Source organism: Melospiza georgiana, chromosome Z (genome assembly GCF_028018845.1).
Source record: "Melospiza georgiana isolate bMelGeo1 chromosome Z, bMelGeo1.pri, whole genome shotgun sequence".
Lineage (NCBI taxonomy): Eukaryota > Metazoa > Chordata > Aves > Passeriformes > Passerellidae > Melospiza > Melospiza georgiana.
In genome coordinates, this window is record NC_080465.1 from 4,726,954 (window position 1) to 4,799,042 (window position 72,089).

The following is a 72,089-nucleotide window of genomic DNA, read 5'->3' on the forward strand; positions in this document are numbered from 1 at the left end:
TTTTGGTGTATTTATAAACCCCTCAGGGTTTCTCCAGGCACCTCACTGGTGTGTTGCTCTCAAACCTGGGGTTTCAGCACTACAGCCCCCACAGAACCCCCCAGATTGCCAAGCATTTCCCCTTCTCCTTCCCCAAATGAAGAATTAACCACTTTTCCCCCTTTTTCCCCTCTTTTTTTTTCCCAGTTTCCTTGCCAGCCAGCCATGCAAGGTGCCTGGTCAGCTCCGTGTGGCCTCTGTCTACACTTCTCTAAATGCTAATTTAATTTCACGACTGAGCTGCTCATTCTCCATCTCCCCAGCGCGGCTCAATTCCTGATTACAAAACCTGAGTGTTAAACAGGAGGACAACCAACACTGTGGCCGGGGCCAGAGGTGAAGGGAGAGCAGGGTTAAAAAATAATAAACCCATATTACCACCTGTGTAAAATGGTGACCCTGCTTCTGTTCCCAGCAAAGAAAAAAATCCCAGAGCACAGGGGTGTCCACAAACACACAGAGAGCTGGGAATTAGCAGAATCCAGGGAAAGGTGAGTGTACACAAAACTTAAAAAGTGTACAAAAAACTTAAATTCGTCTCAGTGTTCTAACTGGGTTTTGTTCTCCTCACTTCCAGAGCTCAGCTCCAGTCAGCAACTTGCTCACTCCCCTGAGCAGGGGAATGGGGGACTGAATCAGAAGGGTAAGAAGCTGCAAAATTCCTGGGCTGGGATAAAAACTGCCTCAGAGGGGCAGCAAAATCCATGCACACAAACAAAACAAATCAAGGAATTCCTTCACCACCTCCCATGGGCAGGCAGGTGTTCAGGCATTCCCAGGAAAGCTGGGCTCCATCACTTTGAAAGACAAAACCCTTGAATGTGAGTCTCCCTTGGCCTTCCTTTGTGTCCTCACCACCTCCTAAGCTGGCCATGATGTCACACAGTCTGGAATGCCCCTCAGATCCATTGGGATCAGCTGTCCCGGCTGTGTCCCCTCCCAAATCCTTGAGCACCCTCAGCCCCTCACTGCCAGGGTGGTGAGAGGAGCAGAGAAAGGACTCGTTGTGCAGACACTGCTCAGCAATAAAATAAAATAAAATAAAGTAAAATAAAATAAAATAAAATAAAATAAAATAAAATAAAATAAAATAAAATAAAATAAAATAAAATAAAATAAAATAAAATAAAATAAAATAAAATAAAATAAAATAAAATAATCCCTGTATTATCAACACTGCTTACAGCACAAATCCAAGCTACATCCTCCCACTGTCATCTCTGTCCCAGACAAAACCAGCACACTCACCATAAAGCAAAAAAGCAGGGAGAAGAAAAGGGACAGAATTCCAGTCCCTTGCAAAATAACACTAATTGCTCCATGCAAGCTATGATGATGATGATGATGATGTGACAGCCACACAGAGCAAGTTTGTTTTTTTTTCAGCTGGAACAAGTAATTTGATGACAGGCTTGCAGCTTCTCCACCTACAGACCACAATCATGCAAATAACATCTTACCACTGAGGCACCTATTTGTGTAAGCACGGGCCTAATCACTCACATCCAAGGCATTCAGAAGGTATTATTAGGGCATGATAAGGCTTATTAGGGAATAACACGGCGTTCTAAAGGCACCACAACCTTCAGCAGTGCAGCAAGGAAACAGAACTGCAGTATCAGTGGCTTCACTTTCAAAATCCAAATATAAAAACGGCGGAATTCTGCATTAGAAGCAGCCACAGCAGACGAACCTATTTTTCTTGCCACCCTACCTTCCAACAGGGTGTTTGTCTCCTCTAAAAACACCAGTTTGTATCTGACACCTGGTAGCATGAACATCACCACGGCTTCAACTCCCAGCCTCATTTGGCATCAGAATGGTTAAATAACAGGTTAAATAACAGGTGCTGATTTTGTTCTTAAATTCATTATCCAGCACCCCATGTTCTATCTGGTGTTGGGTGAATTTTGTGATAAGGGTGCTTAGATAAAGTGCATTCCAATATTTAAATATTTACAATTAAGATTAATAGATTAGCAACCAGTTTTAACCATTTTTTTTTTTATATGGGAAGATTATCAACCCTATTTTTTCTTTATGCTATGGAATTTTGTATCAGTGTTGTTAGTAAAGACACTTTACATGTTCCTGTCCTCTTGGGAAGAAAGATACATGCTTAGAAGGAAAGCAATTTGTAGTCTATGAATTTTTGTTTTATATGGACACCATTTTCTTAGTTCCACTTCTTGGATGGAAATAAATGCCTTAACCACAAGTTTTATTTATTTTTATTGCACCCAGTGCAATGTGACTTTTGATATAATAAAGACATTTGGTAAATATCTAAATCATGCCAGGGGTTTAGAAAATACTTGGCCTAACAGAAGGAAGAATCAAGACACAATGATGGCCTGAAATGATTGCCAGAATTATTTTTAGTTTTTGTGAATCTTCCCCAGAAATGCTTTACACCTTCATCAGGGATCCTGCACTCTCAGCTCCCAGCTACCTTCCCCTTAGAGCAGGGACTCTCAAGTGACAAAGGCCACACTTTGATAAGTCTGGAAAGCAACAGGTCATTTCCAAAAAATCCTGGAGCAAAGGGAATTCTGACTGGGATCACAAAGCTCCCCCCTCTTGCCAAGAGCAGTGGGTGAATTTACAAGCCTCTCCCACAGCAGAGTTAAATTCAGCAGTGACAGCTCTCTATCCTGCTGCCACTGCCTGGGAGCAAAATCTCCCTTGTTCATGGCAAAATGAGCGCTTCAGGAATGACCCTTTGCCACAGGTTTTGAGGGAAACACAGGCACCCTTCAACTAGATTTAGAAAATGGCTTTTTGTGTATTCTGCCTCCTTTGTTTGTGTACCAGAGAGCCACTTACAGCAAATTCTGTGAAATGTGAAAAATACAGCTATGTACACATTTAGAAACAATTTCTTACTGCAGCTGAAAAAGAAATTGCAGCTTTCTTGACTTACAGTCATGTTTAATATATTCCAGTAGCTTCTCATTTTAACCCTGCTGCTCTTCCAAGAATGAGTCTTCCCAGGTTTTTTTCAGCTTTCCACAGGTCACAGCTCAGATTTTAGGACACTCATGGATCACAAATTACATTCATGCTCAAAAGGCACAATCCCATCACGAACAGTTGTCCAAATGGACTCTGCAACTTTGCTCCAACAGTGTCCTGCACAGTCCTGCCCTTTGCCAAAGGGAAATTTGATATTTTAACATGGAGACAGGGGAAGCAAACAGCATGTTTGTTAATATGAAATGCATGCTTTTAGGCAGATCATTTCTAGCACTTCATTTCTATCACTTCAAGCAACACAGAGACTCATAGAAACAAAATTTATTTAAATTACTTTTTTCCCCTCTCCACCTTTAAGCAGGAGGACCTCAGTGCAGTCAGACTACCCAAGAGTACTGTATCACATCTGTGAGGTAAATTACCAAGGTACACACTGGTTTGTTTCTTTTTACTGCCCTTGTTATTTTATAACCTCATCATCTCCCTCAGAACCAAAGCACTACACAAAAACCTACTGGATAAGCTACAAGAAACAAGTAATTTCTTTGTCTTGGAAGTGTCCCTATAGATAAACATCAGTTCTGCTCCCAAATGATCCATCCATCTCTTATTTATACATCCAGAGTCCCACCAAAGGTTTGCTCATTCTGACTCCCCCTTTGCCCCTGTCACACCACTTCGTTCTTTTGTCACACTTGTAACTCCCCCAGGCATTTCCTTCCACACACACTGCCAATTCCAGCCCCAGAGTCCTCACCTCAACCTCCCTACGGAGATCTCTATCCCAGATGTTCAGCACTTTTATTGTCCTGGTTCATATCCCACCCTGAAGACTATTTCCTGCCCCTTTTCCTATTCTGAAATACTATTCTTCCATCCTCCAACAGAAGCTGGTAGTGCTCCCTTTGGAGCTGGCATGCTTTCTCCAATAATGAAAAGTGAAAAAGAAAAAAGAAAAAGGAGATTTAGAGTAAAGACAAGGCAGTGGGGGTGGGAAGAAACAAGCTTAACTGAAATATATAATTAAAAACACGTGTCTGACTTTGACAAGACTTTGAACAATTCTACAGATACAGCCACACAGACATGTAGGAGACATTGCTTTTTTTTTTTTTTTTTTTTTTAAATCTTTGGCTGCTGCACATTTAAACTCAAATGCTTCACATTACAAGGACAGCAACCAACCCTTCCCCTGGGATGGCAAACAGCTGCCTGCTGGTGTATCTGGTTACTCCTCTGTCTATCACATCTAAAATCTCTTACCCCAGACAACAAGAATTCCAAGGATGCTGCTCCTTGCCCTCAGCCCCACAGAGTACTCACATTTATGTGTGGAGCTGTATAAAAACAGAGAGGACACCTATTTTGAAAGACACTTTGCACTCCAGTCTCTGAGGCATAACTGTGTGGAGCACACACAACACAAAACCTTAAGGACTGTTTTTAGTCCTTCAGAAGCCAGACTTCAGCAAGTGGAGGGAGGCACACAGCAGATAATGCTTTGTAACAGCTCACCAATTTTCCATTTGGAAAATGCCAAAGCAAAGGGATGACGTGGAAGGAAGACCTTCAGACTCTACAACTATTAAGTTATTCCAGTCTACTGCCATTATTGAAGAGCAGGTATTTGTCTTTATTAGTTTCACTGCAGTTTGGACAGGAAATGCCAGAGATGCTGGTGTCTTCATGAAAATGTGCTTTGATTACAACTGGAGTTAAATTGTGTGTGTTTAACATTTATTTCTCTTGCACAGAAGGAAAGAAATTGAGTCCTGATAAAAACCCAGGAAGTTTCATGACCTTTTTTTTCCTCCCCCTCACAGGTCCTATATTCCATGAAGAAATATATCAATACAAAACTGGCACTTGACAATTACAATCAGCAACATCAGCTGCAGTCTGCAGATACAGGCACCAGCAGCAGTCATGCATTCAGTGGTAACGCAATACTTAAATGTTTCCTATACATCACCTAATCACCACTTAAAGCAGGTGGAATAAGCCTGCTTTTCTGGATAGTTTAGTGAAGATACAAAATTTTGTAAATTGTGGCTTCATAACTACATAGGGGTGGTTGTAGCTGTGTCAAAATAATGTTTTCAAAGGATGGTGTGCTGAACACTGCTAGCATCCCAAACCAGGCAGGGAAAAACTAAAAAGGTTAGTGACAAAGCTGTTCTCCCCTCTCCCACCTTATTTTTTCCATTGAACTAGAGAGTATTTTCAAATTCTAGGTTAGTTTTGTGCACAGAGCTGGATTTAAGAGAAATCAGAAAAAAAGGAAAGATGTGGCTACCTCCAAAACTCTATAAAACCAAATGAAATATCCAATGACACCACGGGTGACAAATCTGCATGCAGTATTTGAGGACTTGGCTTTCTGTCTCTGCTTGATTCATTCATGCATGTTCTTGTAGTGAAGCTCAACCCAGCACTCCAAAATCAGTAACAATCTGGCTTCAGGAGTGATTATCTCACATTCCTAAAAAGTTCTGTTAGTGTGGGGTAAGAACAGGGCATTTAATCAGTAAAATTGCTTGGGTTTTAGCTGGATTCGTCAGGCAGCTCTGGACGAGGTAAATGAACCACAGCATCAAAATGCAGCTGTAGAGAGGACTTAAGAACAGACAACTACAGAATTAATATGACTTCAGAGTAACTTTTTAATCCCAATTAAAAGTGCATCATAAATAGCTTTCGTCTAAGCAGATATTCAGAAGTTTTACAACAAAGGTAAGGACTACAGTACCAAAACTTAGGAAGAAATACTTTTTATTTTCTCAGCTACTGTTCAGAAAGCCCTGAGGAAACTGATCCCCAAATCCCTAAGAGATCTGCAGCAGAGAAGCTGAGCAGCACTCTGTGCAGACAACTCCCGGTAGTACTTGGTAGAAAACGAGGCACAACATACCTAGGCAGCTTGCTCAGGTCACACCTCCTCAACACCACATGAATTCCATGTATTCTTCCCTTTTGGCAGCTACTACAAAGAGAGACATGATTCTCCCCTGGCAAGTATCCCGCTATTGGACAGGTAACAGTTTTTGCTAGCATGTAAGGTCAGACACCTGTTGTTCATCAGAAGTCACAAAAACACTGTTTCACTGCTGGAGAAAAACGGGAACAGCATGACTAGTAAGGCTTCAAACACAGCAGCCATAAATCCCTCAGTCACTCAGCATACAAAGTTACAAATGAACAAAGCTACTAGCTCTTTTTTTTTTTTTTGCCTTTTTTTTTTTACAAAGAACAAGCTCAACAGACTTTAATTCAAATACATTTATAATAAGTAAACATTTCAAAATCAAAATTGGAGGGAGTGGACTGAAACACCCAGACATTCTTGCTTTACTCTCCACCCTCCTAGAGAAGGAATGGTTATTTCTCAGAGCAGTTTGATCAGTACAGAAGACTCCCACACACTAAAAGCTTTTGTCTTAGTTAGCTATCAGCTATGTAGTAAAAGTACATTCAAGAAGTCCTTGTATCAATTTGGTGTTTTTCAAGTACCTGGCAGCTGGTCCTTTTACAGATAACAAACAGCCCCTTTTGGCATGCAGTGTTAAACCAAAATCCATCTCTCTCAGTTGACAGACAAACTGAGAATCCTATTTATATGGTGTTTACTAGCTGACTCAGGTAATTAATGTTAACTTCTCTAAAATTAAAACATTATGAAAGACTTATTTCCTATTTAGCAGTATCACATCTCCTATTGATAGATTTGGGTTGTGCTACTGATCACTTAGATGACATTCACCTAAGAAATTTTAAAAGAATAAAATCTGAATAATTAAAATACACACTATCTGGAAAAATATCACAGATGTATAAGAATAGAAAAAAAAAAGTAAAAGGCTTTAATACATTTCATTGTTTTATGCAGATATTTTTACAGACTATGGCCAATCAATGAAGAAATGAAATACAAATGTTTCAGTCTTTTTAGCTCATTTTTCAAGACACTTGACTTGTACTTTGAGCTTAAGTAGTAGCTAAGTAGTTAATCCACTGATAAACAAATTCAGCAGAAAATAATTTTTTAGTTGTACCACTAAAATCATTAAAATCATTAATATGACTAGTAGTACAGGAATTCAGTGCTGTACCACTAATAATATTTTCTCCTGGTTACTGTAGAGGTAAATTTGTAATCCAGGTAATTGGACTACAACAGTAGAAAAAAATCAAACTATCCCCATGTTGTGTTCAGGTAACGTTGCACAGAACAGCTTTAGATTAAATTTACATTTGTTTTTATTCATAGTATTGCAATGAAGGGCGAAATTACCTCTAAAAGTAAACATGTATTAAAAAAAAAGATTGTTAACATTTTATGATGACTAAACAAAATAAATGATAAGTAGGTACGAAGAAGTAAGATTCAAAACTCTGTAACCAGAGTTTATTTTCAATATAAAGTTTCGAGTGTCAATTCTTTTTACATTGGAATAAATTCATAGTTTGCTTGATATCTCAAGTTTTCAACTTCTCATCCTTATAAAGTGAATAAATCCCCAAAAGTCCTTACTTAACAGAAATAGCTTGAACACTACAATCTACTCAAGAGCAACAGAACACTTACAGCTGTACTATAAAAGCTGGTTCAACAAAGTTGGGAAGGTGAAATTTGATTTGATAAATTCTCATTGCAGCAGACAAAAATGAAGCTTGCATTTTGTTTGCTGGCAGAAAAAGAATATTCAACTCACTAGAGTGCATATAACAAAACCAAACATGCAATCTATTGCTTTTAAAACTTTTACTGCAAGATAACATTGAAAGGACATTAAAAGAAGTAATTAGGTATCTATATTTTTTTTTCCCAAAGAGAAAATATGTAAACAGGATAATAATTTTTTTCTGTATGTATATAGTTTCTCAGATCATTTCACGGGGACAAAGGAGGGGGTGGTGTTTCTCAATAATCAGGACACTTTTAACTGTAATGGGTTTTCATTGCAAAAAAAAGAAAAAAGCCAACACTGCTCTAATTCAGCATTAGACAAAAATACTGTGTCTCTTGCACTACTTTAACACAGCTGAAGAAAAAAAAACCCGAATAGCCCTATTTTGGCATTCAGGATTACATTTGCTCAGATCTTTTAGATTTCACAAAGCTGCTATCCAGTGTTGCCATGAAATACAGACTGTTAAAATCTACGTAGCACAGGCTACTTCCAATGTCAATACTAAGTGGAAAGGAACATGAAGCAGTGCATTACACTACATTTCTGGAACTAGTACAGTAAGAGTGAAAACCTAGAAAAAGTTAACCTACAGTTTACAGAAGGAACTAATTATCTGCAGAAGCTGATTTTTTGGTTGAATATATATTTTTTGTTTTTTACACTGTGCGATTTTCTGCATCTGCTAATTTAAAACAGACATTAAAAACTTGTTGCTTTCTTTGCTTTGTTTCCTATGTTCTCCCTTCCACCCACCCCCTATATTCCATACACCAAGCATTATGAATGTAAGCCCAAATATCCTAGACAATCCAGTGAACAGTTAGTGTAATGCACTGGTGTGAGGTGTGAAATAGGAAAAAAAAAAAGAATTCTCTCAGTCTTCATCGAAGTTCTGCTGTAGAAGAAAGTTGGCAGCCAGGTTTTCATTCTTCTCGCATGCGAAATACGCCTGTATCACAAGTCCTTCAGGAAATCCTAATGCCTTTAACTGAAGAAAAGAAACACATTTAGGAAGTGCATTTTACATGTTAGGCTTCTTTGTATGTCTTTGTGTCTTGAGATGTCGCTTAAGCAATTACTGCCTTCTTGAAAATAACACTGCTGCCTAGCTCAATGCAGATTTTAGCGAGTGATGAAAAATAAGGTGCTGCTTCTGCCTTTAGCAAAGAGGATCCTCACTTGAAAAAGTGATTGGATTAAGTCTAATGAACCACCATAAAAACTTGTCACTTCTTTAGTGACACAGTAAGCCTAAAACAGACCTGGGTCACAGTATTGTCATGAAGTAATGGCACATTGCACTGCTGCAGAAAAAAAAACCCAAACAACTTCAAACAATGCTCATTTTAAGCAATTATACAAAGCTCCAAAGGACTTTTAACAAAAAATTGCCTGGAACAAAAGCTCCCAGCCTGTGATCTTTAGTAGGCTGTCCAGCACATCACATTAGGCCATATTTTCAATTGTTTATCTTAAAAAAATTAACTACACACTGCAGCCAAGACAAGTAAGCTGAGAGCAATATGGTTTTCAGAAGTCAAGGAACTAATTAATGTCTGGAACCCTGCAACAACAGGGCATGAGAACATCAGAGGAGAACTTATTACTGTGCCAGGGGTTTAGCCAGCACTTAGGGGCACTCAGCAAATGAATTCTTGTTTTAGCCAAAGGCAAGTACACTCCACTATTTGGAGATTTTCTTAAAATCCTCAGCACCTGCAAGGCATTTCATGTATGGGGCAGATCAAATAACTATGAGAAAAACTGTGTCCTATTATCCCTCACAAGCCATTCTTAGATTTTATTTCTAGCCCACAGACAGCATGAAGGCATCAGCTGCAATACTAAGAAATTAAATGTTGAGGTTTGTCTTTCATGGAAAGAGAAAGAAGGATTTTTGCTGGGTTTCAAAACAGGCAGTAGAGGTAATAAAATTCTGCAGCATAAAATTACTTTAAAAGAAAATGCAACAGACTAAAGATGATGACCTGTGATGAAGTACATGGTCAAATAGTTTTATTAGACTAATTTTATAATTTGCCAATTTCCTCAAGATCTAGAGAACTGACATCTAGATTCAAATAGGTATCTTCTAATGGTCCTTACTTAAACTTTGGTTTTGCCAGATGAAAAAACATTGTCTTTGGGGTACCAAACCACTACCACAGTATGACAAAACTCTTGTAATCTGTCCTGAGAAAAATCTCTGAGGCATTGCCATCTATGCAAAACCACATTTGGTCAGTAACACAGTATTTATGAATGCAATGTACCACCTCAGAGTATATTTTCATGCTTAGCAGTACTTTTAGAAAATGATAATTAACTAATTGTCATGGACAGACAACTGGGCAAAGTTTTGACTTCAACTGATTTACTTAACTATGAGTGTTCTTACTTTTTAAGTACTTTGCAAACAGTGCTCAAGCAGCCAGGCCTTTGTACCTGGAGACCTGTCATGGTATGATCTAGAACAGCACTGGCTGAGGCTTTAGCAAGCGGGATTACTTCCTGAATAATTCCTGAATAAAATGGGAGATCCATTTCCATTGTTAATTATCACAGGATGGTCTCTGATCACTTAAAATGCTCTGCCTCTCCTCAGTAAGACAGATTTAAGATATTTTAGACTCAACTGCTATAAAGCAAGAGAAGATATGACTTGAAACAAGGCTACAACAGCTGTGAAATGCCAACTATGAAAACACCAAATATGATATAAGAATTACTGAGCCAAACAAAGTTTAAGTTAGGTAGGTCTTAAGCATGCACTGGAGTCAACACCCAACAGCCACAAGAATTTCAAAGAAGAAAGGCTCACCCTTTCTATAGCTTCTTTTTCCTGAGGTGTTACTTGAATGTAGTTCATATGAGCATTCCCAGCATCTCCTATTCCTCCAGTGCTGGCACCATCATCACTGCCACTTAAACCTTGGCGAGACTCTAGAACTGGCTCATTCAACATGTGAATAAAATGTTCCTGGTGCTGGCTTATTTGCTGTGATGCACAGAACAGTAAAAGAAACACGTATATTTAAGAAATTGGAGTTTAAGTGTGCCAAGAGACAAGTAAAAATATTTATTTTCAGAGAATTAAGAAGTCAAAGGGATGTGCAAGAAGCGCACAAAAAATATTGTTACATCTAACAATAAAAAATGCAATTTTAATGTTTCAATTCAACTCCAGTGATCCCTCCCCCTTCCTCACCCCCCTCTGCACCTCTTATGAAGTCTCAAATTTGTATCCAATGTCACAGAAAATACATTCTGTACAGCAACAACTGCTGAAAAGCCAGCAATAGAATGTTGTAACTGCTAGTAACATATTATCCCAGACAACATCAACATATGACGCTCTTGCAAAAGCTAAATCAGAATTAGTAAGGATTGTTTTCTAGTTTTAAGATCCACCTGCAGTAGTTGGGGGTTTTCCCTTCCAATTTGCTGTAGCAATGCTGGCAACAGAGAAGGATTTTGCTGGATAATTTGTCTCATCTGCTGGAACTGAGGCTGATTTCGTAAAAACTCAAGTGGATGTCCTGAAAAAAAGATCAGTGAAATAACATGGTTTCTTAAAAAGTTATGAAAATCCTTATAAAATGCATACCTACACTGCAATTTTAGACAGAAACAGGACATGAAACAGACAACACACCATTCACTGAAGAATAAAATAATTTGCTTCCTCACTTTAGCTTTAAGGAAAACGTCTTTATTCTAAGATTAAACAATGCATTTCCTTTTTACCCAGTCTTCTTTTAAGATCCAACAGTCTTGTCCTTATCTCCAACACTTTCCTCTGGATGTCTCATCTCTGGTTCATCTCAATCAGACACATCTACCCAATCCACTGTCTTGTCTCTTCTATCTTGAGCACCATTTCCAGACAGACCTTTCCTACCCCTTCATTAGGCTCCTTTCATGTATTTATCTACCTCCCTTTAAGAGGGAGATAAATTCTTGATAAATACCCTTCTCTTCAGCAGGCACCAGCCACTGTCAAAGTGCTGCACTGCTGAGTGAGGAGTCCTAGGTCAGTTACAGGTCTCTCCAGTGCTACACTTCATTGCTAAATTTCAGGTGTCTCCCTTGATATCCCAGCTTCTGTGTGGGAAATATATTAATATAGTCAAAGTGGACAGTCCCCAGTCAGTTATAGAGTAGAAAATCAGAGTTTAAGTGAGAGAAAACACAATCTGTGTTTTCTCATCTGTGTTCTTGCACTTCAGAATCCAGAATACTGAATTAAAGAAATTGTGCAAGTTCACTGCATTTTTTGAAAACTTTGCACATGACATACAACAAGCCACTTGTCCCAAGAAAATACCCCACCTGGAATTACCATGTTAACAGCTCTTATCCAATTCCCTCTGAAGAGCTCACAAGCACCTGGAACTTGAAATTGATTTAAAAATAGATTGGTTAAGGGCGCATTGTTTATCACACCTTCTCCAATACAGCCTTTCTTACCTCCTAGTGAACTAGTAGTCGTGGGTATGGTTGCTACTGCTGCTGCCACTGCTGAAGACTGAGATGCACCAGTGCTTGGTGGTTGAGGGGGGTCAGCCACAGCCTGATTATCTCCAGGTATCCCCTAAAGCCACAGTTCACATCAGAATTACCCACAGAATGCTGACAGACATGTTTCAACTGCATGCAGTATTTGGGTTTCAGAATGAAGGGGGAAAAATAAAAACCTTAATGCTTTCACTGCAAATACAAGGTAAGATCCTGTGAGTTATGCATTTGTAACTGACAGAGAGCACTGTGAAAAGATTAATTTTACTTTTTGGCAGGAAAAATGTGTGATTTTTATAAAAAGGCAGTAAAGCATGCCCTACATCACTTTAAAACACACTTTGCCTGATAAAAAACACTTGCTTTGAATCCTGTTTAAAAATATTTGAAGTGAATGAAAAAATGAAACTAAATAAACTGTTACACTATTTTATATTGTTGTGCAAAAGTGACATTACAGCAACAAACTGCAGTACAAAATGCTAAATAAGATTAACAATTCCATACAACTGGCAAGGAACTGAGAAGAGATACAAGAACACAGCCCTTGGGACCTGTTTCCTTAAATGAAAAGATGTCATTCACAATATCTCAAAGGTGAAAAGGTCTGTATGTCACATAGCTTTAGCAAGTTTTAAAAAAATAGTTAACTTTTGCTTTTTGTTTATTTTTTATGTGCAAGCAACTTTATATAGGAACTAACTGCTCAGGGGCCTGAAATGGACAAAGCTAAAACACAAAATTACAATAAACTAGAACCCTGGTTATACAACAATGATACCTCACTCAGCTACTTTTCTCCTGCATGGAATTCCTTCCTACCCTAACCCTGCCTTCCTCACTGGCACTGAACTCCTGCACCAAGTCTGTCCTTTTAATCTACCTTTCTGAAGCCTGGAAACTTACTTATGGGAGAGACACAAAGAATATTATAACAAACTCTGTTGGAACAGGCCAGAGAAGTTACCCAAACAAGGGCCACCCACTTGTGTTGGGGAATCACAAAATGTAAGGAACTGAGTGGGTGAAAATATTACAGAGCTACAGGGTAACCAGACAATGAAGAGGTTTGTCAAGCCTACCATAAAAATCACTGGTAGGTAATGTAGATTAAAAGTCCTGCTGTAACATGATCTTCACATGGTATGTTCATCATTACACCTGAACAAAAAGGACAAATATGCAGCTAATACAGAGGGCACATCTAGAAAGGGAGAGTTGGACAGTGCTCTGAGCAATGCTCTTTGCCTTACCTGTTAATTAAGACACACATCAAGGTATAAATAACCTGATCATCAACTGCACATTTAAGCCACTCAGGGGAATAAAAGCAAGATTTCCCTGCCACACACTTCATTACCTTCACATGGCTCAGTGAGCTCAGTACACATCCCTCCCTCTGCTGAGGGGGAGGAGGATTCCATTCATGGTATAATTCTGATGTAACTCTCCCTTATCAGTGGCTTACAGAGCCACTGATTAAATACCTTTCCCATCAAATCAGTCATTTCTGGCAATCCAAGTATAATGTAACAATTTGGGTTAATCTTATGAAATTACTAGTTGATTTCACCTATTCACAGGCACACGTCATCACTGCAATCTGTGTCCAGATCAAACAACATGTGCTTGTTTAAGCTCCTAAGTTTGCTCTTGAATGGAAGGACTGTGTAAACCAGTTCAAACAAATTTACTTAGAAATTATTTGTCATCTTGAACATCATCTTAACTCTTGAACACAAGCTTGAAGTACCCCTCTCCAAATAACAGAGACTGTGTACAGTTGCAATCAGACAATGCCAGTGAGGCGTATGGACCTTGCTCACACAGCCACACAACAGAATAAAGCATGGTATTAAACCACACACAAGCCACTCTGAATGCAAACACTGCTTGGACAGCAAAAAAAGGCCACTGTTGCCTTATGGAGGATGAAACAATTGTTTACTGTTTAACGGAGCAGTACAGCGGTTTTTAGCTGATACTGCTCTCTGCAGGGCAGCAATCACATCAGGTCCAGCTTCTGCACAGAACAGAGAACAAAACAGTTCCAGCTGGGAGGTACTTAAAATGATCATCTAGTCCCACTGACTGACCAATTTGTGGCTGACCAAAAGTTAAAGCCTGTAAAGGGCATTGTCCAAATGCCTCTGAAACACTGACAGGCACAGGACGTTGACCACCTCCCTAGGAATTATGTTCAGTATTTTACTACACTCACACTAAAGAAATGTTCCCTAAAAATATCCAGACTAAGAGGTTGGCTACAGCAGAGATGACAAAACTCCTTCTTAACTAGAGGTTAGGAAATCCTTGGCTGAAAGAGAGATCTGAATGGAAATACCTCCAAAGATGAGCCTAGTGCATAGAAAAACAAAGATCATCTTTTGCACTCCTTCCACAACCACGGGATTACATCTATAATCCTCAATGATCATGCCATGAAAACTGAAGGACTTGCCATCTGAACCATTGACAACAAGTGGACTCTTGAGGGCTCATCTGGGGAACAGCTGTGCTTTAATTACAGTTTAAGTCCTTCCCAACACCTTACCCTTGCTGTACTCAGGTTCTTTAAACCTGGACAGTGTTGTTACACTTAATAAATCTCTAATGTCTTGTCTTAATCTGCAGATTATATAAAAGATAGTGCTGATGATAGTTTGGATACAAGTATATGTGGAGAGAGGGTCAAAGAACAGTGTCCTCAACAGATCAGATCAATAGTAGCTAAAAAAAACCTTTTTAATATGCAGCAGGAAAGTAAGGAACATTTCAGACCCCAGCAGATCCAGAACAGTTATAAAGACCATTTACAGCAAAAGGATTCTTCTAGAAGGACAGCAAAAATTCTGCTATCTAATATGGTCTCCAAGAGCAAGACCATTCCTCCCTACTCCCTTTTCCAGCAGGAGGAAGAAAAAAGAAAATGTATTTTCCAGGGAAGGATAACACAACACATAAAGGGACATCTTATATAACAGAAGGACCCACTTTAGATACAGGACCTACTGAATGATTAAAAATTAAGGATTTAATTATAAGGATATTCTAATAAAGATAAAAATGCAAGGACAGCTCATAGCAATCAATGCATTTGGCAGATGTGCCACATAGCTCCATCATGGGGATACTCTATCTCTATCCTGGAGCTCCTGAACAGAAATAAACTAGAGGAGGGAATACCAGAAACTGAGTGCACAAGAGTTGCACACTGTGTAGGACTGCCACACACACTTAGGGGAGGCACTGAATTCATGGTGTATTTACAGACCAGATGAACAGTAAACCCAACATTTCTACAACATGAAAAACAAATGTTTGAACTTGAGGACTTTTGACAGAGAGTTGAGAGCTATTGCATTCACCCTTGCTTGGCCTAATGCTAGTTGGGAATTAAACTTTTTATATCTTGAACTCAAACCATTTGTTGTCAATTTAAAATCTGGAGATTACAGTCTTGGGAACATTAGTGTAAGTAGGAAGCATGCCAGGGACTTGAAGTTGTAACTACTGAAGGAAAACTTCATTAACAAAATTGACGTTTTGTAATTGGAGGGTAAAGATGCCAGATTTCTTATCAATCAATCAGAAATTCAATCTACATGTATTTTGCAAGGATTAGGTCAAGATATCTGGTTGCCAGATTTTAATAAAGTTCAGATCTGCTAAAAGGAAAAACCTCATCAGGGGAAAAATGGTGTGCCAGAGCAAAAATTAAATGTACCGGAAATACTGATTAAGCAACAAAATCAGACAGATTCTACTCAGTTATAATTCACCTGTCAGATTAAGGTGTTCAACAAGAAAAAATCCAAAAAGCCCAGGGTTTTCATTGAAGTGAAACTACATTTCTATTTCCTCTCATGCCAATGAAGTTCATTTAACTCTTCAAGCTTTATTTTAACAAATGAAAATGGTTTCTTTTCTAAAACAGTGCTGAAATGAAAACACCAGTTAAATTAAGCAGAGTTTAAAAAAAAACCCTCAAACTTTTCTGTTTGTGAAGTATATTAAGAACACTGCATTGTTAGCAAAATCAGTGAATGGGAGCCTAAGGAAGGGTGATGATATGGATACAAAAGTACGACTAATCAATTAATGGTGTCACTAAGAGGTGACACAAAACCATTGGCAGTTAAAGCTATCACTGTAACTGGACATACTTTACAGACATATCCATATCAATTAACAAAAAATGAAAGCAAAGTGGAAGAGGTGGTTAGGGATTATTTCAGTGTTTTCTATAACACACCATGTCTGTCAAAATTTCGATCTCATCTTTCCAGATGGCAAATGTCACTCTCAGCAACTGAGTAACGTTCAAAATAACACCAAAATCAAAGTGAGAGGTATTAAGTGGAAAACAAAGGTTCAGGCAAGGTAAGTGCTCACCATCAGAAGGTATTCCACTGCTCTGTCAGGGTTGTTGAAGCTGGCCCTCAGTGCTGCGATCACCTGCTCCCGCTCGTAGCCCATGGACATGATCTCAGTCACCATGTTCTCATAGGACTGCCCGGTCACTACAAGTCACAGGACCATCATTTTAGGGGAATAAGAGGAAAATAATCAAACACACACACACACAAAAAAGTTTCAATGGGTAAGTGTAATTTCCACCTGAATTCCAGTCGTTCATTGAAAAGAGTACTTCATATTAAACATGCCGTGGTTCTGTGGCTTTAATTCCAAATATATTCAGTGGTTTCATTATGAATTTGATTGGAAATAGTGAAGGGTAATGAAGATAATGTAAACTTCTATGACAAAAGCAGTACTTGTGATACTTCTGTACTTGTAATTGAAATAATGTTCTCTCTTCAAGTTTTCATTTAAGGTCAAGGGCATCCTCACAGCTAATATTCAATTCCTGATGTAATCAAGAGAAGTCTCCTGCAGCTTACATTTGGAAATGTATTAATTTGAAATCTGCCTGTCAAATTATTAGCCATTGAGGATTTTCCAAATAAAGACATTCTGCTATGCTGTTGTTAGATAGATGACAATTAGTGATTAGATATTGCTATATATTGCTACATGCTGGTGATGATGGTCAAAGTAATTTAATCAACTTAATATGGACAAACTCAAATCATGCAGAAGACTTAAAAGTTGTATCTAGGAAACTCACTCAGGACTTCAGTGGGGGTTCAGGAAACCAAGCCATCTCATTTAATTTTTAATTTTTATCCCACTCAATTTAACATTTGACTAGACATCCATCACATCAAATCCCCCACCCCTTACAGCAAAAATAGATGAAAACTATCCCACACCTGCAGCAATCAAGACAAAAGGCACACACACATATATGGAATTATTTGAGGGCAACTGTTCACTACACTAATGTCACTGTAAGGACAATTATTATCTCTTTTCATAATCCACTTAATATTCCTGCCTTGAATGCAGACAACAAGTAGTACAATTACAAAAAAAAAGTAGCTATTCTACCATACATTGTAATTGGGCAAATCTTCAAGGTTATCTTCCTGGCAGGAAAAAACACCACTAACAAACAAACCTAGGCATTAAAATACCATCTCCTTCCTTGGATAAAGGTATTCCTGATCTCAGTGAAATCCTACTACTGACTGACTGCAAACTAGCAAGTTAGTGACAGGACAGCCAAACAATGAACAGCCATCATAAAAAACAACTAATTAATAATAATATTTTAAAAACCCAGAGGAAACAAATACAAGAGCTACTCTGTTAAGGCAAGTAAGTTGTAAATAAAAGAATCAAAGAAAACATGATGTTTTATTCCCTTAGGGAGAAGGTGTTTAACTCAAGCCAACATTAAAACAGCCCCACTGCCTCTTTCCTAACGTGTGCTTCTAAACAATCAGTGGGTGTATGACTTGGGGCAGTATGCTCAAGAACAAACAATAAAACAGCCCTAGCCCAAGGGTACTTGTGCATTATCCATAAATAAAGGGTTTAAAAGCCTTGACTAATTTGAGTATTTATTATTTGGGCTTCAAAGTAATAGTGCCAACCTGAATTTAAGGATTGGTAAGTTCTTCATGTCTTCATACAGAACTACATGATCATTCACTTCACATCCACCCGCATTTTTTCAAACGTGAAATAAAAAAATCACCTGAACTTTGCTCTGAAGATATATACTTCTATACTTCTATCTTCAGGGAGGCAAAAAAGCCAAGCCAATAATTGTCCCAACACAATGATTTTGCTACTTCTGCTCACATTCTTCCTTACACAGCACTAGTTTACCCCTACTACTGCTAAGAAACTAACCAAGCAATCAGAACACCTGTTGATGTAATAACTTACTACTTGAACACTTCTGTATTGCTTTTTCAATATAAGCAAGGTAGAGACTAGAAGATTTAAGGAAAAAGATGCAAAAAGGCTGGGTAACTTCTGCAGCACAGGCTGCTACATAAGGCATAATTAAACGCCAAAGGAGGAAAACAGAATTACTGAAAACATAGGTGCATGTACTCCATACAATCTACTTCCTAAGTTGTGCAAAAGTGAGACCAAGAATAATAATTCAGAAGTTGCACACCAGCAATGTCATGATACACAGTTGGGCCTTTCTGTCCCTGGTGCTAGTGGAAATGTTTGAGGTCAATGCTGAATTGATTCTGCTCTGTGCTTTTATCTTTCAAGCAACATTTTAAAGCTGGATTAACACTGAAATCCAGTTCATCATACTCCCCACAATAATTCTTGTCCTATGCCCTAAAGAAATCTTAGGCTGCTCCTGTGAAATATGTGGTTGCACAAGGACTGCAAGACGTGCAGATTTTCACGCAGCATAAAAAGCCACATCACTTTTCAGCAATTTAACTGAAAACAACAGCAAATCATAGAAAACAATCCCTGTTTTTAAAGCAAAGTCAATTCATTTCAGACAATATAATTGAGAAGCCACAGTTAGAATATGTGTCAGATCCAACTTAGGATGTGAAAACATACTCCATCAATTTGTGCAAGCAAATTCCCTTCAGGACAGTTTTTAAAGAAAACAAACCACGGAGTTCATGCCTATTGCCCTTGAATATTTATTGGCTGACAACACTTAGAGTATGCTTACCCAGAAAATCACACTCAATACCTCTTATTTCCAAACATGTTAGGGACACATGGGTTTACCCCATCAGACACCAACCAAAGAACTCCCATACAACATGGATCGTGAGGTGATGCTCTCGAAATATTTTGGGTTTTTTTCCCCAATTTTGAAGAGATTTTAATCAAGACCACCAGCTTCATTTAACTTGCTGATCAACACTGTTAACATGAGTGTTGGTGATGACATCATCTTTGACCACTAAGATAATATGAATGGTTAAAGAACCACCTTTGGTAACAGCAATAATTTCAGCCAGTTTAGTTTTAGTGTTACATTTTTGTCTCCTGCTATCAGTCTCTATCAGCTATTTTGGATTATACAATTTAAAACAGTTTGTCACATTAAGATCTAAGCTGCATCTGGACAGACTAAATCTATTAGCTACCACAAAGTCATGTAAAATCTTACTGCTGCCTCTAAATCACTCTGAGCTGCTTAATTACAGCACCTGCCTCCAATACATCCACATGAAAATGTAAGTGAAACTATTTACTTGGTTTCACTCTTTGTACCAAATTGGAGCTTCATATTTAAAGACAAAAGACAGAATAAAAACCCCACCTCCTCCTTATTTCTATACCTGAATTTGTTACACTCCAAAACAACCCAAAAATTTCAGTAGGAGTAAGGAGTTGTGGGTTTGCCTAATAATTTCCTAGCCACCCAAATCAGCACAGATGATGGGCAGAGGTTCCTGTTGTCTTTATTCTGTCTATTTCACTGAGAAACAAAGATTATTTAAACTGTCAAAATAAGAGTAAGTTGACTGTAAATACACGGAGAGATTCATTTCTCAGCAGCAGATCTGGTGAATTTATCTAATCTTAATGTGTCAAAAAGCAAAGTACTTTCAAAGCTGGAACAAGTGAATAATAAAGGCATCCATTTTACCAGCCCTGCACTCTGGGGTGCAAAAGTGAAAAGCACACACATATTTACATCTAGTCTTCTATTCAAGCTACTTCAAAGTGAATAGTTAGAAGAGAAATTAAAGCAAATGGGGAAAAAAGGCAGGAGTGACAGGATCTTCCTTTCACACAATAAAAATATATGAAGGGAAATATTCTTCAGTAAGGAAGAATATTGAAGCTGGTTCCAAGATATCAACTTCAGGTCTTAGAGAGGAGCACTTTAATTATAACTTTAACAATGACAGATACAGAGGAAAATGTCAACATCTGCTAATCCGTCATTTTTCTGCTGCACCAAAATAATGTCTACATTAAAAAAAAACTCTCCACTTACCAAGTGCACTTATAGCATCCTCAAAAAGATTTGATCGAGATGTATCACCTGTTGTACTGTAAGATGAAGACAAGTGCAATGGTAATTACAAAACTTTGGAAAACTTCCTGTTTTTCAAAAAAAAAAATAAGAAATAGAAAAAAAAAAAAAGCAGCAGCAGCTGTAACTCTAATAGCCCTTTTTGTTTCTAAAAAACCAACAAAGCTTTCCAAAGAGCTCTCTTTTGGTCCTATAGTGAGAATAGATTTTACAAACTTACAATGCTAGCATTTTTAAAACAAGGCCAACCTTCCCCCGCTACCCCCCAGAAGTTTGGCTCTTGCCCATCTGCTCAGGGATTAGCCATCTGCTTGCTTGAATGCTTTAAAGGGTGGGAGAACAAGGTGGATTTTCAAAAGCACACAGCAGTCTCACTAACTGCTTCCCCACAGCCACCAGCTTGACCTCAATGAGGACCCAAGGAGGCTGGTGGCAAGCACTTATTAAAGTCTCAGTATACTGCTTTCCCAGGAATACAAACTGCTAACATCTGCAATTACTCCATCTCAAGTTATCAAAGTTGTTAAATTACAGGATTAAAGGTTCACCTCCATGAACAGCAAGGAACACAGAGGCACAACAGAACAGAGGAATACCAGTTTTAATCAGCCACAGCCAAGGCTGCCCAGTTCCCAGGGCTGCAAAATTAAAGCATCAGCCCCCTGGTCTCAGGGTGACACCCAGGGTGGGTCAGCAGGACTCCTTCAAGGGCATTACAGCCCACAGGGCATTGAGCCCAACTCACTGTGGGGTGCCAGGAAAAAGTGCTGGGGGAAGAAATCCAGAGGAAGAACCGAAGGCAGGGAAAGGAAAGCTTAAGGCACCATGCAGAAGAAGAGCATGGGTCAAGAGTGCAAAAAGAGGAGAAAAAGGGCCAATCATACTTAAGAAACACTTGCCTGGCCGTGCTCTGCACCTCATCACCCAATCCATCCTGTCTTTTTATTAAATTCTACTTCTAAAAATGTTTCATAATGTGGGGGGTGTGTGTCTCTACTCTACACACATGTATTTGGAATTCCAAGTGTTCACAGGGACAGGGGATTGAGAGATGGGGGATCCAGACACCTGTGGGATCCAGCAACTGCTGAGACCAGTGTGGAAGTGGGAAAGCCAAGGACTGCAGCCAGTTCCTGGGCGAGCCCTCTGTGTGTGTGTGTACGTGCAATGGGAATCTGAGTATCAGGGCCTGGAGCGGGGTGGCAGGGCTCAGGCAGTCCCCATGCCCTGGTACCAAGAACTTGGCAAACTCTAAGGGGCCAGCTATCAAAAGAGAAATTCATATTTTTCATTTGTGCTTTGTACATTTTCATTTTGCAGCAGTGGGCTTTGCTCTAAACAGCCAGAGGGGAAGCGGATGTGGCTGATCTATCTTGCATGAGTGCTGGGATTTTTCCCGCCTGAGCTGACCTAAGCAGGCAGACATATATTTATAGGTATATCCATATTGTGTGTATATTTTGGGAATACACAGTCTTGATAACATGATAGACTTGAGTACATGGAGCTGTAGAAGCCTCCAATTTATCAGGCTACCAGATTTGGCAACTCCTATCAGCAAGTGAAAGATCATCAGACTGATCTGAATGTTTTCAGAAGATGCCACAAAAAATCCAGCAAGGCACTTACAGAGATCTCTGTAAGATCTATGCAAGAAATAATTTGTTACAACAAGAGTGCTTCACTAGAATCTGTCAGTAGTTAAGATTTACAATCAAAAAAAGATCAAAGACAAAGCAAGATGCCAGCTGGCCTGGCCTTGGGTCAATAAATCTTGCCTTAGTAATTTAGCTTCTAAAGCAAATCAGAAGCAAACAGCATTCACTGAAATCAAGGCAGGTGATGACTTTGATGTCTATGTTAAATTATTTTGTTTCTCCCTGTCAAGTGTGTACACTGAGGGTCCCTTAGTGCAGTTTTACAAAACTGTAATCTGTACATGAAAAACACTATTTCAGTATGACAGATTGATCTTTGAACCCACTGGACAAACTGAGCAGGGAAAAAAAAAGAAAATAACCCCACTTATTAGTATTTTTTAACAACTAAGTTAATTTGACTGATAAATGAAACTTCATTTGTATTCCATTTCTAAGAAATACTCATTTCTCAGAACAGCAAAATTAAAACATCAATTTGTGCATTTAGTGCAAGAAATTTGTGATGAGTTTTTCAAGATATTAGGCAATTGCAAGTTTTGCTTTGTTATCATCAAATCAGTATTCGACAGTGATTTAAATACAATCACTTAAAAAATACTGTCTTGTGCACCAGTATTCCCAGAAATAACACACAAATAATTTAAACCCAGAGCACAAAAAATGAAGATTTGATGCTATAGAGCACTTCAGGGGTCATTAAATTCCTGTTAACATTTTAATCCCATGCAGTACTTCAGCAACTTAAGCAAAAAAAGGCAACAGCATACAACAGGGATGAAACCTCTAACTTCCACTTGATTTTCTCAACTGTAGAAAATTGAGGTGAAAAGTTTTCCCAGGTTTCAGAATTAATTACCTGCAGATAGGTCAAAGAACATTCAGGGAAAAAAAAAACCCAACCTTGTAGCTTTAACGCATTACATGATTAAGAGCAATACCACATCCAACATTTTGGAAGTAAAAGCTCTTTGCAAAAATTAAGAGACTCATACAGCAATAAGGAATTTATGGTTTGAATCTGATCAACATTATCAAAAGCACAATCAGAGGATTATGAGCAGGACAGGACACACTCCTCTTCAGACTTCAAGAGCTTTGTCAGCAGTGGATCCCCACTGCAGGTGAATATTCTCAGTCTGAAAAGAAACTTGCAGGATAGCAACTCTGAAATGCCTAACAGGAGCTCAAATCTTGTCTCATTTAACTCTCCCCTCCACAGGTTTGTTCCCAAGATCACACTTCCCACAGGAGAAGGCATAAAAAAGGAGAGGTGCTTCTTACAATCAGTAATAACATACTTGAGTCTGAGACTGAAATTACAGTCAAGAAAGAAGAAAAATTAAATAGAATGGAGAGAGTGATTGGTGTAACTCCATAAAAAAAACTTAAGATCAAAACCAGAAGCAACAGAAACAGGAACCCATTTTTGTAGGCTTATCCATACCTGTCAATTGATGATGGACTGACAGCAGCTGGTGCCTCAGGTGGTTTTTCTTCAGGCTTCTCCTCTTTCGGAGCACTCACAGGTGCTGGCTCACAAGCCACTGCATCTGGTGCTGGTGGTGGAGGGACAGGAGCTGGCACAGGGGCAGGAACAGGGATTGGTGCAGCAACTGCTGTGGGAGCTGCAGTTGTTGAGCCAACAGTGGAAGTGGCATTTGACGGCTGAGTCGCTCCAGCTGCTGCTTTGGGCTACAGGAGGACAAAAGAGTTCAGGCACGGAATAAAGATCATAAATCCACAGCTCTCTGAGTTCTGTTAAGACCATTTGTGTTTGCTATCGCTGCCTCAACATCAAGCACAACATTAAAATCTTGCAAGACATTAGTACTCTCTTGCCCTTCACTGTGTTTAAACAAGCAACTGAGAGCGTCACTGAGGTACTCACACACATGAGCGCTCACACTCTGAAGTGAAATTCAAAGATGTAAATATTTACAGACCACAATATTCTAAATATGAAAACAATCCTGAGTTTTACAAAAGCACATTTTCCAGAAGAAGCCAAGACAGTTGCCAAAAACTATCTGCAGAACAAGCATAAGCTTTTCTCACCACTCAGATGTGGAAAAAAGTGATTAAGACAGAAATCACATTTCATTACAAATGTTGTTTGCTGGAACACAAGATGAGAAAAAAAATTAAACTTCACCTGCAACATGTTTCAGTTATGCAATCTATGCATTCAGAGCACTAAAATAGCATCTCTTCAGTTCATGAAGTAAGCACCAAGGATAAAGCAAAATGAAGGACTACCAAACTTACAGCAGAATATTTAGAGTGAATAATACTTGTATGCAATTGTGAAATAATCTTCACATCTCTAATGGAAACCTGAATTTTTCTTGGATACAGTATTAATCCCATTATATAAAAATAGCCCCAAGGGCTGACAAAGCTGACCCCAATCTTTGCCTTTCCAAGAGAAATAGCTGAACTTCAGCAAAACTACTTATTCAAGGTGCACCACTTTCAGACATTCCCTGCTTGAAGAAGAAAACATTAACTTCTTCCTTTTGTCTGCAAGGAGAGGTAAAGCTTAAGAATGAATAGCTTCCAACATGATGGGCATAGCAAATAACATTTTAATAAGCACTCAGAGAGAAGAACACTGACACAGTAGGAATGCAGGGGGGGTTATTTTCTGCTGGATCCCTAAACCCTCAATGCAACAACATCTGAGCATCAAAGTTAGCAATCCGTGTCTACATGACTGGGCATGTCTTACCCACAATAGAATCAGGAAAGGGCAATTGAGCTCCAAGAGTAGCAAAAAGGTTGTAAGACTGAAGAAATGCCCAAAGTACAGGTCCTTTATTATCAGAATATACTGAATTTAGCAGTTCTTCATAGAGATCTGCCTTTAGAATCATAGAATTGTTGAGAAGACCTCTAAAATGATTGAATCTAACCCAGCACTGCCACACACACCACCAAACAGTGTCCCTAAGTACCACAGCCACACAGTTCTTGAACACTTCCAGGAGTGGCAATTGCACAACTTCTCTGGAGCCTTCTGCCATCAACAAAATGAAAAACTGGACTCTGACATCTCATCTGCACCTGTTTTCTTGTACTGATAAATGCCCCTGTGGCAAACCACAGACTAGCAAGCTGTTCATTCAGGAAGAGAGCAACAGCAGTTATCTTTAACAAGCCCACTGGTTTAATTATGTTTACTATTACCAGAGATAAATAAGGGGCATCAGAATATATGTTTTCTTTGTCAGGAGGAGGAACTCGAGCTTCAAAATTAATTTAATATTGAAAACACAGATGAAGCCAGTTTGATTCAGATCGCCTGGAATGCCTGGAAAATCAGTGGCTTGATTCCTGGAAGCAGCCTGACAAGTGGTTCAGAGAAGAAATACTTCAAACACGTGTCACAGTCATTCCCTATAAATTGCACTTGCAGGCTTTCAAACCCCACAGGTTTGTTTACTGCCAGATGTATCCTGTCTCTACTGGTTTATGCTGTTGAGTTTGACAGGAGAAAAAGCCATGAACTATGAAAAGCAACATGGAAAGGCTGGAAGAGATCCATACAGAGGATTTAACCACAAACTACCTAGGTTGCCTTCTTCCTTTTAATAATAAAAGGGAAAAAATAACAGAGACATGAAAGAGTAAACAGTAAAATCAGCCATTAGCAATTTTTTTTCTTTAATACATATATTCAGCACAGAGCAAAAGCAAAAATCAGCCCAGGCAAACCAAGACTATGAAGCAGTATTTTTTATCTATTCACACAAGCTTTTTACTGTTGATCTGAATTTGCTTATGATGAAATTCCACTGGTTTTAAGAATGGATATATACACCTACTAATCACAAGAAGAAATAGAATTAAATTAATGAAGCTTCCTACTCAAAAGAAACGATTACTCACCTTTGTCACCATAACCACCACAAAGTTCTTCTCATCTATCTTGTATTCTTTAAGAGCAGTTTCATCATTAAGGATTTTACCTGGGAAATTAAACAGGCAGAAATTAAAAAGCTGTTTAACAAATCAATAAATGATCTTGGGATTTCCTCAAGAAAACATGTTTTATGCAGATTATAAATAAATGTTAATTCAACAAAAAGCAGTTTGGCCATTAAGCTTTGGCAGCAGAGCTACACTTTTCCTCATGTGATGTACAGAGTAGTGGATAGCTTGAGGGCCGCTGCCCTAAGTGTTGCAGATGCTTTAAAACCATTTAAAATAAAAGCATGAAATCTGGAAAGAGTCACTGGAATCTGGAAAGATCCTTAACAAAGATACATGTAATACAGAGGAAAGGCATTAACAGACAAAAAGCTTAACCAAGTAACTTATGTCTGCTTACACAGTAAGGGAAATTCCTTTCTACTTATCTTCCATTTGTTCTTCAGATAAGAGCATTGCCTGCAATAACAAGTGCGTGACCTTGCAACTTTAACAATTTGCAAGGCTAAAACATTAGAAAAAGCTAGAACTATTCCATAATTTCCCACCTTGACAGAAGGATGAAAGAGCTATCAGACAAACCCAGACACATCTGTTATACTACAACTTTCGATGTTTCATAAGCAGAGGTGGTACTGTGACAAAATAGATTTGCATCACTTCTACAAGAACTTAGGAACACAGTAAATCACATACTCTTTGCCTTTTCTTAGAATAAGCTGACTTGGAGGTAGCACCACAAATCAGAAAAACAAGTCTGTATTCCAGTGAGTTTTATAGCACTGATTTCCACTACAGAATTTTCGGGGAATATTTTGCAATTAAAACTGATTCATTTTCTGAAGATGAGCCACAGACTACTTCCATTTCATAACATCTCCAGTGGACTGCAACAAGAAGGACACATCCTTACCCTGATGACTGCAAGGAAATCAAGCAACACATGCACTGTGTGGCACTCAGAACACAAATGACTCGTTCCACCAGTCTTGCAGGTCAAACATTCAAGGAAGTATTACATGTAGTGCAGTAATAGCAATACCTGTAGCATCTGACTCAGAACCTTCAAGGGCTTAGTCACAAATTTTTATAGGCACTTCAGGGAAGGCTTTAATGAATGTGTTTGCAATATAATATATATACTTTATGAAAGTATACATACAGACATCCTGTCTTCTCAGAACCCACCACTCTCAGGGCTTCTAGAGCTCACCCAAATTCAGATGTCAACACAATGGACAATCAGAGCCTCTCTAATCAAAGTCAGCTGGGGGTGTCACTTTGCTTGACCAAACTATGAAAATTCCACAGTTTAATAATTTTAATAATAATTCATTTTAATAAAAGTAAAAACGTCACCAATATTCCCTCATATCTCTTGTCCAAGAAAAAAAAAAAAAAGATAATCCGTCTCTGTACAATATTATATTATCAATCTTATTTCCTACATTTCCTACTGCTTGTGAGGGTTATTCAATATTGCAGATACATTCTGACTTCACAAAACACTCCAGTCATGTCACAGAATCTTATGCAATCTTTGATTTTTGCAATCACAGTAACACAATATTAAGAGTGCCATGCACTCTTAGTACACACATTGCACAAAACCTTATGCCTGGTTCACATTTCTTGGTTGTGCAAGAGACTTCCACCTTTATGTTCTTGACGTGCACTCCCCCCAGTGAAGTACCAGGGACATAAAACTTGCTATGGGATGCTGTCCAGAGGAGCTGTACAAACACAGAGACTCACAGCTTCTCTCCCACCAGCATCTCTCCACTGTTAACAGTGGCTTTGGCTTATCACAAGTGAAAGCTTTGTACTTGTTACAAAGCAGTACATGACAAAAGTGAAAAGTCCACCAAAGTTTCTTTCAGACCCAGTTTCAGAGAAAATAAAACACTAGAGGGAGTACTGGAATAGCACCAAAGTTCTGAGATGAAGTGAAAACAAAAAAATGGATTTCTGTATTAGCACCAGAATGAACAAGGCAAGTAAAATAAAGCTCAAATAAGTTAATTTCATGTTTTTAACTGACATTAGCCTGCTTTTTGCTAGTACATAATGCACAAGCTCTGACAGAGCTTAAAAGTATTGAAAGTACCTTTGTACAGCAAGGATTTGGTGGTGAGTTTCTTTTGTCAATCCAAAAGAAATAATCTAGCTTTTAATTCTCTGTGGTATATACAGCAGTGCTTCAGCTATACACAGCATAAATTGAAAAAGAAAATAATTAAGCCAGAGCAGCAGCTTTGACCTGCTTAAATCCTGAATTCTTGTTAAAGAAAAAGCTATTTCTTCTTCACCCAGCATATTCTTAAGACATCATGTCACAAGAGAAAAGATGTCAGACACACATGCATTAAAACCTAAAAAATTCTAACTCAAAATTAAGAGTTCCCTTTAACATTGAGTTAATTTTTGTGTTTGTGGAGGTTTTTATCCTGTCTCTACTTCAGTACTCAGAATTCTTAGAAGACTTAACATTCACATCCAAGTCAAACAACAACATAAAAGAAAGCATGTTCAGATAAGTTACCTTCAGAATATCCATTACCTGCATAAATTAGTTTTTGGCCAGCTACTGGAAAGGCATCTTTCCCCCTTTCTGATTCAATCTTCTCTTTCAGAGCCTTCACCTGAAGCACAAAAAGAGTCTTAATGAAAACAAAGTTCACAGTACAAACCTAATTAAGTATACTTCAAGTTTTAAATACTGAAGAGTAGTTTCAATCATGCCTTGATTATGTCAAGTTTATCAGCCTTCAGAATATGTCACTGTAACCACTTTGCAGAGCAACATGCCCCTTTCCCTTTCTGTGCTGAATCAAATCAGGTAATTAATTCTTCCATGAGAAGTTATTTGTATGAGTGCACAACACAGTGAAAAAGTAAATTAAGAAATTTGGGGAGCAAAAATGTTTTCATCTCTTGACCCATTTGCCCTGTTCTTTCCCTGAATGCAGAGGGCACAGCTGCTATAAACAGAGAGCAAGGTTTCCATCATCATAACCACTTTTCAGGGAATTCCTGGGGTTTTTTTTTTGGCAAGATCACCATGACATCCAACCTTGAAGTCCCCACATGCAAAGACTTGCGCAAAATGTTCAGATGCTTATCTTACATAAATTGTTTCCAACTCTTCCCTCTCCACCACAATTTCTGGAGCTCCACACAGCAATTCTAAGCCTATACATTTACTGGCTTGCACTGATGCATCACCCACACTTTGACAGCACCAATAGCTCAAGTGGCACTGCTAGCTGCTGTCATGTATGAGGATGCTCTCAGTTCTCCAGGAAACCTCTGTAATGCCACCCTGAGGAGGGAAAGGAAGCTCCTGTAAAAGCATTCCTGCACTGACACACCTGCAGTCATGTTATAAGACAAACTGCCTGCACACATAGTCATTTGTTCTTGCTTTTTTGCAGACACTCCCAGTGTAGAGAAACCAAAGAAAACCAATCTGCTATGAGCTTATCACTACAAGCTAACACCACCCTCTAAAGGTTGGGTTTTTTTTTTCCTGAATGTTCAAAGAATCTATTTCATGAAGCTCTGCAAGGACACCGAACGCAACATATTGCTTCCCTCTATGGAACTAAACAAAAATAGGGAGCCAGCTCTTTTTCCCCAGCAGATGAAGAAAGGATGCTTTTGGTATTTTGTACCATACATGCCATCCCAGCACCTGCCAATTGCCTTGGAATTAGTCTCCAACCAGGCAGTTCCTCTCCCACAGTAAAACTAAGAGCAGCTCACCACCACCCATAAGTCCTGAGGATAATCAAATGTGACAGTAGTTTGCTGAAAGCATCATCATTCTCAGGCACTTACTTTACAGCAATCTGTCCTATACTTGGATTTACATTTATTTTTAAAGCACATTTCCTTGAAAATTAAAAATATGAACTTGTTAATTCCTCCCCAGTTTTAAGGATGGAAGTGACTCATGTTGCTGCTGAACAATTTCCTTCACCACAGATAAGCCATCAAGGATTTTTTTCCTAAATTTTAATAATAATACTGTCTAATACTTCACACAACTTCAGTTAAAGTCCTGCATGCACTAGGGCAAATCCCTTGAATCATGTTAAAAGCGTGTTATGTTTGCAAATGTCTACTTTTTAACACCCTCCTTATATATTCTTATGCTCTTGTACCAATCACTCAAAGATAATGACTCCAGACTACTTCTTTTGTACCCAGGTACCATGTTTGTCATAGATTTGTAAGAAATATTGCAATGTGACTAATGTGCACAATCTATTTTCAGGGAGAAAATTAAAGTTTGTTTCATGTCCACTGCATAAATCAAGGTACTGGCTTCAAACGTCAACTTAGTCTCCCTTATTTTCTATTGTTTTATTCCAGACAACAGTCTTTTTCCCACAGGGAACAAAACCAAGATGTGTTCCTTCAAACATAAATGTTTGAACAGCTAACAGTCCAGGTCAGGACACACTGAACACACATGTTGATTTACTGCACAATAATTGGATCCATGAGAAGGAGTTAAGATATTTACTGCAGGAGGATCCAACAATTCATTTGCCTTTGCTGACCACCTGTGTGTAGCATTTCCCTTATTATTACTGTGCTGTGATTGATGTACTGCAAGCGACCTGAGGCACTGCTGCCTTCCAAAACCTCCCAAAATAAGTCTGCAAACCCTCCTCCGTAAGTCTGCAACAAACAGGACTATGCTTTCATCCCTTTGGCAGGTGGCATTCATCTCCAGACGTAGGCAAACTTCCATTTACACTATGGAGCCAAAGGAAATGAGAAAAAATTTTTTCTGGGAATCTGTTCCACTGTGTTTCACCACCCTCACTGCACAAAATCCCTTCCTTACCTCTACTCTTAACAGGCCTGCTAAGAGTAGATGTATCTTATATACATCTTTCTTATAAAGAGCCTTCTGTTTGGCACTGGAAGGTTCTCCAGGATCTCCCCAGAGCCTTCTCTTCTCCAGCCTGGACAAGCCCAGCTCTCTCAGCCAGTCTCCATAGGAGTGTCCCACCTTCATGGCCTCCTCTGGACCAGCTCCAAACAGTCCACATCCTTCATGTGCTGAGCACCACCAAGAGCACACAGTCCCACAACATCCCACAGGATTACACCTAGGAAAACTAACTCAGCACCCACAGGCAGTTTCAGCCTTGTTGGACATTCAGGTGGCTGTGCTTCAGCTGTACAGGCCCCTTCCACAATCCAAAACCCCTCTCTGCATGCTAACACTGACATAATTTTTATTATTGTGGTGGTTTAGGCCAGGACAGACTAAAGACATGTACTAATTACTATGCAGTAACTGGATCCACCTGAAGCAGTTTGGTATTTATTGCCTCAGTGAAATGGTTATCAATGCAAATAACACATGAGGTTACTGAACCATGTGGTCTTCTGAACATGAAAACAAACTACAGGTTTTCTCCTAGAGAACAGAGATAATCTTTGGCTAAAGCTTGCCAGTACAGGGGCCACCATTAACTTCTTAATTCTTGAAAAGACTGGAAATCCTGAGGAGAAAAGGCCGTTACAGTTTTCAGCGCTGGTCTTTATTCTCTGCCTGTATTCTCGCCACATACCTCAATCAGTTTAAGAACAGATTATATACTAAACTGGAACACAAATTATTTCTGTTCTCTGGCTGACAGCTTACAAAAATCTAAAAGGAATTTAAGCTTCACATAACTGTGCCAATTTACAGTATTTTGCTACCTATGCCCAGGGACACTGCCATTTGCAAAGGGGAAGATCATTTACATGGGTCTCTCATTTAATTGGACATTCACTCTACTGTGAACTTTTGCCATCCAAAGATACTCAATCTTATGGTGACTGACAGTAATCCACCATGGGCTCCTAACCACAAATTAAAAATTTAAAATTCTGTCATATCATTCAAGTTGCTCCTTTAAAACTGAAAATACATCAAATAGTCGAGTAATTTCAAGATTACATTCAAAAACATTTCAGAGCATTGCTTAACTGCTTTATAAAGAATAGTGATTTAGATAAGGAATCTGTCCTATCTCAAATGGATACAATGAACCGACTGGATCACACCTATTCAAAGGAACAAACAAAAGGACTTAAACCAACTCTTAATTACTAGAGCTTGAATCTGCAAGAAAATACAGTCAGCTGCAGACCTCATCACTCCCCTATCAGAGACAGAAGTTCAAGAAAACACTCGGGCTAAAATAAAAAGTACTTTCCTATCTTCTGGCTTTCATCACTGCCTAGTCTAGGAGGCCAGAAACACATCATTTGCAGAGGATACAATACTAATTCTCAGGGAAAAAAAGGAATAGATAAGATCAGATACATCAATTTCCTCTTGTAGTTCTGACTGGAGTGACTGAAGGCATAGTAAGAAATAACTGTGCCATTAATTCTGTGTAAGAGGGGAAATGCAAAACAACCGGTATGTCAGACAGTAGTATGATCCACTTTCTTTTAGATTTAAACCATAGATGTTCCATTTTCAAGGAGGAACTGAAAAAATAGAGAGAAAGATAAATATATATATAGAGAGAGAAAGAGAGGCTCTCTCAATGCTTTTCAGAAAATACAACTGCATCTTCCAGCTGCTGGTGCAGTGAAAGGCTGAAAAAAGCAACATCCTAAACTTTGCCTCCAGCAAATTAGTTGGCTGAGAATCTGACTCCAGCACCACCATTGGTTATTAAGTGAAAATTAATTTTGGGGAAGAACACCCAGCATATTGATCCATCAAACTGAGAAATCATTCACAGATTATGATTTATTTTACTCATAAATACAGATCCATAAACTAAACCTTCAGGCTTCCTAGCTTTATTCAACCTGATTAGGGTTCAAAATGTATTTCAGACCTCACCAAATCCCATTTTCCCTCTACCCTTATAAAATTTCACAGCACAATAAACAGAGCCTGTACTTTATGGCAATAACTTTAGGAATGAGCATCAATTCATCTACAAACACTTTACCCTAAAGATTCAGAAACAGCACACTAACAAGCCAAGATGACTTTCTTCTGTCCCCTATGAACTCAGATATGAAACTCTCCCTACTACTCAGAAACTAAATGCAATGTCCTCGAGAATGTATTATGCCATGCAGTCTCTGTTTAATAAAGAGCTAGAGCTGACTGACTCCTAACTGAAAAACTGAGGTCTTCCAAAGAAATACCAGTCATCAACTGCATCCCAGACAGGCATCTAAAAATGGGTTTCATGAAATCACCAATGCTGAGTTTCCCAGTTGCTCTTTGCAGTCACTTTTTGCCAGCTAAGCGAGCAGGGCACGCTGGGTTCCATCCAGGCAAGCAGTTCCCATTGATCACACACCCTCCTCCCTTTCCCTCTCACACACCAATTTTCATTTCTCCCACCTCATATATATAAATGCTAACACAGAAGAGGCAAGAATCATCAGTTTATTCAGAGACTCATTTCATAAATCCCAATGAAAAGGTGTACTTTCATCGATTTTAATGTATAATTACACAGGCAAGACAAATTGCTGAACTTCTTGAGATGCTGGGAGAAACTGAACACAAAGCTGTAAAGGATCTCTTCTGACATCAAGCCACAAACTCATCTTCCACACCACGATCTCCATCAGGAATCTGATGCACCCACAGACAAGGTTCTTTGCTACCTCTACCGCAAGGCTGCTACAAAGTTTACTCTGATATTGGAAGCCTTTTCCTAGATTCCACCCCAAGTTAATTCACAGACTATTAATACTGATTTGTTCCTGTGCTGATGTTATCATTCAAGCATGAGTACTCTTCCCACATCCACCGGTGCTTGCCAGGGTAAAACATGTACATAATTTCACCAAAACTTTGAGCTAAACCAAGCAGGTCTCTTTAGTTTTCTTTCATGTCAGAGTCACAGTTTCCCACAGGCTCCAGGCACCTCTTTCCAAAGGCAGAAATTCATTGCCCTTGGGAACAGCTGGCCAGCACACTTAAAGCAGAAGAGCATCATTACTCTCCCTGGTTGTTTCAGGATCGATGATCTTCAGGGCTTCACCTGTTAATGAACCCAAATCCAATTAATCCATGCTGCTCATTTGAGAGCTGTTTACCAAAGTCTGACCCTCAATTAGGCAGACAGGTACTAATATTAAGCCTTGTATTTTTCAATGACATCATGCTTCTGTTGATTTGTAATTAGAATCTTATCAAATGAATTAAAGGACTCTGAAGAGATGGATCCCAAGACCAACTCTCAAAGACCCTCACTACCAACCTAGCTCTGCTGAACTGCTTCTCTTGGAGGATAAATGCTGCCCAGAAGGTTTTTTTTAAATTTACATTATAATTCTGTACCACTCTTCATCTTTTTCTGTAGTAAGCTAACGTGTTTCTCCCAGACTTTGAGAAAAGTCATAGTTAGACAAGCACAAAAGATTTTACTCCAACTGGCTTTGCTCTTTTCCTCCTCCCTGGGGGAGGGCATCATACTCTGAAAAATTGTTTAGAATTTAGGCTTAATATTCCTGAGTTTTCTCCTCCTACTGCCATTGTAAATATATTTACCACGTGTTGTACTGCTACACAGCTACTGCTCAAAGTCAGGCGAGGACAATGCAGCTGTATCAGACAATAAACCTGCTAATGAAGCAACAAAATGACCAGTGCAACAGGTTTTACTACCCTTAATCAAACTCCATGATCAGCAACTGATTAATGACAAATACTGTGCCTACTACTGAAAACATGCAGAGGATAAGAAATTACTAAGCTCATAAGTCAATGCTTTACAGTTCTTTTACTGGTAAGAATCTATTTGGTTCCAGCTACTTCTTTCTACAAATCATAAAAGCAGATTTTTCTGGCACAAAACTCCATTTACAGTGTTCTCTTATATTTTCTTTCTAAACAGGACAGTCATATTTAGTCAGAAGGCAATAATAATGGTGGTTACATGAACAGATCACTGCCCTACTTCAGGCCTCAAAGGCATAACAGATACAGTAATTGGGAAGAACCACAGGAGAGGAAGAGCCTTGTGAATCCAGGCAGGCTTCTGAGCTTAGTAAGTGCCTGGGAAAAAAAACAAAACAGTTGTACTCCAATAAACAAGGCATCTAGAATTACTCCAGCACTTAAAAACAGACGGGATAAAGCATTCACAAGCTCCTCTATTTACTTGCTGTATTTACTGCTGCTGAATTTTGCATACAAAGAAAGAAGCAGCATCCTCTGAAGAAAAATAATCTGGAATTGTCAAGGTAAAAATCTAAATTCAGCCCCGACATTTACTTTCTCTGCAATTACCTCTACCTTTCTACTTTCCTCTATAAAATGCATCTCATCTACACACAAGTGAAATTTTTAAGTAATCATTGTGCACTGACCAGAGATCAAGAGAAATAATTTCTGATCTCAAAGCTGGCCTCCAGGCCTCCACACACTTCTTCCCTGCATTTCAAAATTGATGTATGCCCTGTCTGAAAGAGGAGACACCGGGGCCAGTTCTCTGATGCAAAAAGGTGACTAAAAGCAGCTTTGTACTAACAGAGGAACACCAATGTCAACCTAAAGCAGAGCTTTCAGCTATCTGCAGCTTGAAGAAAACCAGCAAGATGGACAGTCCTGCCTCTGAAGCCACAAAGGTTTGTTTTAGTGAGTGGTGACTCTTGCAATGGTCTTGTTAATTAGCACAAAAAAATCCTCCTGTAGATTTGGGCAGACAGTTTTTACACTGGGCATATTCCCCACAAAGTGATTTACAGGTATAAAAGTGACACAGTTGAGTATGAAGAAAACTGGCAAGACATTTCAACCAATGCTAAAAAGACACTTTAAAAAAAAACCCTTTTCCAACACTGCATGCCTCTGACACAAAAAACACAGGGAAAGACAAGGAGAGGGAGAACCAGAGTGGGTGTGCAGACAGCTCTGTGTGTGCTCACAGCCACGGCGAGCCCTTCCCTCTCCTTTCCCTCTCCTTTGGTGCTCCCTGCAGGGCAGCACGCAGAGGACAGCCATCCTCACGGGCTCTAGGCAGGACATGCTGCACATCCCCGCGGCCTGAGAAATAAAGAGCGGTTTGTTTCACTGAGCCCACTCCACCCACGGGAACCTTGACCAAAGGCACAAACCCTGGTGGGAGAAAACACTGCCAGCCCTACCCCTCAGTGCTGTAAATTTACACCCCCCTACCTCACACCTACAGATAACCTTTTCTGTGTTCCAGGAATTCAAAGAAAATGCTTTCAAAAGGTTTGTCAGTAAATACTCACATTCACACACAAGAGCAGCAATGGGAGTCCAGACAGCGGCAGGATCATCTGCTCATATTAATTATTTTTAATTAAAATGTACTCCCCTTTTTCACCAACTTTCAAAGGGAACACCTTCCAGCCTGCTGTTATCCATATCAAGGACATGCTTTCCAGTCATAACTGCAAAACAGACCTTAAATATGTGTACAGAACCATCTTTAAGTGTGTACAATCTCTATATATATTCAGTGTACTGGCCACCTTGGGAAGTTTAGATTTTGATAAATACAGTACATAATACTGCCAAATCATTAAAAGTACAAAGCTAACTGTTCTTACCTATTTAGCTGTCAGCAAAGAAAATTCTCAATAAATTAGTTGAAAAATTATGGACAGAGCCACAGCATTTTAAAAATGGGCAACATGTAAAAACATATTCCAATATGAATAAAATAATTTTAGTTGTATGAAGTAATTTATGCTATCCTATCCTTTCCTTTATTAAATTAAAAAAAAAAAAACAAAAAAAACGTGTCATCCAGCCTTAAGTTCTTTGGAAATGATATTTAAAACACTCACTAGAATTTCAGGAAAATATTCCCGAACTTGTGAAAGCCTAGCCTTCTTCAGCCAAGAATCAGAACAACCTCCTTGCTTGAAAATCCTAACTCTAATCAGGAAAAAGAAAAGGACTATCCACCAAAGAAGAGCAGTAGCAAAAAGCCCCTAGACAGTTAATTAAACAAATATAAATTTTAGCAGACCAAAATTCCAAATGCTACAGGCTGTGAAGAAAAATGAAAACAATGGGTGGAAAATTGATCTATTTTTATTCTAGTGATCGCTGAAGTTACAATTTTGCAGAGTCATGTATCAAACCACAAGCAGCAAGTACAAGCCCTTCAAATTCACACCTCCTCTGCCTGTGCAAGCACACACATCCACAATAATAAAATCCTAAAGGGAGGCAAGAACAACAAAACAATCCTCCAGAAGAGGAGAAAGAGATCTACTGTACAACCCAAAGAGTAATTAAAAAAAAATACCAAGGCCTGAAAAACATCTTTAACCTAGAAGGGTACTTCTGGATTTTGAACTGAGCACTTTTGCTCTAACCATAAAATGATAAAACTCCCAGAGAAATACTAAAACAACCCCCTTACCCACAACTGCTTTAGGAAGAACTGAAACACATGTAGGAAGGAGGTTTTTAAGGGTATTTTCACACTCATTCACAAGCCCAGGAGTCAGCTTTCACCATTTCATTCAACAGCAGTTCCTGATTTTTTTTCCAGACCTGCTACAAAGTTGATTCTTCTGACACAGTAACGCCAGCATCCCGAAACCTCCGCACAAAGCGCACACACACACACTAAGGACACACCAGAACACGGCAGAAAGCCAGACTCGCACAGCTGAGGGTTCTGCTGACACGGTGTTAAACAAGCTGGCTCTGCCCGGGTGCGCAGGGGCTGTGGCGGAGCAGCGAAACGCGAAAGCCCAGATTATGTGACACACAGACTGCAGCCAAAGCACTGCTGACATCCTGAATATTCCTTGCACTTCTCTGCGTTCTGACAATCAGGTTTTTAGGTTAACAGCGCGGGGGGGGGGGAGCTGAAAACAAAACGGGACAGACTCAACTTTTGCCTGGTGTTTCGCTTTCCAAGTTGAGAATGTTTGTTGGAGATTTTTAAAACCCTGCTTCGTGTCTACACAGCGATAGCCACAAGAGAAGTGCCACATTTAAAAGCCTACAGAGTCACCTCACACAAGAGATGCGGCCACACAGGTCTGCACCAGAGTCAGACAGCGCTTATTATTTGCCCCTAACACAATGTCTAACGTGTTTACTTTCTCACAGAGAGCCAACAAAAAGAAGCAGCAGCTTGTGCAGATGGATACATGCTTTCATTTACTTGGTTAAATCTAAATCCTCAAGCCCCACTTGGAACACCAGAGAGGCCACAACGGGTAAATCCACCCCTGTGCTGAGCTTGATGGGCCCGCCATAAAACTTAAAGAAAAAACAGCCAGGTTTGCAAAAATTTAATTTGATAAGAGGCCTTCCCCAATAACAGGGCCTGAGGCTAAATATTTTCATCTTCTTTAGTCAGTCAGGGTACCTGAGAGTATCTTTGTCAAGCAAGGCAATAGCTTCAAGTAGAGTTTTCACTCACCCAAAACACTCAGTTGGCCGATGTTTTAAAACACAGCCAAACCAAAACTAGTCACTCTGTTGAAGGCAAGTTTAAAATCCAACTGTGTGATTTAATAGGGAAAAAAAAAAAAAAAGACCATTTGCTTGTGCACAGAGCTAATTAGCAAGGCTAATTAGTTATTGGGAAGTATGTTGCTTCAAATTATTACTGGAGGTTGGTTGAAATATTCCTATCAACGACAGCTCTCAGTTACAAGCATTAAACCTTGCTGCCTTGCACAGCAACATCAAGTCTCTCCAGATTAACTGGGTATTGAGAGTAAGGGAACACAAAAAGGAACACAAAAGCAATTTTACAGAACCAGAGCCCAGCTTGGGGGCAACAGGTTCCCCGTGCCTATCGCAACCACATGAATTTTGGCCTTGTCACAGCGCAGGGCAGAAATCCAAGTAAACAAGCCTACCTCTGAGAAACACACACATGGTCCAAAGACTAAAAGTAACGTTTCCCAAACTCCACGAAACACGTTTCAAGGTCTCAGGAAATTAATCTAAGAAAGCAGCAAACTTTCAGCTAAAATCTGTGTATTCCAAAAAAAAATCTGACTGAGAACTTCAAAGCACACACTTGTGAGGCACTTGCTCAACATAGCACATTTCAAAGTGTTTTCTGATTTTAAGACTCAGTTTGTAACTGAAGGCTCAAAGCTGTACTTCTCTTTACTAATTCTATGATTTTTAGTATTTCCAAAAGTAATTTCTTAGTAATTTTCTAAAAAGTGTGCCACGGAAATTTAAACACATTTTTCACTTCTACAACTAATAATAAGATCAAGTCTCTATCCTGCTCTTTTTAAAACAAAGCTCCCCCCAAATTCTACCAGATTTCCTCTGTCTTACCACCCATTCCTGGCCAAATCCTGAAATTATGCTCATGAGGAGCATTTTTATTTTGAGCTACTGTAGCAGCTACATTTATAAACAGAGGGTGCAGTCTCATTTTTCCCACAATCCAACTTCCAGTCATTGCATTCTGTTGTCTCATAAACTGGTGAGGGCTTTGACTGGCAACATTCCTTCAGTCCTCTCCTTGAATTTACTTCCCAGGACCTTAGTCAATGCAGAGAGCAAGAGGGGGAAAAAAAGAAAGAAAAATAAAAAAAGAAGAGTTTTCTCAGTAACAGCAAAGACTTATGTTATAAATATTTGAAGGTTTCTGACCCCTGCTTCTCCTACGGCATTTGCCATGTCCCTTTAGTCACAATGGTAACCCAAATGAGGTCTTAGTCCAACTTTGAGCTGTCATCCTTTATTTTTCTTAAGATGGAAGAGAGTGAACCAGCAGCCTTTATAAAGGCAGATACAATGCCCCATGGTTTCTAGAGCTTCACTGCCCACCTGTCACAGGAAAGGTGGCTGGAAAGGAAAGCTGCCAGCCTCCCCAGATCTTTCAAACCAAGGCCACGAGAGTGTCTGGACTTGGCTACCAAAACAACCAGGCAAGTGACAAGGCAACTTCCAACCCTGCCAACTCACTTAGGGCCCTTCCTACTGCATTTCCCTGAGGATTTTCCAGCAGGTTCCTGTGTGCCAGAAGAAAACATTCACCTGGAAGCAAAACGTGTCTCCTCCTCGCTCACAGCATCCAGAGGCGCCGGGAAGGGGGAAGGAGGTTGCTGTGAACCCCATCACACACACCCCAGGACCGAGGTCAGCAGAGTCTCTGCTGCACTCCCTCCCCTCCAAGTGCAGACTGATTAATCACTGCAGCTCGCCCCGTGAGGCCAAACCATAAATAAACCCTCGCAGCTCCACACACCTGCCGGGGCACACAGCGATGCACCGGGCAGCAGACCCCAGAATCACGCCCCTGCCATGGCAGAAAAGCCCCACAACCCTCCCAGCCTCCCCATGGAAGGATGGGAAGGACCACCACGTTTTCCTTCTGCTGGACCCCCCCCAGCCCCACCCGGGAGAGGGATGCTCCCGCAATATCCCCTCTCCCAGTGCTCCCATTACAGACCTGCGCCCCACTGGCTGCTAACCCACGGCACCCCGCTTCCCGAAAGGAAAAACTTTCCTTTCCTACAGAGCTCCTCTCCTCCCCAGAACTACGTGAGATATTTATTCCCCCTCCCACCTCCCGGGCTGTTTCCCCTTTTCACCTCCTGAGCTATTCCCCATTCCACCTACGGGGCTATTCCCTTTTCCACCTCAGAGCTATTCCCCTCTTCCATCTCCCGAGCTATTCCCCCTCCCACCTCCGGGGCGTTCTCCTCAAAAACAAGGGGGGAAAAAAGTCCTTCCGCCGGAGGTTTGGCCACGGCAGCCCCTTTCCTTCGAAGATGGGAAGTCACTCCTACCCACCAGCATCCCGAGGGAAAGGGGATCCCTCATCACCCCCGCCTGAGCTCACCCCGCTCCCCGCGGCCCTAAATCCCCCAAAATCATCCCGGGCGGACACCGCACCACCCCCGCGGCCCTGACCCCTCACTGAATCTCCAGACACCTCCACAGGAGGAGCCCGTCCCTCTCTTTTCCCGAGGGCACAGATCCCCGCATCCCTGCCCACGGCCGCGTCCCGGGAATGGTGGCTGGGGCGGGGGGAGAGGGCGGTGTGGGGGAGGGAAATGGCGGGGGCGGGGAGGGAGCCCGGGAATGGCCGCACCGTCTCCTCGGGGTCGATGTCGATGCGGAAGGTTTGCTGCTGCAGCGTCTTCAGCGTGATCTGCATGGCGGCGGGTACGTGCCGCGCTCCGGCCGCCCTCGTCCCTTCCCCGGGAAGAGGTGGCGGGGAAGAGGCCGGGAAAGGGAGGAGGAGGAGGGAGGCGGCGCCGGGCTCGGCGGGAGGGCGGGACGCGCATGCGCAGCCTCAGGCGCCCCGCACGGCGCAGGCGCGGGCGCGCCTGAGGGCGGGGAGAGCGGGCGGAGGGGCGCGGGCAGAGAGGCAGAAATACAAAAATATATATTTATATATAAACAGAGAGAGAAGGAACGGAGCGATTGCGGGCGGAAAAGGTCTGCCAGTCCGGCCTGTGAGCGGACAGTAGCGTGTCAGCCCGGCCGTGGCGCTGAGTGACGCGTCCAGTCGTTGCTTGAGCACCTCCGGGGCAGTGACTCTGCAGTCTCCCTGGGCATCCCGTTCAATGCCCAGTCACGCTTTCTGTGAAGAAATTTTTCCTCATATCCAGCTAAATCTCCCCTAGACCGGCCAGGGGAGATTACTCCATCACCTCCCCGGGCAGCCTGTTCCAATGCTTTTCACCATTTCTGTGAAAATATTCTTCCTAATATCCAAATTAACCCCCCTCTGCCCCAGCCTGAGGCCTCTGGTGAGAAGCTTCCTGAGGCTTTTCTTCTCCTCAGAATGTGGAATTTCTGTGGTAGTGTGGCGGGAATGTTAAAGGCTTGCCCAGACTGAGAAGGTGAATTATGTTGCTGAAATACAAATCTTCCAAACTGCATCTTTCAGTGCACACAGCAGCTGGGAGAAATCCTTGTCTTGCTAACTTCTTTATATTTAATTGCAATTCCTGGGGTATCAAGGACTCAGCAACTAGAAGTCACTAGGTTCAGGAGTTTTTAGGAATTCATGAGAAATTCCAGGGAATCATGGAATCATTTAGGTTGGAAAAGACCTTTGAGATCAGTGAGTCCAACCATTAACGCAGCACTAAAACATGTCCCCAGGAGCCACATCCACACATCTTTCAAATCCCTCCAAGGATGGTGACTCGGCCACCCCCCTGGACAGCCTGTTCCAATGCTTTTCACCATTTCTGTGAAAAAATTCTTCCTAATATCCAAATTAACCCCCCCTCTGCCCCAGCCTGAGTCCGTTCCCTCTGCTCCTGTCCTTCCCAGCCCCTTCCCGGCTCCCTCAGCCTCTCCTGGGGCTCCATGCCCTTCCCAGCTCCGTTCCCTTCCCTGGACACACTCCAGCTTCTCAATGTCCTTCTGGAAATGAGTGGCACAAGACACACCACTTGTAAGTTGTTACACAAGTTTATTAATACACACTTGCTGGTTTATAGCACCTCAGTTCTACCAGCTCTGGTTTTGTAGAATATTAAAGACCATCTACTCCCAACCCCTGTGCCATGGGCAGGGACACCTCCCACTAAGCCAGATCACTCCAGGTTGCTTTATCCAACCTGTCACTGAACATCACCAAGTGTTGAGGCATCCACAACTTCCCCAGGTAACCTGTTCCAGTGTCTGACCATCCTCACAGTAAGGAATGTCTTCCCTATATCCAACATAAATTTGGAATAAATAGGGGCAATTCCCCTAAAAAGAGGAGATTCCCCAAATCTCCCCCCTTTCAGTTTGTACCTATCCCTCCTTGTCCTATCACTACAGTTCCCAACAGTGTCCCTCTCTGGCTTCCCTGCAGGCTCCTTCAGATACTGGAAACTTCTCCAGGATGAACAGCCCCAACTTTCTCAACCTGACTTCACAGGGAAGGTTCTCCCGATGAACTTGGTGGCCTCCTCTGGGCTTGCTCCAGCATTTCCACGTCCTTCTAACACTGAGGCCCAAGAGCTGGATGCAGCACTGCAGGTGAGGGTCTCACAGGAGGAGGAGAGAGGCAGAATTGCCTCCTTTGACCTGCTGCCCACGCTGCTTTGGATGCAGGCCAGGATTCATTTGGCTTTCTGGGCTCTGAGTGCACGCTGCTGGCTCATGGTGAGTTCAGTAGTTTGCAGTTCAGTGTTTGAGTGGTTGATGCATGCCTTTGATGGGTTATTAACCTGTGTTTGCCCTGGTGCTCCTTAGGTAATACAGGAGGAGAGCTGCCACAAATAAACTTTAAAGTTGAGCCAGCTGTGTTGGTAAAAGAGACCCTTTCCCCTGCACCTTGTAACCTCTTCCATCTGCAGGTGTGGGATTTCCCGTGGCATTTTCTTTGTATACAGGCTGTCTTTCTGCAGAAGGGGATACTTATGTCAGGCTGACTTCATGGCAGTTAAACTCAAAATTTCCTAGCTTTGTGTAATGGCCAGAGAATTTCTAGCCTACCACATTGTCAGCTTGATGTTTGTAATAAGAACCATCTTCTAACTCATTTTGTTTTACAGTAGTCTTGGCTTCCTCACCGTTTCCTCCCAGCAGCACGGCCAGCAGGCAGCATTGCCAGGCAGAGGGAAAGAGGGAGACCCCTTTCCCTGCAGGAATGAGGGAATGGGGACGTGCTACACGCACACACAGGGCTGGAGGTGCTGCTTCTGCCAGCGTCCTGCTCATCGTGCTCTGACACACAGACAGACAGAGCCTCCCGCAGCTTTCGCAACTAGAAAGAAACCGCTGACTGCTGCTAGTAGGAATCCAGCATTCTTGACAGCACGGCGTAACTTGCTTGCTCTGCGTGGAGAGCCATTAAAAGGAAAAAAAAGAGAGAGAGAGAGAGAGAAGAAAAAATATCACTTGCTATTTTTTGCTTAGGTGGTTTCAACTTAAAATATGCTGCTTGTTCAGTTTCACTCCTGCCTGATACCTAAGTCTATACTTTGAAGATAAAAGGGATTTTTTTTGTTTTTAAACTTTTCATTCAGCAGTCCAGATATATGTAAGTGCTGAGCTTCACATGCAAACTGCAGTGCCTCACGCTGAGGGGTTGTGTCAGTTTCACTACTCTTTTCTGCTCAGATTGTGTTAAACTACTCATTCTGACTTCTGTGTTTGCTGGTTAGTTGGAGAAGCAGTTCTGCCCAGGGCTAAGAGCTCATTTGCACAGTGGCTGTTTTGCTCTGCTTGTAAAAGCCCCAGAATAAGTGGGAAACAACTCCAGAGGCTGTGAATGGCTAAGGATGAAGGGTTTCTCCTTCTCCATTTATTTGAATTTTGAAATAGAATTTTGAAATAGAATTAGGGGGAAAAAAAAAAAAAGAAGCTGTGATTTTTCTTTTCCTCTGAGTGGTTCGAGAACTTATGACAACTCACTATATGAGGAATATAATAAATAAACAGATTCTTGGTATTTCCTCTAGCTCAGCCCATTCAGCTCCATAAAATCTGGCAGGGCTTGGCTCTCCAGTTCTTTCTTGCAGTTGCAAGAATTGAGGGTTGGAATTTCTTCCCCAGAGCACTCTCATCATTTAGTTTCATAGTGCTTCTCCTTGACAGCCAGTGCTTGGTGATTTTTTTTTCTTCATCCTGTGTCTGAATTATTTTGGGTAATTGCCCTGTGTACAGACTGAAACATCACAGTTAGCTAACTTCATTTACAACAGTTTATATGCTGACTCAGTCAGCATACAAACCTCTCCTATGCAAAGAGAAAAAAACTTGGATTGATTTGAGGGAGATGTGAAATGAAGCCAAAGACTTAGAAAGATGTTTTGGTGGCAAATGTGTATGATGATTACTTTTCGATTCTTGCTTGCAAGTAACTTGATTTCCATGGTGCACTCAGTCCAGCTGTGTGCTGCCATGGCTTTGCCCCTCTCAGTTCTTTTTGGTTGTCCATGATTTCCCAGGAACTGCTCTCTGTTCACACTCCTGGGTTCAAGGACCCTGATTGTTACAGAACCTGTTGTAACAGTATCAGTACACTGTGTTGTCGCCTCAGGTTGTGTGTGTCACCTCTCCAGCCACAAAAGAAGTCCCGGTGGCATGATACTCAGGTTTGCTTATCTTGGGAAGAGTTTCTGTGGTTTTCATGGCAAGGACCGAGGCAAAGACTCGAGTCAGTGCTCTTGGTAAGTCAATTCAACCTCTGTACTAACATGCAGTGAGTACACATATCCTCCTTGTTACCTGGGTCATCCCACTGTCTTAGAAATCCATGTGCAATTCAGGCTGCCTTATCCTTGCCATAATTTTTACAAGTCCTACCCAGGTTCTAGGACTGATGGCAGATAAAGGATGTGAAAGTGAATCTCACCCCAAAGAACTGTTTAGGGAAGCAAGGGGTGAAATTGTGCTTGCAAGAAAGCAGCACATTCTGTTTCAGACCTTTTGAGGTAGGTGCAAGCTTTTCAAAAACAAGAAAGCACTGACAGAAATGGCCTGAACAAGGCCCTGAAGGTGTAAAAAGCAACTTTTTTAGTCTGTGCTGAACTGGGAGGAGGCATATGCAGAGGGCAGTACTCCAGGCAGATGCTTGTCAGTCTGGATAACAGAGGTGATGGAAGGGAGAGGCAAGCTTTTGAGCTGCTGGTAGGGGTTAGGAAGAGTTGTTACACGGGTAGCAGAGCTCCAGAAGGGCAGCACAGCCTGGAGGGGCTTGGGATCAAATAGAGCACAAGCAGGTAATGGAGAGGTGAGGGAAGTTAGCACCTTGACTGACAGGCAGTAACATGACCTTACCTTTAATGAAAGGCAGCATTTCACACTGATTTCACAATAAGTGACCTATCCCCGAAAAATGCTTCAAAAGCAGTCTTTTCCCACTGGTTATGGACATGAAATACAAATTAATTAATGGGAGGTGTCCTAGGCTGTAATGTTTATTTGCCATTAGGGTGAGATTTTCCTTTGAGCTGACTTCTCCATGCAGATCTCCCACTTGCTTTCCCTGTATTAGAAATTAATTGAGAACACCAGTGCACCTTTTATGAAGGCTGAACCAACTGCAGGCACGTCTCTGGAGCAGATGAACCTCTGCTTAGATTCCAGTTTGCTGTAACTCATTAATTCACCCTCAATCTTATTCCACAGGCATTCTGGAGCTTTATCTGCCTGTTGGCAGCATTGTTTCTTCTGGTACAGAAATAATTTGGGGGTTTACTTGTGCTGTGAAACTGCTACCAGGCTTCCTCATTGTGCAGGACTAACACTGAAGCAGGTTCACACTGTTTGTCATTATGGTAAAGAGCAGCTGTGCAGGTTAATCAGCTGCTAATTAGACAGCGAGATATCAGGCAGTGAGCATGGAAGCAGTGGTTACATGCAGCAAGGTGATTGCAACCTCTTCAGCCCCTACCAGCTGCAGGAAGAGGGTCTGGATCTTGCTTTTCTTTGGATTTATCTGTAATCTCTCATGTCTGCACACCTCGTGGTCTGAAAAAAAAGGTCAGCAAAAGGAGCTGGATCCTTCAGATTTGGAGGCATCTCACTTTGAAGCAGTGGTACTGCCTTGGATGAGGGAAATAATTTTCAGCAGCACTCAGAAGTGTGGAAATACCATTGGAGTTCCTATCAGCCCTTGGACACCGTGGATGTTAGCACTGGCATCTGCAGAGAAGAACCTACAGTTCAATTTTGTTGCACACACTGATGGAAAGTTATTATGACATCAAAATGAAACCCAGTGGTTACTGATAAAAAGGACTAAAATTTCTTTTATGCAGGGTTCATACTTGAGAGCAATCTTTATTTTTTATTTTGAGAGCAATTGCTTTTCTGTTGCTAGTTTTTTAGCCTGATTGACACTCAAACAGCTGCCAAGAATACTTGGAATTCACTATAAAATAACACAGTGGCAAGTGCATTAGACTATCATCTTGACAGGCTTATATATATTTATTATGCTAATTATGTGGGTGTAGTAATTGTATTAGGAATATCTAGATATTTTCCATCACTAAAATCAGTACCAAGTATGGGGAAACCCACAAAAGATTTCTCAGCTGACTCTAATCTGCAAATTTTCCTTAAACATATAATAAAAGTTCTCATTCAGCTGCAAGGCCTTTTACTTTAATTTTTTTCCTCTATACAGAGATTTAGGAGCAGTAGCTACAGTAAGTATATTAACTTCTTAATTTGTAATAAGTATTAATTTATTTTATACCATTTATTTAAGGAAGTAAGGGACAAGGGGTGGGGAGGGGCATCACAGTCCAGGGTATGTCTGCAAGGCATGCTGCCTCCAGGAGCTATTCCTACAGCATAGCCCAGCTTCACAACAGCACCGGGCTTGCAGTTGGAATCTAACCCCTTTATGTATCTGTTTTATCTGTACTGTTTGGTTTTTTATATGCTCTCCTTGCCATCAGGTCAGTGTCATTTTGCAGCTGCAGGAAATGAGGTCTGCCAAGAGAGGTCAAATGGGACTTGAAGTTGAGTACCAGGCTGCATAGTGCTTCTTGCCCCAAGCATTTCAGAGAAGAGGTCATCTTCCAGGCTTCTAGCAGCCATGGATCGTGACTCTGGAAGCTTATCCCAGCAGTGTCAGTGCTCTGACTGGCATTGGAATCAAACTCTTTAAATCTCCTAGGAAAGGGAGGTATTGAATTCTGTATGCTTCAAGAGGGTTTATCTGGGAATAAAAAAATATTTTTACCCATGTAAAGTTTCCTTATTTAATCACTGGTTTATTTGGAGTGCCAGACAGCTAAAAGGGAAGGGAATAAATGATTGGGATTTGACAAATGCCTCTGAAGACAGTTATCTGATGTCTGTGTCTGTTAGCAGGAAGGGCTGCTGGGGGGTGGCTCTAGGGGGGGGTTACAGTGTTTCAGAATGCAGACTCTTTGCCAACTCTTCTAATATTTAGGCTTTGTTTGAGCTTCTGTCCTGTCTGTGTCCCTGCCTGTCCTGTAACAACAAGGACAAACGGTGGGCGGAAGCTGCACATTGTCCTCCCGTGATTCTGCAGAGCTGCTGTGGAAAGGCCAGACATCTGAATATTCCAAAGCAAGGCCAATAATTGCATGAGCCATTAAAGTGGCAAATACTGCAGCCAGCCCATTTCTATTGACTGTTGTCACAGGGTGAGTCTTCCCAGCTTCAGGATGGGACCGAGCAGTTCCAGAGTGGATCGCTGAGTGCTCTATAAAAAGCTTCTAGGAAAATGACGTCAGGAATCGTCAGCAATTAATCTGGAACATCAATTCCAAGAATAATATTTATCTGAAAAATAGTGAATCAAATCCTGCAGGTCTAGCTGGGCCTACTACGAGTAAATTAGATCAGTTTGTTTTTGTATGAGTCATTAATCATATTGCAGTCATCACTGTGGTTATCTGAAAGTATTTTAATTTAATCAAAATGCAGTTAAAACTCATGTAAACAAACTTGGCCTAAGCTGAACAGCCACATACACAGACCAGTATTTTCCAGTGTGGTGTGAGGAATTAAACACCAAAACAGATCTTTCTACAGAGACCTTACTATGATTTTTACATTACTTGATTTTGAGCATGCACTTTCCAACACGTTTCTTTCTGCACTGACTGCCAGAAAAAAGAGAACAATACACTATGCTCTGAAGCTTTTGTCACAGTGTTTGTAGCTTGTACAGGCCATCTGCTGTGGAGTAATGTTGCTGCTACAGTACATTGCTTTCCTAGCATATGTGTAACCTGACAGCTGGGGAGTGTGAGCCCTCTGGATTCAACAGGAATTCACTTGGATGTGTAGTTATTCTGTCTACATAAAGCCTTGTGTAAAACAATACCAACTCCTAGGTCACAGACCAAAAAAGCATAGTAGTTGGCACAGATATGGGTAGCTTCTACCCCAAACTTTTACTTGGAGGAGAAGAATGGATTCTGTAATGAGTTCAGATCCTGAAGCTCAGAGCTTTGTCCAGCCAGATTTTGAAAACTTCCAAACATCCCACAGCCTCCTCTGGCTCCTGCTGTAGTGCATAATAATTCTCATTTTTTCCCCTTCTAACCATATGCTGAACTTCTGTAGGTTCTGCTGATGTCTCTGCCACGGAGTGTTCTTCACTGGCAAGACCCTGGCCCCATGCACTTGATCTCATCCCCACAGGCACAAGGAGCTGTGAGCCACCCCAAACTAGTCTCTGTTCCATGCTGAACCAGCCCCAGCCCCACAGACCCTGCTCTCGGGGTGATTATTTCAGTCCCACAGTTCCAGTGGCCTCCCCGAGCCCGTCTGTTCTGCCTGGGACCCCAAACAGGACAGAGTGCCCCAGTGAAGCCTGGTGGGTGCTGAGCATAGGAGATCACCCTGGCCCACCTCCCTGCACCATGGAGAAAGTACATGCAAGTCTGTGGGGATGGATCCCAGAATCCTGAGGAAATTGGCTGACGTTGCCAAGCCACTCTCCATCACATCTGAAAAGTCATGGCAGTCAAGGGAATTCCCTTGCCTGGAATAAAAGGAAGCATCACTCCTATTTTTAAAACCGGGAGAAAGGAAGGCACAGGGAGCTACAGAGCAGTAAGCCTCACCTCTGTAGCTGGGAAAATCATGGACCAGATCCTTTTGAAGCAATGTTAGGGCACCTCCTTGGAAGACAAGGAGGTGTTCTAAAATATCCAGCATGGCTTCACAAAGGGAAAATTGTCCCTGCCCATCTGGTGGCCCTCTGTGATGGAGTGACTGCAATGGTCAGCAAAGGAAGACTGACCAACATCATCCACCTGGATTTCTGTGAGGCCTTTGGAGAGACCTGGGTTTGAGGGGTGGAGGAGGAGCTGGGTGGATGGACACAGCCAGGGAGTTGTGGTCAATGGTCAGTGATTCCATGTCCAGCTGGAGCCTGGTGATGAGTGGTCTCCCTCAGGGCTTTGTTCTGGGACCGGGGGTCTTCAATACCTTCCTGAGTGACACAGACAGGGAGAGCAGCTGGCACCAAGCTGCAGGTACAGTGACACACCTGAAGGATGGGGCCAGCCAGGGGCATCTGGACAAGCTCAAGAATGGGGCCCAAAGAACCAACCCAATGAGGTTCAGCAAGTCCAAGTGCCAGGTGCTGCACCCTAGGCAATCCCAGACACGAGCACAGACTGGCTGAAGAACTCATTGAGAGAAGGACTTTGGAGTTCTTCTGGTGGAATATAAAAGTGAACGTGAGCCCAGAAGGCCAGCTACACCCTGGGCTGCACCAAAAGCAAGGGGGAAGACATGTCAAGGGAAGTGATTGTTCCCCTCTGTCCTGCCCTCAGGAGACTCCACCTGGAGAGCTGCGTCCAGCTCTGGATTCCTCAGAACAAGAAAGATGTGGACCTCTTAGAGCTGGTCCAGAGGAGGCCACAAAGAGGCTCAGAATGCTGGAGCACCTGTGCTAAGGAGAGACAGGCTGAGAGAGTTGAGGTTGTTCAGCCTGGAGAGGTGAAGGCAAACCTTAGAGCACTTTCCAGTACCTAAAAGGGCTACAAGAGACCTGGAGAGAGATTTTTTTACAAGAACATGTAGTGATAAAACAAGGGGGAATAGGTTTAAGCTGAAAGAGGGCAGATATTTGGAGGAAAATTCTAATTCAGGTGATAGTGAGGCCCTGACACAGACTTGACCAGAGAATCTGTGAGTGCTCTGTACGGAAGTGTTCAAGGCCAGGCCATATGGGGCCCAGAGCTACCTGATCCAGTGGATGGCATCCCTGCTCTTGGGGATGAAGGGGAAGGATGGAACCTAGGTTATCTTAGGGGTCTCTTCCAACCTAAACCTTTCCAAGATCCTATGAAAATCTCCTTGTGGGAGGAATCAGGGGAGCCCAGAGGGCTGGCCAGAAGTGCTGAGATGTGGGAAAAGCCTGTGGGACTTTGCCCTGCAGCCTCCCAGGGAAACAGGAGGTACTACTCAATGAACCTTCTTACCTCATGTGCCCAGAGTTCACTGCCCCAGACAGAGTGACCTGGTGGAGCCCTGGGAATCACAGGATCATTAGGTACCTTCTAAGTACAGAAAAAATCACCAGGGACCTCTCCCAGGCTCAAAAATGGCCTGAGAGTGGTCTCACACTGTGATCAGCCACCTCACTCAACCCCCTTCAGACAAATCCCACTCAGGTCAATGGAATTGTGTAAGACGAGATTTTCTAGCAGACCCCTGAGCTGAATATCCTCGACTCCTGGAATTCCTCTGCTTCTTCACCCCTGCCTTTGGGCTAAAACTCCTGGTAACAGTGTCAGTGGAAACTGACAGGAAGAAGGCACCAAGTACCTCATTTTTGCCTGCATTTGCTGTCAATGTACTGCTGAACCCTTTTGTCATAATTTCTTTATCTGATTTACTTCTTACATAGCAGCAGAAGCACTTCTTGAACCCTGGCTTAGCTTCAGTTCTTCTGATCACACCTCTGCACACCTCAGCAGAAATAATAATATAATCTCTGCCATAACCTCTCCTAATTACTACTGTGCTCATAATTTTTTTTTCTTGTTCTGCCATGAATTCCCTTTTTAGCCAAGCCAGCCTCCTAAAATATCTGTTGAGTTTTTTCCTTTAGCATCAGCAAGGACTTTTTTTTGAGCTTCTTTGCCCTTCAAACCCCACAAGAGCTGGCTCCCATTAGAGCTGCCTCATGCCCACCTCTTCCCTGAGTAAGCCACAGCTTTCTGTAGTGAGGGTCAGGGCTATTGGCCTTCCTGCTCCCCACCCTGGTCCAGGATCTTGAACTCCCCTGGGTCTGGATCATTGCAGTTGTGCCCTGACCAGTTTGTCCTTATTTTTAAGTAGCATTTTAAGTAACACATCCAGACCAGCATATCCAGTGGGTACATCTAACATCTGTGCTATCCCTGACATCCTCTAGGAATCTTCCTAATGGCCTTTTCCTTGCTGCAGGTGCCAGGGATGATGATTCCCTCCAGGAGAACCAATTCCAGGGGCCAGAAACTCGACCATGGCAGGAGCACTGTAGTTTTGTCTCCCACACTGTGCTCTATCTCAAATGTAGAATGCAGGAGTATGAGACAGGGCCAGCATATCAAATATGAGTCCCTGTTTCCTAGAAATATCTTAAAACATAATAAAATCAGGGATTTTGTTGTAGGCTTTGTGTTGTTGTTCTGTTCAGGGTATTTTACTCCATATGACTCTCCTAATTAATTATGATGAGTCAGAAATTGCTTGTCCTGTAACTGAATGTCTTCCTGTCTGCTGTATAATGTGTTTGTGATCAGTTTAAACCTGTTTAGTCTTGGGCCAGCACGACCACTTAGGTTTTCAGCATTCATTTGTATTCAGGTACAGTAATTGTACTGCTCTCCACTTGCATTTTGTGAGACTAAATATGCCAAACTTCCGTAGTTTTGCCTTCTTTCTCATGAATATTTTAGTTGTTATTCTCTGCAGTTGTTCTGAGTTGTTTCAATGTTTCTTGAACTTGAGCTGGAGCCTGTGCAGCATCTCACTGGCGTGGTTTGTGCTTCTGGATCTTGCTTTGCACCTGCCCTGTGGAACTGCTTGAGTTTCTCACAGCTTTGTCTTCTTAGTGACATGTTGATACATTTAGGACACAGTTACACACACTTTCCTGTCTCTTTCAGCAGTTTTCAACCCCTGATCTCACAGAAATTTTTACTATTTTTGCCAAATAAGTGTCTGGAGTCTATGCTGCTTGCATTTATACGCTTTCTTCCAGTTTTCAGAGGAACATCTTTTTCCACATGACAGTGTCTGTAAACTTTGAGCTAATACACCTCCTAAGTTTCAGCAAGGTGTTTCCACATTTTTCAGCCCTGTCATTAAAGGAAACTCACAGTGAATCCCCAGAGAATTTCTCAAAGATCTTACTCCTGAAATAAAGTCCTCTCTCTGCACCTGCTTTTCCTACTCTTCCTGGAGTCAGCTCCTTACCTGTTGTACCTTGATCACCATTCATGCCAGCAATGCTAATTATTTCTCAGATGACCTTGAGTTAGGTGGATAATGTTTTGTCTGTGCAAAGGGCATCAGCAGAATATCCAGTATTTTTTGATGGCTCTTGGTACTCAAGGCTATTTTTATGTTTTGGATTGCTTCAGATGGCTTGGGCTGAATGATGCTGCTGTGCCTAGACACTCCTAACACCCAAGTGGACACAAACACATATATCCCTGTTCTGTACTTCCCTTTAACGTTGTCAATGTCATTTTTTAGGAAGGCATCCATAGACATTTGCACACAACAGCCACAGCAAGTGCTTGAATGCAAATGGGGCAGCAGCAGGCTCACAGGGGACAGTGCCTTGCTTCATTAGGTGGCTGAGGAGCGTGCTGGGTGCTATCTTTAAGAGAGATCTGCACAGATTCTTAGTTGGCTGCAGTGCACATTCCAGTTGAGCCAAATTTCAAGGTTCAGCAAGCAATTGAGCTAGGGCAGACGGAATAATTACAGACTTGTGAAAAGGCTGAAATGTAAAACAGATGAACAGATTGTTCCCTCTACCTGTCAACCTTGGTGGGGGGAAAAATGTTCAGCTTCTAGGTAGTGGCAGTGTCTTAGCTCAGAGGGGCTTTCCCTCTCTCCCACAGCCCAGAATCATGCTTTAGACTGCATTGCACACAGCAGTCTCACATCTTTAGTTAGTGTGTTTTGTGTTCTGACACCAGCTTATCACCAGGACTCGTGTGCCCAGGTCCCTGCAATATACCATGCCCAAGGGTGCTGTTCCCAAGCAGAGTCTTTCAAGTCCACCTGGCCATTTCATATTTAGGGTTTGATTGTCGCAGACATCTTTTCATTAAAATCCTTTCATTAGGATTTTTCCTGCTGAAGCTGAGAAGTTTCAGCAACCAAATGTAAACAATGGTTATCTGCTGCTGTGGAATGCAACAGGTGCATCTGTGATTGGTCTCATGTGGATGTTTGGATTTACTGACCACTCACGGCAGAGCTGCTCTCGCTCTCTGCCGAGAGACACAGATCTTTGTTATCCTTCTTCTCTATTCTTAGCTTAGCAAGCTTCTGAGAACATTTCTCTCTATTCTTTTTAGTATATTTATAATGTAGTATATATATCATAAAATAACAAATCAAGCCTTCTGAACACGGAGTCAACATTTTCGTCTCTCTCTCATCCTGAAAACCCCTGTGACCACGGTCACATTTGATCCCTACTGATCCAACCTTTTCTAGTGCTAGCTGAGTCACCTTTAGCTGATATGCCCTTCCCCATTGCAGCTCCTCTGTACTGTAGTGAGGGATTGCAGTACACAAGAGGGTACCAGGTTTGGCTCCAGTTTCCCATGGTTACCACTGAAATCAAATATGAATAAAACAGAGGGCTGATTTCCTTGGGATTTAGTAGCTTTTTTTTTTTTTTTTTTTCTCCTCTTTGCTCCCAGCTGGCTAAAATCTTTCCTTCTTTTCTTTTTCTGCAGTTTCCAACTGCAAGTTTAAGAAGTGGTTTAGAGGAGTGGGGAGGATGCCTGACTGGGGGTAAAGAGGCCTGCCTGCTAATCCTGCCCAAAGTAAATGATCAGCTGATGGTTTTGATTTTAGCTGTATGTGGCTCAATCCTCTCCCATCGAGCACACTCTGCAAAATGCAACTACTTGAAAATTAGCTTCACAATTTTTTTTTAATTAAAATGAAGGAGGAAATTAAATTACTGCCAGTGAGAACAGAAGTAACAGTCATTCACTAATTGCTTGTCAGAAAACAGGTTCAGTGAAGGGGAAAATCAAACTTGATCGGTATTGCTGGGTTTGTCTTCATACATTCTTGGCTAAATGGTGTTTTCTGAGATCAAGGAGAGAGCCAAACAACAGCAATCCTGTTTCAGGATTTATGCAGAGTTCGCTTGCATGTCAGGTTACAAATATTGGTAGTTACAGTGGCACTTAATTTCTGCTACAATTGTCACATACAAATAAGATTATTGGAAGTCCAAGAGGCATGAAAGGGATAATTTGCTTGAGGTAAGAACTTTAAAAAAGCTCAGCATAAAGTCATTCAAGTTGGGTTTAAAGGGCAAACATCAGATCAGGCAAAGCAGGCAGACTTTAAACAAGCTTTAGCGAGACCCAGTGGAGACGTCATGTTGTCCAAGTTAATTGGCACTGAGGAGAGAAATTAGAGTTATCAGGATTATAAATTTATCAGTTATAAATTTTTATAAATCAGTTATCAATTTTTTCTTTCTCCAGAGCACTGCTGCTGCATGGTTGCTGTAAGAGAAAAGCCTGAAAGGACCCTGCTTCCACAGAAGTGCACACTTAAAAAAGGAGCAGAAGAGAAGTAATGGGGAAAACAGAAAGAACCTGGCATTGGAGCAAAATTAGTACATGTTCAACAGCACTTCACATTGAGAGGCAAAAGACTCAACCACAACCCTCAGCAGTGTGCTGCTTCTTATAAAGGATGGGGCTTTCACATTTCCAGCTGGAGCACAAGAGACGGGCAGCTCATGTGAATTACATGTTTATCCATGTACAAATGCCACCCAATGCCTTCAGGGTGGATTAAACCTCTTCTACCCGCTGAGAACAGGACAGAGGACGTGTCCTGTGCATGGAAACCCCGGTGGTATCAGCCCCAGCTGTTCAGCACAGCAGCCATGCACGATTGCTGCAGCTGGTTGCCATGGCTCAGGCCGTTCTGGGATCTCATCAGAGACTTCCAGCTTTGCAGAAGACACTCTCGGTGTCCTGCTGGAGACAAAAAAAGACAGGGAAAAGGACCCTCCAAAAGAGCAGGAAGCTCCACAGCCAAGACTGCAGTGGAGATTATTTGGCTTAGCATGAAGATTCAGTTCTGCATTACCCAAGGAAAACAATTATGTTGTTCACCCCTACAGTAAGTATAAGTGCTGTTGTTTCCAATATGCACTGTATTAGGTTGTGAAAAATAGTTAGCTCATGCCTCATCAAGAGTCTGATTGCTGCTTCAGGTAGGAGATTCCCAAATCTTACTGCTCACTTACTGCACTGCCTCATTTTTCTCTGCCAAGTGATGTTGCCATTTGCTGTCTGAAATGGGAGTGCCACAGAAACCTTACTGCTTTGTGAATGTCACGGAATTTGTCAGTGTAACAGTCCAAACGTGCACAGCAGAAATCTGGAGTCGCGTAAAATAGACGAGAAATCTCACTTTTGTGGGCCTTCAGAGGACATAAAGTCCTTTGGAATCTTTTATCCCTGGAGTTTTATTTCTCAGTGTCCTGCCATTTACAACTAAGATGTAAATCTTAGACCATCTGTACTTACAGGTTTGTTGTAGCTTCTTCTCATGTCTATCTTTGAAGTGTAAGCCTTGTTTAAAGATAAGACTCCTGTCCCAACTTTGGGGCCCCAGGAGAGGGGTTACTGTCTTTAAAGGAATCTTGCTGGAGAAACTTTTTCAAAAGCTGTGAAGTTGGTGCCCAACTCCCTCTTTCTTGAAATGGGTATTCCCTCTTTGCATGGAATTGAGATGTGTCAATTTACTGTTTTACATCCTTCTTTTATCCCTCTTATTTTTTTTCCCCATTCCCTGGAGAGCTGCCCAGTCCCAAGAAGCTTTTGGGGATGTTTTTTTCCCAATTCCGCTGTCACTTTGTCAGGAATCGGCAGCTGTGGGGCCAGCCCGTGGTCAGTTTTCCATGCGGGAACGGAGAGGCGCTGTACGGATGTCGGCATCACTGCACTCTTTTTACCCGGACAGCAGATGGCACCGAAGCTCCAGAAACGCCACCGCTCTCCCGGACCATGACCAGGTTCTTTTTGGCTTCGACATCTTGCTGCAAACATTATTACTTCAATAGGCTTCCCTTTGGCCTGCTGATAACTTAAAAGAACCTTTTGACAGTAGTACATGTACACATCTTTAAAATTTGGTGATTCCTCCTGAAGCTTAACTTACTTTTCTCCTTTAGGGTACTTGGAGGAAATGGAAGAATTTATCTTATAGTGCTTTTAAGTGAGGATTCATTTTAAGTCTGATTTCTTGAGTTCATTTTTTAGACTAATATTTGTTCTCCAGAAGTTTGGTTATTATGAATGCTGACTTAGATGAAAGAGCAGATGTTAATCATATGTATTAAAGTAATATTATTTCTTAATTGTATTGCTTCCTGATGTTAGACTTCACAGTTTATGTATAGCATTCAATAACCTATGAATACTCAGTGCAAAACTGCTGCTTACACGTCTTAAAAGAACTAATACAAAAAGTGGATATATAAGATCTAATTAATTCAGTTGCAAAGTTGACTCTGATTTCTATACTTTGTCAGAAGAAAGGAATTTGTAACTATCACTTCAGTTCTTATGAAAAGTAAAGTATAACCCATTTGCTTTTTCATTTCCAGGATGGCAAGAGGCATCTGACTGTCTGTGTCCAATCCCACACACACCAGTCTTCAAGGAAAGTGTCTTGCGCCAGCTTCTTTCCTAGGAAGCACTTTTCATAGGTGCAAACAGAACAAGAAAAAGTATTCAGTTAGTAGGTTTTATTCCTGCTGATCTTCTTTTTAACAAAACCATTTCAGCACTGCCAACAACAGGAATATTAAATTACACATGATGGGAGAATCTAAATAATTCTCTTAGCTCAACAGACTTATGTATGGTAGAATATTTTTTCTTCAGAAATGCAGAAAACAGTCCTTTAGGGGGGAAAAAGTGTTGAACCATTTATCTGATTAAAATATTTATGGATGAAATAATTGTAGCTCATCCCTCATAATTTGTGGTACTCAAATATCTTTCTGTGTCTCTCTGATATGAAAAATAAAACAGATAAGAGAAGTTTAAAAAGTGAAGTCCATTCAGCCTTAAATAAAAATAGGAGGCTAACCTTTTCTGGCAATGGGATTTTTTCTGACTTTCAGAATCATGGATTGCTCAAGATGTATGTAGACATTGGATGAGTAATTTTTGCCTGTTCCCAGTTTATCCATTGTAAATTCAGTTACTGATGTTGGGAAAACAGCAACGTCTGGATCAACAACTTTTTACATCCCTCAGTGGCATGGATTCTGTGATAAAGGTATTTGTTAAGGATTTCTTGAGTGTTACTTAGGTTTTGGGTAGTAGATTTTTTAGGTTATACAGGACATTCAAGTGTCTTCCTCTGTGATTGCTTTCCATATCACTAAAAATTACAGCTCATATTAATTCTAATTCTATTATTGTTGACTCTACTCTTAAAAACTATGCTAATTGTCTATTCTTAATTCTGTTTCTGAGGTTACCCATGCTGGTTAATGATAGTTGTTTTTCAGATATGTAATATGACATAATTTATCACATTCTTAGTAAATAAATAATATGTTGGTTGTTAATAAGATTAATTTAATGCATATCTGTATGATTGCATACTTGCATAACATTCCCAATAAGACAAATAATATTCCTTCTTGAATGATGCTTCAAAATAGCTATTTTTATTTATTTAATCACTTAACAGACATAATAATTTAATTGCTACTACACCATTGCAGTAAACAAAAGTAACAACAGTAGAAAAGATGTGAAATTATGCTTGTTAAATATTGAATAAGTTCTGAGGACTGCCAGGTTAAGTGATCGCGTGGCTGACTCAGTATTCTGTTACCAGAAGCCAAAGTTTGCTCTCAGAACAAAATGCAGGTGTGAAAAAGAAGGAATGGCAGGTGGGGGGAAATCTGTCTCTGTACTGGGTTTTGATTCAGGTTGCTGGGCAAGGGCTCAGTGCTTGGATTCACTGCCAGTGGCACAGATGTAGGGAGAAAATTGGGAGAAAAGTGGGAGAAATAGGGAGAAAAGTGGCCAGTGGTCTGTGTGAGACCTTGGAGCTCCCAGTGCTGTGTGACCCTGGCTGGGCAGCCCCTGAGCTCTCTGTTTTCCAGGACACAGCTGCTTTTCCAGCTTCCACCAGCTGGCAGTGGCCAGACAGCATGGTGGTGTTCACAGGGGTCCCAGGATGAGGGAAGAGATGAGAATCTTGACTCCATGCTTCAGAAGGCTGATTTATTATTTTATGATATATATATTATATTAAAACTATACTAAAAGAATAGAAGAAAGGATTTCACCAGAAGGCTTGAAATGAAAGGAGTGGAATGATAATCAAATCTTGTGACTGACCAAAGAGTCCGAGCCAGCTGACTGTGATTGGCCATTAATTAGAAACAACCACATGAGACCAATCCCAGATGCACCTGTTGCATTCCACAGCAGCAGATAATCACTGTTTGCATTTTGTTCCTGAGGCCTCTCAGCTTCTCAGGAGGAAAAATCCTAAGGAAAGGATTTTCTATAAAATATGTCTGTTACAAGACAGCTTCATCCTGTTAGAACCCAGGGCACAGAGAATGTTTCTCTGCCTGTCCTGAGAAGTCCTGATCCCCAGGAGAACACTGCTTTTAACCTTAGTCCATGGAGAAAACTTCCAAGACTTTGGGATGAATTGGAATCTATGAGTGTATGAAATAGATATATGTAGTTTATCACAGGGTGAAAAACTTAGAGTTTTGGGTTTTTAGTATGGAGGTAGATAGAGGACAAGATGGAGTATTTTGGGTGTTGTTTGACCTCCTTCTTGTTCTTCATCTACTCTATTTTCTGCAGTATTGAGAGCACAGAGTGATTGGTTAGGAAAAGCCACAATGCAAATGTTCCATGAACAGACAAATAAATAGTTATTGGTAGAAAGGTAGAAATAAAATACGTTCCCTAGACCCTAAATTCCAACACCATCTGAACCCCCAGTGCTGCTGCAGTATAAAACTGACAAAGAGTTGTCTATTGTTCCAGCAGAATTCCTGCTCAGATGAATCTCCACGGAGGTTCAATTTTTTTAGGAAATTGAGGGTGGTAATATCCAGACTGCCTGTTCTGCTGGCAGGAGAAAAAACTGGGTTTGTAAGCACATTTTGTCTGCAGGCTCTTTCTCTGCAATCATCAAAGTCAATGGAATGGTGGGGAGGGTCAAACAGAGGTGAGGATCACTTGAACTGGTGTCCTCAGGTTCTTTCTTTGTGGTGGAGGCAGTGAGCAGAACTGTAACTGTGCTCAGGAGGCAAGATTCAGTCAGCTGTCATCGTCTCTATGCCCACTGCAGACAGTCAATGAAATTAAAAGGCCTTCTCTGTTTCTTCAGCAGCTAGCTCAGGTTCTGTTAATTCTATCAGGTTCTAATAATTCTATTCCTCCCTAATGACCTGTGAAAAGGATCTTTTTCCTCTGCATGTTTTGAAGCCTCAGGTGCTCACCCACAGCCATAAATTCGCCCAATGCCTGTCTTACGTATGACCAGCTCTCAGAAGCACCTCTCTGATTCTTTGTTTCTTGGTCTCAACTTATTACAGAAAGGGTGTACAGGCTCACAGCAAATCCTGCACAGGCAGGACAGGCTCTCTTCTCATGCCTTTGTGCAAGAAAACCACCCCTTTGTCAAAAGCAGCTTCATCTGATTATCAGCAGCTCACTCAAATGGCACATGCAAGCTGCTGTCCATCCTCCAGTTAATTCAGTATTTGCTGGGGAAACAAAACACCAACCTTTCTGTGCCCCTTGGAGGACAAAGGAGCTCAGGAGGACTGGAATATTTTGAGTTTCAAGGCATAAAATTGGCCTACACTCCATCAGAAAAAGGAACCATCATAACAGGAAAACATCCTTTAAACACTGAGTTACTGAAGGAGCTCCAATGCAAAAGAGAGATACGAGAGAGATGGAAAAGGTGAGAATACCACAAAGAAATATAGAAGCAGTGCTCCTGCATGCAGTGATGTAGTTAGCCAAAGAAAAACTCAGGCAGAGCTCAAATTGGCAGATGATGTCAAACACAGCAAATAAAAGGCTGTTATTGCTCTGTTCCAGAGTGGAAGCACGACGAAGCTGCAGGTGTGCTGCTGAATGAGGATGGAAGGTTAATTAAAAATGCCCACAGAAAAGACAGAAGTACTCAGTGCCCTCCTCACGTCAGTCATCATGGGTGAGATCAGCCCCCAGGTCTCCGTGCTGAGAAGCAATGACAAACAAATATATCAGAGAGTTCATTTAAGGACCATCTCCACAAATTGGACATCCATAGATACCTGCCCCAGCTTCAGGGGGAAAAGAATCACCATGAGAGTGATTAGCCATGGGAGCCAGGAAAGTGGTGGAGTTTTTTTGATGAAAATATTCAAGAGACAGTTTGACAGAGAATGAAGAACCTAATCTAAGGCACTGCTTTCCATGGACGTTTGAAGTGCTGTTCAAATCTGGACCTTTATGTTGTTTTTATAATCACCTCTGGTTTCTGCAGAAGAATTACAATGAATGAAAGAAGTAAGTAGTCAGATTACAAACCTATTGTACATTTCTAGTGGTGACTTTAATAAACACTTGTACATGGCTCATCCCTTCAGTTTAAACTTTATTTCTCTTTTTCTTGCGTGTCTGGCAGTTCTGTTCCCCTGCACTAATATCACAGAAGCAGCTGCAGAGAGAGAGGTTTTATTCCCCAAAACACTGAACTTTTTATTCCGAATTATTAGCTCATAATGTTTGAGCTTTGGCTTCTGCCATTAGCTCTTAACTTCTGTTTAAGGGTCAGTGGAAAAGCACTTTTTCTTAATGACAAAATTTTGTTTTAATTTCTGGTATTTGCAGCTACTCACCAGGTTATGCCTTGCAGAGCAAGATGTGATAATTTCTTCACAGTTCCCACTTGTATAATTTCCACTTTGTTGCTCTGTTGCTTTGATACACCCCTTTTTGGAAAGCTTTTGAGCTACCACACAGAAAGAAAGAGGCACAATTTTGTACCTCCATTCCGGGAAATTCTGTCCTCAAAACTATCCCTCAAACATTTTGGCAGATCTGACTTCTGAGGTCTGTCTTGGTTTGGAAAGACAGGTGTCTGCTGAGGAAGGCAGGAGCCTCCCCTGAAAACGGAGAATGTAAACCCTCCCCACCCCTCCAAATTGCTATAAATTTTAAATTAAGGGGGCTCTCAGGCAAAAATATGGGAGCAGCAATAACAGTTCTTTAATAGGGAAAAGGGAAAAAATTAAAGGATAAAATGAACAATGCAGTACACTAGAACAACACTGACAGAGTCATAACCCAACCTGACACCCTGTGGGTCAGGGTGTTGGTGGCACTCCAATTGGAATTGTGGCTGCAGCCCTCCTGCAGTGTCAGGGGTGGTTCTGTTGGAGCAAGGGGGTTCTGTAGAGAAGGATGTATTCTTCCTCTGAAGATCCAGTGGAAGAAGAGGCAGCTGCTGTTCCTCTGGGGAATCCAGTGGAGAACCCATACTGGTGTCTCAAAAACCTCTGGATTATATCTGAGTAGGAATGCTTGGCTCCTCCCTCTGGGCTCACATCTCCCAGTGGGATGCTGTAGCTCTTATCAGTCCTGCAGTGACATTCCATAGCTATTATCAGCAGATGCCCCCTCCCAGGGAGATGTGATTGTGGTCACTCAGAGAGAGAGATAAGGCAAACTGCCCACTTGACAAAGGTAATCTGCCGTACAGATGGTAATAGAAAACATCTTGCATTACAATCTTCAACAAGGTCTTAGTGAGGAACATCTGAATTTCCACTCTGCACCAGAACAATATCCAGCTGACTACTGTGTTTTTTTCCAGGAGTGAATAATGTTTACTGCTCTATGGTGTCCTGGAGCCTTTTAAGGCCGCACCAGACAGCAGTGGTGTGATTACCTCCTGAAGAGGAAGAGGCTGTGCTGTCACAAACCTGCAAATACTCACCCAAATATTGCCTTTTGAGTTCCACTGGGCTGAGTCAACATTGCTGCGACTTGAGGCTCTGTCTCTTGGACACTCCACAGCCCTGGTAGCTGGGATTGCACAGGGCAGCCTCCCAGCCCTGGTGCTGACATCCAGAGTGCTCTGGCTAATTCCTTTCCCCAGGCTGCAGGTCCAAGAGCTCTCTGAGCTTGCCACATGGTTTCCCCAGGACACGTATGATTGCCAGCAAGCCTAATTGCTTTTTGGCTGATGCAAGACATTCAGAGGGGAGAAAAAAAATCATGAAAAAAAAAGAAAGGGCACATTGTACACATTAGCCTGCCTCTGTGCCCCCGTGGCCATGCAACCTTAAGGTTTGGATTAAAGGCTTTTAAAGAGCCCACCCTTCTTTGTCTCCCCTTTTCCTTCTGAAAGTGGTCTTTTCCTCTCCTTCCAGCAGATGTTTTTCTGCTCTCAGTCTTCCCTCATTTCTTGGCATGACTGAAGAGAGAACACTTCCTGGGTTGTCATTAGTCTCCTTGTCAAGAGCCTCACAGATCAGGCCTGTCAGATGTGCAAAATCTATCACCACCTCATCCACAGTTTACTTGTTACCCTGCTGAGTTTCAGATTGGAATAATTAGTTTGCCTTGAGCCATTGCCAATTATTTTGCTGCTGTATGATTAAATGGACTGTAACTGAATAGCTGGTCACCAAGATTTAATGACTCTCCACTGTTATATCTAGCCAAGTTGAAGGGTTTTTTTTTTTCCCCTTTCTGTCACCTCCCAGAGGACTTCAGCTGAATCTGAAGGCAAAAGGTCACAGGCATGCACAACAATGAGAGCAGAATTTGCAATGTAGAATAGAATAACACAGAGGGTCCCTAGCATCAGACAGAGTTTATGAGCAGGGTGGTTAACAGGTTGTTTTGCGTACACACAGAGACAGACACAAATAAGAAAAGTGAAAAATGGACTTACTTATAAGAGCTATATCTTTTTTCCTGATTAAGAAAAATATTTTCCTGATTAAGAAAAACACTCTTCTTTAATATGCAACCCAGCTGGATCAAAGCATACTTTTAAATAGAAAGTTATATGCTCAAGAAAATGGATTCTTCATCTATGACTAACATTCTTGCAATAAATTAGTGTTTGTTTCCCCAGATTGATCTCCTGGAAATTAGACATTTGTTCTCTAGCTGTAAATTGCCACCTCACTAGAAGAAAAATGCATAGCCTGTTTTTAATGTATCTATGCCAAGTTTTGATAACTATTATGTAACTCAGCTGTTGAAACTGTAAATCTATTAAAATGAAAAGGTTTTATTTGAGTCTTGGACTGAAACATTGTGGGCAATTTATCTACAATCTGGACCAGCACATTTGAGCACCTCAGCAAAAAGATGTTGATAGTTCTGTGTCTTGCCCAGAAGAGAAATCACAATGTCCCTGTAGTACAATCTGTTAAGCAAATGTGGGTTTGTGGGTGATCAGCAAAAGCACTGATGTGATTTTTGTAGTTGGATGTAGATGTGTAGATCTGATCTATTAATTCGATCACGTACATGCAAAGCAGTGCCTCCTACATTCCCCTGGTGCTGCAAACAGCCAAGCAATGATTTATCAGGCCAACATCCTCTTGATGAGAAAACTGAATCATTGAAGGCTTTCTGTGCTCTCATCAATGACAAAAAAGACACTGCCATTCATTCACATTCTTCTGGCAACTGCAATATGCAGGTACTGCCCCAAACACAATAAGCTTTTCCTTGTCCTGGAATGTTCCTGCTGCTCAGCACCACCACCACCATCACCACAGACAGTGAGCTGGCAGCTCTGCATCCCCAGGAGACCTTTGGCTGCCTGAACCCCTCTTCTTGAGCTCCTCTTTTCCAGCCAGGACAAAATGCTGAGTGCCTTTCTGACCCAGACAAGGCCAGCTGGCACGCTCTGGTGGCACACATTGGTTCAGTGGAGGGAAGAGGCCACTTATTCCTGTCTAGCCATCCATGGTTCCAGCTGTGGGGAGAAGCTGGCGCTTCTGCCAGAAGCATCTGCCTGGGCTGCACCACAGGGTGATAAGAACAGTCCCTGAGCAGAAGGAGCAGTGGAGGAGCCTTTGGGTGCAAGGCATGGGTGGGCAGTGGGGTGCAATGCCTGCAGGACCCCAGCAGCAGGCAGGGATCCTTAGGGATTCCAGGGTTTAGCCACAGAAATGTCTTTGAATTCAAAACAATGTTTTGGCTGTCTGGAGGCTTGGGGCAGGTTGGAAGAAGAGGCAGGATATGCAGGAGGAGCAGCATGTCACAACAACCATCTGAGCTGGTGGTGACAAAATCCGGGGCTGGAGCAAAGCCCAGCCCCAGGAACCCAGCAGGGACAGATTTCTCAGATGATTACACTGTGAAAGTCCTGGACCAGTGAGGTAAGCCCAAGACATGCGTTTTCAGATTAATGCTGATTTTTGTTGGTTCATAAGTAACTTTGACAGGATTGTTTCTGGACTTCAGACTTTAATCGAAACTTCAGGATAAGACACTAAGAAGAAAAAGAATATCTATCAAAAATAACTCCTCACAGTCAATGCATATATAATAAAAAAACTCCAAATCTGGTTTAATCACCACTCAATCCTACTGCTGTTAAAGAGAAGAAAAGTATGTGAGGGAGTGTTAAAATAAGATACAATAAGTGCATTTACAACCAAGTTGTGCAATGGACAAAAGAAACTTAAATTCCAAGTGTATTTGTCTGCATAGAACCTTCAATATCCAGTGGAATAAGGTTGTGCAGCTGCAGAGATACTATCACTGCTTCTGTCTTCAATAACAACCCACAGATTTTCACAGATTTTCACAGTTCTTATGGGGAAACTAATTGCCAAGTTTGGATGAAACTTGCAAGCGATTTTGGAGGTCATACAAACTGTTTTCACAGAAACTAAATCCTAACTAGACCTTAACTAACCTTAAGCAAGTCCACTACACCTGCAGGTACTGCTGTGTACGAGCACTAATTAATTTTTGCTAATTAAAATTATTCAGAGGCAGGTACAGCTATCTCTGGTTTTAATGTAATCACTAGGTAAGCCTGGGTGGAAATCAGAAACCCTTGTTTTGCACCTTCAGAAGTTGATTGTGGGCACATCCATCTGCGCAAAAGAGAAATATGATTCTCTCGCGCAGACAGCAGATAAATATCATGTCAGCTCTCCTCTGCTGCCGAATCCCTGGATGCTCCTGTTATCTTCCTTTCATTGTTGTTCTCCCTGGCAGCAGGAGCCCTTCAGCAGCCCTTGCTCTGTGCCCAGAGAGGGAGGTGGGGTGTGAGGCACTCAGCCACAGCACCCCCAGGCAAATCCTCAGCTCCATTTCACCAGGGACCAGCACTGGGAACCTGAGCACAACACTTCATTTGTGGTCTGCTGGCTTCTTCTCCACATTTTTTTGTTTCTCTTGTCTATTCAGCCCGTAATCTTTTCAAAGGCTGGGACTGTCTCTGGCTGTCTAGACACACAGGGCCTATTACAATGGGACATTGATTTCTGATGGGGTCTCCATCTGCTTGCTGTATTGCAAATGATTGCTGCTAACTTTGAAAGAGCCACGTTTCAGCACCAGGGTTCAGCAGTAATAAGGACATTTGGACTTTATTGCAAAGGTAAATAATGCCTCTGCTAACATACTAATGAACAGAGAAATAATCTATTTCAAAATCACAGAAGTTTATAGGTTAAAGGTGGATTATGTGGTTTTCATGCTTGGCCAGTGATGTACGCTCTTGCTTTCTTTCTCTGCTATCTGCTGAAGCCAACTGAAATGTCTGACAAGTGGCTTAGTTTTTCTGTGCAGTATCTGTAATATATACTGCTATTTCTCAGCACTTTTTTGTTGTTGTTCTTATCACTACAGCTCAAGATTTTATTTGTAATACATAAATGTTATTGTACCCATTTCACAGAGTGAAATATAAGGGCATGAAGTGATACATAGACACGTAAAAATTATCTTCCAAGGAAGAGAAATCCAGATGCCCTGTCTAATGCTTTAATCATGGGTCCAGCCTTTCTACAGTACAGTATTTTATTGGAAAGCCTCAAGGAAATCTCTCCTTGACACATGAAAAATAATAAGTGTGATTCCTGCCAAGATTTTTTTTTCTTTCTTTTTTTTGAGTTGACAAAACAGTTGCCATGTCAAAACAGTTCTCAGAATTGCATCTTTTGTCTGATTCTCACATCCTTTTCCTCCGCTTATGTAGGCAACCAAGAAGATTCTGGGAAGCTGCAGCTTCCTTTGGAAATATTCCTTTTCTTCCCCGCAAAGATGTGACCACCTAAGGGAGCAGAGGGGAGGCGCAGGGCAGGGAGGATGTTTGGCACAGGGGTGGATGAGCAGCCAGAGACATCCCTCTGTCCCTTTGTGGGATAACAGCTGCAGCACTGCCACGGGCCCCTCTGAGAAGACAGAAATAATGTGTTTGTGGCCAATTGTTCAGCCTTGGCAAGTGACCCTGGAGAGTCAGTGTTAGCAGCTATTGATACCAGGAGCAACCGGCCTCTTCCTGCTTTTGTGAGAGCACGCTTTGGATTACCCAGGGCGCTCTGCAATCCTGCTTTTTGGAACATGCCCAGCTCACCAGGCATCCCAAACTAATGGGGAAAAAAAATTATAATTAAAAAAAAAAAAAAAACCAAAAAACCCAGCAAAGGCTGCTATGCAGAGCAGCATTTGAATAGACAGCAGCCAATTTGCCAGTACAACAATTGAGCTGATTCCTAGATATGAATATCCCTTTCAGGGAGAGCTTCCCAAATGAGGGGAATCCAGAAGCTGGCTTTTGAGAGCGAAATTCCCTGGGAATTCAGCATACAGCTTTCCCTGGCAGCGTTCCCACCAAAGAACCAACAAAAAGCAACTGGCTCTAATCCTTCTCCTTATGTATTTTGGCAGCTTTCTTCCATTTAAAAGGAAAATAAAAATAAAAGTCCATCTTGCTCCCACACTGGAAGAAGTCCAAGATATACACACTGGGAGTACAGGAACTGGCATTTAAGGTCCTCCTGACACTTTTTATGCTGGGTCTTTGATCACACAGAAAAAGGCAGTTTATTTTTGCCTTTTATGGTCTTAAAACAAAAAGTTGCTCTTGGAAGCTGTCTGCAATACAATTTGGTGTTCAGCCTTCCTGATAAAACTGTTCCAAATAGTGCCATAAAACAACAAACACCCCAATAATCCTGGTTGGGCCTCCCGTGTATCTCTTCTGAACCATGAATTTTGTGAAGATTAAAATAAATGTGAGACCAAAACTGCACCTTTGTTTTGTTTTGTCATTTGTGCGACCACTTCTTTTTAAAAAGCAGCAAACGTTTGGGAGCTCAAGGCTGCACTAAGACACAAACACACATGCTTTTTAGTGTCACAAGCCTTCATGATTTTTGGATGAGGTCTGAGATAAAGTTGTGGGGAAGACAGAGTGTGAGATGATGGCAAAAAGCCACTTGTGTCACTTCTGGCATGCTGTCCTCAGACAGGCACATCAGAAAGTCTGAACCAGGGTTTTTATAAACTCTGCTGCTCTGTCCAGGTCAGCTCTAAGTGATGTGTTTTCTCTGTCAAGCATTTAGTCATGCAGGGTATTAGTTCCTAGTATTTGTACAGAACTTCTGTTCACCACGACACTTTGACCTTTATATGGGAACAAAAACAAGACATTGCAGTTGTCCCAGTGATTTTTAGTAAAGATGTTATGAATTGACATTTAAAATAGGTATTGTTCTCATGTAGCAAGCATCAGGCCTTGTATTTCATCAGCTACCACATCTTAATTTGGCTTTTAGGGAAAAGTCATATCTTACCCACATTAAATAATCTTGTTTATCTCAGGAGCGGTTTGGAGAGGGCAGAATTCCCAAACTGGAAATAAATTATCTGCTTTTATTCAGACAGACCTAGAAGGGCAAATATGGTCAGATCCTCAGAAGCTGTGATGTCCTAGAATCAGTGGAAAATCTGATTTGCACCTACAGAGTGCCTAGCAAGTGTCTAATTTGAATACTCTGGAATTTAACAAATTCTAACTCACCTAAAGAGAAAGGTGTGCACTGCCACATACACCAGGCAAGAATCAGAAGAACAAAATTCAGTGCTCCTTTTAAATGGAAACTGATAGCATGTGAGGCATGAGATCTTGTCTAGCAGTTTTTAATACTCAGGCAGGGAAGGCTAAACTGTATAGATGAGGCATGGTTGTTTCTAGCAGCATCTCTGACTGAGTGGTGATGGTTTTCCATGCTGGTGCATCCTCACCAGTGGAGATGGAATTCATAAGACAGAAGAGGCCCCCATTTTGTCATGTTGCTCTGTTGTTTTTAGGGGCATAAATTTTGTTCAGATGAAGGACATTTGGGCAGATGAAAAAATGAAGCTGCAACTGGCAGAGGTTGTTGATGGGAATTACAACATGACAACCAAGGCTGTCTGTAGGGTACAGCAGAGGCCTCAGTTCATGCCTCCCCATACCTTGGCTGACAGCAGCATTTCAGACCTGTCGTCTGAGGAGACCTCACCAAGGGATAATTCTGCTGTTTCATTTTCCTGATCATAGAATCAAATGTGTGTGTGTGTGTGTGTGTGTGCTGAGAGCTGCAAGCAGTGCGGACAGCTCTGGGGGATGCCTGCAATGCTGAGTGCAGTGCAAAAACGAGTCTGACCTCAGCAGCATCCCTCTCTGATTGAACTGAGAAGGAAAACAAAGCCTGCAAGCTGCACAAAGATAAGGAATGGCATGGGACACACAACAGCCTGGCAGGTAATTCCAGTCCTGGATAACAGGTTGGGGTGAACCACTGAGGGGACACTGCTTTCAGAGAGCACTGTGCTGCAGAACAGCCCAGAGAGAATTGCCCCAGAATTCCCACCTGGGATTCTTGACAGCATCCCTTGTTTGCTCTGTATGTGCAGATTTCCTTTGTGGTTTCCTCTTCATCTTCATCAACGTGTTGGAGGCAGTCCAGAGGAGACCACCAGGATGAGCAGAGGGATAGAGCAGCTCCACTGTGAGGAAAGACTGAGAGAATTAGGCTTGTTCAGCCTTGGGAAGAGGAGGCTTCAGGGTGACCTAATTGCCCCTTCCAGTGCCTGAGGGAGACAACAAAAAAGATGGAGAGAAACTATTTATGAGGGCTTGGAGTGACAGGACAAAGGGGAATGGCTTCAAATTGAAAGAGAGTAGGTTGTTTTGATGGCAATTCTAACCCCAATCTTGCTGACTTCTCTGCTATACTACTGCTATGTAGGTTTTTGTACAATATTTTTAGTAAAATAGCACAGGGGGAAAGATGTTTTCTGATATTTGATGCTGTCATGCCCCATTTGGATCGTGCTGGCTTTCATACCCTGCAGCAGGTAGAAATGCGCTGAAATTTTGGGTTCACCATACAGCAAGAGCAAGTGTAAGTGCACAGCACAGCTCATTCAGTGACTGACTGAACTCTGGTTTCACTTCTGCAGCTGCAAATCTGGCAGTTGCATCTGTCTGACAAGTTGTGGCTGCAGATTTAGCTGGATGGACTGTGGGGTATTTCCTCCTAACCACATGTCAGTGATAATGAAATCACATTTCACAATACCTCACTGTCAAAGGAACACCGTTCAGCAGAACTTTTCACAGGCATCAGAAATTGTCTATTCAGGGCTAAAGGGTTCTTGAGCAGCAGACAGTGGTAAGGATTCAGCTGTTTTTTTCACAAGTACAAAACAACCATGAGGGAAGTCAGGTGGGTCTCCAAGGCTTCAGTACACTGCTAAACTGGCACTACCCAGGTAATTCAACCATTTCTTCTCTGGTGCTCTGCACTGCTCTTGCCTGACACTTCTCTCTTATTCAGAAACTGTCTGGATCTGACTGCTTCCCCTCTTCATCCTTTCTGGGCAGGTGCTGAGGTGCTGCTCACTTTCCTTCTCCTCCTACCAAAGGTTTTCTGCTCCTGTGGAAAGGGGCAGCAGGAAGGGGAACGGGCCTTTGTCTCAGCCTGCACTGTTCACTGCCCAGCACATTTACTGACAGGCAGAAATAAAACCCTGAGGAAGAAGAGAGCAGCAGAGGTGCAGAGACATGATCTGTGGGTGGTAGCCGCCTGCAGAGGACTCAGATTTTGGCCCTTTCAGTCATGAAGAAATTCTCAGAGACACAAGAGGCCTAAAAAAGTAATCAACACAACAATGCCTTCTTCATATACTGCAACTCCCAAGATAGGGAATCAAGATAAATTTCCATTTACTCAGTGGTGTGGTAGCCCAAATCTACCATTTCCCAAAGGGTCACACGTGGTCATGCTCTGTGCTGATGGGCTGTTTGGATGCTTTCACCTGGAGTAAATCAAAAGTAGTACTAAGTATCCCATGCCAGGAAAAAAGTGAGAAATTTCATTTACTGCAGAATGCCATGGAAAGAGCACATTTAAGGACAGCTGGAGCAGAGAACACCTGTGATATCCAGTGTATGGCAATCACTTTGTGCTGCTTTTGGCTGGAACACAATTAATTTCCTTCACACAGGAGTGTGGCCGTGTTTTGGATCATGCTGGGAGCTGTGCTGGTGACACAGGGATGTGCTGGCTGTGAAAGCACAGAGTTTGCCCATCAAGGACCTGGGAGGGGACAGGGCCAGGAGAGCTGAGCCCAGCTGGCCCAAGGGATGCTCCAGACCATGTGGGATTGGGCTCAGCACACAGAAGGAACGGGGGACATCTGGAGGGATGGCTTTTGTCTTCCCAAGCCGCCTGTGATGGAGCCTGGCTCTCCTGGGCACTGCCTGCCCATGGGGAGCAGGGAATGAGCTCCTTGTCTTGCTTTGCTTGTATGTGCAGCTTTTCCTATTTAAACTGTCTTTGTCCCATCCCAGGAGTTTTTCTCATTTTTGCTATTCCATTTTTGCCCCTACTGCACTGCTGGGGGAGTGAGGGAGCAGCTGTGTGGTAATCACTCACTGTCAGTCCTTTTTGGCACCCAAAAATGGGGCATGAAGGGTTTGAGAAAATGACAAATTTGACTGGAATGTGCCTTTTAGATCTGCCACTGGATTTGGTTTTTGGTATGCAGCACAGTTGCCTGGCCATAAAGAAAGACGTGCTCTGTTTTATACAGCTACAGTTGAAGGTGTGGATAAAGATGGAGTACAAGAGAATTGCTCATTATCCAGGTTGGCCCCATGCTATCACATGTGTGATTCCTGCATGCTCTCCTTCCTGGAGGACAAGT

General features: G+C 41.7%; 1 protein-coding gene across 1 annotated transcript; it reads right to left on the reverse strand.

Annotated features, from left to right (window-relative positions):
- Positions 1 to 5,660: 5,660 nt before the first annotated feature.
- Positions 5,661 to 41,445, reverse strand: RAD23B (RAD23 homolog B, nucleotide excision repair protein). Its single transcript, XM_058043737.1, has 10 exons — positions 41,273 to 41,445; positions 28,768 to 28,849; positions 26,166 to 26,245; positions 23,722 to 23,969; positions 20,578 to 20,633; positions 16,620 to 16,747; positions 12,177 to 12,300; positions 11,118 to 11,245; positions 10,528 to 10,704; positions 5,661 to 8,694 (listed from the first exon to the last, which is right to left on the reverse strand). Exons 1-10 carry the CDS (start codon positions 41,336 to 41,338, stop codon positions 8,581 to 8,583), a joined length of 1,203 nt encoding a protein of 400 aa, XP_057899720.1. The 5' UTR covers positions 41,339 to 41,445; the 3' UTR covers positions 5,661 to 8,580.
- Between the last annotated feature and the right edge of the window lie 30,644 nt (positions 41,446 to 72,089).

Excerpts from the sequence above, each read along its gene's own strand:
- RAD23B (XM_058043737.1), bottom strand. The coding sequence starts at position 41,338 with ATGCAGATCACGCTGAAGACGCTGCAGCAGCAAACCTTCCGCATCGAC. Across the intron at positions 28,850-41,272 it reads ACATCGACCCCGAGGAGACG|GTGAAGGCTCTGAAAGAGAA; the intron begins GTGCGGCCATTC and ends TTTGTGCTTCAG. Across the intron at positions 16,748-20,577 it reads GGATGCTATAAGTGCACTTG|TGACCGGGCAGTCCTATGAG; the intron begins GTAAGTGGAGAG and ends TGTGACTTGTAG.